Source organism: Notolepis coatsorum (genome assembly GCF_963971535.1).
Source record: "Notolepis coatsorum genome assembly, chromosome: 13".
Lineage (NCBI taxonomy): Eukaryota > Metazoa > Chordata > Actinopteri > Aulopiformes > Paralepididae > Notolepis > Notolepis coatsorum.
In genome coordinates this window covers 42,642,578-42,707,590 of record NC_140177.1, presented here as the reverse complement: position 1 = coordinate 42,707,590, position 65,013 = coordinate 42,642,578, and the positions used below count along the sequence as shown (strand labels likewise).

General features: G+C 42.5%; 1 protein-coding gene and 1 long non-coding RNA gene across 2 annotated transcripts in view; one reads left to right on the top strand and one right to left on the bottom strand.

The window, feature by feature from the left end:
• The first annotated feature begins 4,270 nt into the window (after positions 1-4,270).
• Positions 4,271-42,831, top strand: LOC311239700 (Y+L amino acid transporter 2). Its single transcript, XM_084328109.1, has 10 exons — positions 4,271-4,395; positions 7,310-7,842; positions 15,058-15,183; positions 15,714-15,858; positions 26,525-26,648; positions 31,013-31,116; positions 31,955-32,051; positions 32,626-32,775; positions 34,521-34,704; positions 42,124-42,831. Exons 2-10 carry the CDS (start codon positions 7,323-7,325, stop codon positions 42,216-42,218), a joined length of 1,545 nt encoding a protein of 514 aa, XP_084184235.1. The 5' UTR covers positions 4,271-4,395; positions 7,310-7,322; the 3' UTR covers positions 42,219-42,831.
• A 17,907-nt stretch (positions 42,832-60,738) lies between these two features.
• The window catches only part of LOC311238795, an 11,743-nt gene continuing 7,468 nt past the window's right edge, over positions 60,739-65,013 (bottom strand). The window contains exon 4 of the long non-coding RNA XR_014620394.1: positions 60,739-62,486. This is a non-coding gene — a long non-coding RNA (uncharacterized lncRNA). The remainder of the gene's footprint in view (positions 62,487-65,013) is intronic.

Here is a 65,013-nt window from a genome sequence, read left to right as displayed (position 1 = left end):
AAAATATTCCTTTATTGATCTCCTTGGGGAAATGTTGGCGTCATAACAGCATGGGGGAGGTACAGGTATGGGCAGGGTAATGGTAAAAAGTCATATATATCTGCAATAAAATTAGATTGAATATTTATTTTTAAATATGGGGGGAAATAAACAGTGGAAACAATATAATTGACTGAATATTAGAAAGTAAACGGTGTAATCAAAGGTGCAGATGAGTGTGTATGTCCTATCAGTTATATTATACGTTACAATAAATGTGTAATAAAGAATTAGAATCAGAATATATATTATTAGTAAAGTAAACAATATACACAGGTGCAGTATACACAAGGTACCCTAACTGGCATGATATACGTCATACGTTATACGTAGTAGTCTGTGCAGGTTAGGTGGTAAGAATCAGACACACTTACTGTGGTCCCAATAGTTCGTAGAATTTTTTTTCCATAACTTTCGAGATTGAGGTAAGAATAGAAACAGGGCGATAGTTGCCTGGTTCTAATTTGCTGCCTTTTTTGTGCAGGGGGGTTACTCTCGCAATTTTGAAATCTTTGGGGACGTGTCCCTGTTTTATGGAGAGGTTTATTATGTGTGTGATGACTGGGATGATGGTGGCTGCTGAGTCTCTTGAGGAATTTGGAGGGGATATTGTCATGGCCAGTGGCCTTGTTAGGTTGGAGGGCGCTCAGTTTTTTGAAAACCTCATCAGTTGTTACCATTTTGAGTTTGAAGTCGTCTTTGCGAAGGCTAGGATGTGTTCTACCCCAAAATGCCCAGAGTGGGAGGGTAGTTTGTTAACCAGTGTTGTGGCTATGTTTGTAAATAATATGTTTAAAGGCCGAATAGGATGGAGGAGCTTCGTCGATGGCCTATGTTCCTTTGTGAATTTAAAGGCCTAAGTAATTAAGTAAGTATGTTTAAAGGGGAACTATCTTACTATTTTTTTCACTATTTGGGCAATTTTACACAATTCCTTTGAGTCTATGGAACACATCTGTACGTTTCTTTTATTTTTTTATAATCCCACGGGACAATGCATTGGTAACTTGTTTCAAATGACAATATATACCCCAGTGAATATTATTGCACGGATCGCAATACGCGTGGGAGCGTGCGCTATGATATTTTGCAACAGGTTGACCTGACGCAAGTGCTGATACGAGGGAGGGAGAGAGAGATAGAGAGGGAGGGAGAGAGAAAGGAGAGATCGCTCCGAGAGCGTGCGTGTTTCCCCCCACACACACATGTAAATGCTCCGAGACGAGTCGCAACCTATGAGAGCCTCTCTCTCGCTCTCTCTATCTGTCTGTCTCTCCCTATCTCTCTCTCTTTTTTTCTCTCTTTTGAGGAAGTGTCAGTGACGGAAACCGCGTTCGCATTATTTCCACTCGCTCCGTTGTTGAGTGAATTGTTGATTGTGGGCGGTGGCTACAACCACAGAGGGGGCTGAGATATGCAGATCAGCAGCACCTACTTACGTCAGGGAGCGAGGCAATTCTGAATGGCTTGGTTCAGTGGGGGAGGTTCTTGTCTGAGCTGAACTGAAGAAACGAGAAAAGAGATTTCACATCTAGTCAGTGTTGGTACAACCCCACATTGCTCGAAAACAATGCAAACCACAGGAAAAGGCCACTTATAAGATAGTTCCCTAAAGTTTAAGTAATTGGCCACATCCAGCTTGTCTGTGATGAGAGTGTTTTCTGTCTTTATGTTGATGTTTGTAAATCAGGTTTTCAGTTTTTTACTGCAGCCTAGTTGGTTGTTGAGTAATTTCCAAAGCTCACAGGGTTTGTTTTTGTTTTCCTCAGTTTTATCATTGACAAATGTATTTTGTGCAGATTTGATCATGGTATATTTACATAGTTTCTTAGCCTGTTTCGTTGTTGTTTGAGTTTAACCACGTGGGCTTGGCAAGCTTTGACTGACTTCTTTTTCTTTTTTGATCCACTTTTTCTCCTTATTTTTCTCCTTTTCTCCCATCCCAATTTCGCCTCACCAATTCTCCCTTCAATTCTCCCCTCCCCTGTCTCGAACATTGCTAGACTATGCCTCCCACTGGTCGGCTGCAGTGAGGACCAAGCCTTGCGTCACGTGTCCCCTCCGGTACACGAGGAGGCAGCTGTCGCATCTTTTCACCTGAACAGCGCAATCTCTCAGTGGCGAGGAGTAACGCGTGGGAGGCTCACGCTGCCCCCGATACTTCCTGATTCTGCTGTACAGGCACACCAACCAACCTGTAGGAGTCGCTGTCCACAACGTCCAATCCCCACCCACCGGCTTTCCCACCCTCTAACACTGCCAATTGTGTTAGTATGACGACTGGACAAGCCGGTAGCAACGCTGAGAGCTGGGCTCGATACCAGCATCTCCTGCGTTAGTGGCGAGCGCCTTGCCCACTGCGCCACTCAGCCGCCTAAGCTTTGACTGACTTCTATGAAGTTCAGAGCATTTTTTGTCTCTGGATTTCATAGCGGTCAGTATGTCTGAGTGCATCCATGGCTCAGCACGATTTCTAACCCTGGTGGTTATCAGGGGGGCCATGTTGTTTAGTATTGATGAGAATTTGGTTTTGAATCTAAGCCATGTTTCTTCAACTAGTGTACCACTGAGCTCATCTGACCAGTCCAGGCTGTCCAGTTCTTGGTTAAAGGCCTCACTAGAGTAGGTTTTAAAGGTCCCCTGTCTTATAAATGGCCTTTTCCAGTGTTTAGCATTGTTTTCTAGCAATGGGGGTTTGTATCAATGGGGTCTGTGTCTCTAATTGATTGCTCTAATTCAGTTGAGACAATATCCTCCCCCAGTGAACTAAGCCATTCTGATTTAACTCGCTATCCTACGTAGCAAGGAGCTGATCTGCATAACTAACACCCCCTCTATGGTTGTAGCGCACTCAACAACAGAGCGAGTGGAAATACTGACACTTCCTCAAACGGGTTGACGTGCGTGGGCGGTCTCCCTGTCGCTTACTCTGACACGGAGCACCCCACACACACTCCCGACAGCATGTGGGGAAACACACACACACGCAGTCGGGAGCACTCGCATATCACTGTCAACCTGCTGCAAAATATCATTGCGCATGCTCCCACACCAATGCATTGTTCCGTGGGATTATGCCCCCCCGCGGCGAAATTAATTAGTATCCCCCTCAATCTCTCCATGTCTCTCTCTGTCTGCCAGTGCAGACTGTGGGTGACTGTCACTCAAAGCACATATGGGCGGAGCCTAGGGATGGGTACCGAATTCGGTACTTTTGAGGTACCGAACCGAAACACGTCGGTACTACCGAGTATCAATTCAAGTGAGATACAGAATTTTCTTTTTTAATTTTTTTTTTACCTTTTTTTTTTTTATGTCAACGTTCACACGCACAATATATGCTTACCTAGGATTTGACTTGATTCAACAACAAAGCAGTCGGAGCAATGGCAAGCCGAAAACTGTCGAAATTGTAGTTATTTGAAGTTTGGATTTTTTTTTCACAACTGAGGTAGATAAATTAGATTTCTTGAGACTAAAGTACAGAAAAAAGGTACCGTTGGGTACCGGTATCGATTCACAGGTACCGGTACCGTATCGGTTCAAATGTGAAAGGTACCCATCCCTAGCGGAGCCCAGCCCAAAACAGCTTGAAATCTTGAAGTGGAAAAATGCTGCTTTAGAGTACTTGATTAGAAATAGAAAACAATGCATTTAAAAAAAAATAAAAAAAAATTACAGATGTGTTCTATAGACTCACAGGAATTGTGTAACATTGCCCAAATAGTGAAAGGAATAGCAAGACACGGGACCTTTAAGGTCCCTAGATGTGACTGTTTTGTGACAGCCGACCTTTTGTTTTAGTTTTTTGCGGGTACAGAATATCATAAAATTATCGCTTAACCCGCATAGTGTGATCGTTTGTAATAGTGTAAGTGTAATCGAAATAACGTGGGAAGATCTGATTTCATTGATCTATGTTTATTTATGTCTATTTATTAGAACATAAGCTATTCTATAACATTACAGTGTTATAATAGTACTACACATTATTCGCGTTAACAGAGTAAACATCCTGAACCAGCCTGTAGTGGCTCCGGCCTGGACATGTGCGCGTCACGCGTTATGAGGGCTCCCCCGAGGCAGGAGCCCAGCCTGCCTTCCTCTCAAAATAGTAGGATGGGAACACGAGAGCGCTCCAGTCTGGAACTGGAAAAACACCCGTTATCGTCGCGCGGGAGGCCACAGTGATTGCAACATCGACCATTGCTGCCGCTCAGCTGTGAGCCCCCTTCAGTTCTCCTCACCGACTAGGCTCAAAATACCCCAGAGGAGCAGCACCGGTCCTGGGAAGATTCCTCACCCTGAGAGTTGGTCCTTGTCTCTGTTTCTTGAGCACCTTGTTGAAAATTGATGGTAAGCTCAGTTTCTTTAGCTTTCTTCACGTCTTTATTATTTATTTATTTTATTAATCTGTTTTGTCCAATTGTTTCGATTTTTCACTAGAGAGGATATGTGACTGTGATCCTGGCTGCCCACAGAGGGATATACTGTACCGTGACTCAGGCTGTATGTGTTGTTGTTACAGAGAGCATGACATGAGGTTTGGGTTCTGGTCTTCAGTCCCAGGCTGTTCAATAAGAACTTAAAGGAATTGTGTTATTCCTGTTATTTGGGACAGTTAGGTTAATAGTATTTGGTTGTTTTAGCTCGTTTTGATATTTTGCTAGTGTAGCAGGGTGGATTATCCTTGCTTTATGAGAGTAGATGTACCCTGTCACCAGGTAGTGGGAATGCAGCAGATCTGAGTCTGGCTGAATCCCCGACTGTAGTGCAGTAGTATTAGAGTGGAGCTTTAGCAGAGGGAGTGGATGGGGCCTAGGATTTACTAACCTAGGGGTGGTGCGCTGGTCCTTCTTGCCCTCCAGGGCGACTCGCAGTAATTCCCCACACACCCACACTTCTCCTAATACTACCCGCACCCTCCCACACCCGGTGGCAGTAGTGATAGATGATATACTTTCTCCCCAAAGCAGTACCTTTCCTTGCTGATGAGTAGAGACCTGTCCCAATGATGCATATGCAGGGGGTGGGGAAAGGGTTAAACAATACAACACATTACCCGGGCAGAAAGGGGTTAATACACCAGACACAGTAACAGACACACACAGTGCTCCCATTCAGTGTTCTTTACTGAAGAAATTATATAGTTCTTAACACCAGGCACAATGACCAAAGCTCTTCCCGCATACACGAGGCACAATGACCAAAGCTCTTCCCGCGTACACAAGGCACAATGATTAAAGCTCTTCCCGCTTACGCAACCCAATGAATAAAGCGCTTCCCGCTCCCCTGTTAGCTCCCCTGTTAGCCTCTTTAGCTGCTGCTGTTAGCTCCCCTGTTAGCCTCTTTAGCTGCTGCTGTTAGCTCCCCTGTTAGCCTCTTTAGCTCCCCTGTTAGCTCCCCTGTTAGCTCCCCTGTTAGCCTCTTTAGCTGCTGCCGTTAGCTCCCCTGTTAGCCTCTTTAGCTGCTGCTGTTAGCTCCCCTGTTAGCCTCTTTAGCTGCTGCTGTTAGCTCCCCTGTTACCCAACACAATGATTAAATCTCTTTCCACACCGGTCAATACACAGTAATGGAACCCGTCCCTTTAAGGGTTGAAATGCTGGGCTATCACACAACACATTTAACCAAAAGACAGTGGGCCCACATTGAAAACAAAAGTCCTATCTAAGCCGGCAGTCCCCCAAAACAACAAACGTCAGGCGCCCATAAGCAATGGTACACAGGCCAGTTCAAAGTACTGATTCTCTTCGCCTCTAAAAGGGCACGCGCCGCACAAAGAGAAAGTCTACCGATAAAGTTCCAGCACTCGGAGCGCTCACGGTAACAGGCTGGAGAGTACTTAACCAAAGCTTGGCCCGCTCCCACCACCAACCGTCCGTGTGGTGAGATGGCCGTCGAGAAGTCCCATGGTACCAGGAGGCAGGGCTGGGTGGACGTTAGGCAGGTGACTGCTGGAGGTGCGTGCCGTGCCGCGACGTCCGTTGAGTAGTCCACTGCTCGGCTGGAGAGGTGAAGCGACACGCGGACTAAACTGTGCCCTAGGCCTAACTGAAGCTAATCTGCGGATCGGGAAGACCCCCTGTCATGACGCCTATACTTTAGCTAAAACGCAACGTGTGCAATATCTAACACACTCTTCGGCAGTAGCTCGTCTGCTTCTTCGTTCATTCTTCTTCGTATTCCATTAATAACCCGCTTTGTAACTGGGATTATATCCCGCATGCTTGATGTCCGGAGCTCCTGCTCCACGCGACCTCCTCCTTCTCTGGAAAACGACGAAGAGGGTGCTCCGCTGTCTGCACCGCACCTCCAGTCCATCCTTCTTCACCTGGTCTCCTCCCTTGCCCAACGTCTCACCAGCTCCCCCTGGCGGCACTCCAGTGCATGCTCCACTATTAACTGTCAATGTTAGAATATGGAGGATCAAGAGGGGTCAGTGGGCACAGTAGAGTAAAAGGAATTAGGTTAGACACATTGAATTATTGTTAGACATATTCAGGTGTCTACACTAGCAAACAACAGATTAATATAGTATAGTAATTAAATAGCAGATGATATGACTGTGGCCAAGGAGATGTGGCATTGTGCCATATTTTATGGCAAAACACACCGTGAGAATACTGTGAATAAACAAGTCTGTCTCCCTAACTGGAAATCAATGTATCAAGACTTTTGTGATGTCATCAAGATTTTTTGGAGTTGGCAAAAATAGCACCTTCTGTCTTTTTATTTAATACAAAATTTTACACAAAACAAACACAATACAGTAATAATAATAATAATAATAATATAATAATAATAATAACAAGACCTCACAATACCACAACAATAATAATAACAACAATAATGACATTAGCAATAATAAAAATAATAAATACAGAACATAAAAACATAAAAAATCTACTGATACTATTACAGACACTACAAAAGACATTTCCTCCCCCACTCCCACCCCAGGACCCCCAGGACCAACACCCCGACCCCGCTCCGCAGCTAGATTGTGGCTTTAACTTTCACCTTCTGTCTTTCTATTCACTTTCTATCCATCCAGATCATTTTGGTGTGCTTTGCCTAGTTTTGGAGATGTCTGCCATCACTTCCAATACAATGGAGTTTAATGGCACTCGGTTTGTGGCACTCAAAGCACAAGAAATACATTAGAAACTCAAAACCAATGTCTCTTTCCAGAAATCATGACCCGGGAAGGATTTAAAATCATTGGGTGAACTGCCTCTTTAACTCTTCCTAATTCTGTCCTCAACAACAGCACCGTTGGCGATATGGGGGAAGTGAGACAGACGCTGACAGTCCTGTCTAAGACTATATGTCCCGGTTCACGGGCCCCGTCTGACGAGGACCTGAAGGCGCCGAATGGAGTTAAAGAAGAGAAGATGCGGATGAAGAGGGAGATCTCCCTCCTTAACGGGGTCTGCCTCATCGTGGGAAACATGATTGGCTCGGGGATCTTCGTCTCGCCGAAGGGCGTCCTGATGCACTGCGGCTCGTACGGGCTGTCGCTGGTCATCTGGGCCCTCGGCGGCGTCTTCTCCGTGTTCGGGGCCCTGTGCTACGCCGAACTGGGGACGACCATCGGCAAGTCCGGGGCCAGCTATGCCTACATCCTGGAGTCGTTCGGAGGGTTCCTGGCCTTTATCCGGCTCTGGACGTCCATCTTGCTCATCGAGCCGGCCAGCCAGGCCGTCATCTCGCTGACCTTTGCCAACTACCTGGTGGAGGCCTTCTACCCCACCTGTCAGCCTCCGTACGATGCTGTCCGCCTCCTCGCCGCTGCCTGTCTGTGTAAGGAATGTTCCTTTGTTTGAATAAGATAAAATATTCCTTTATTGATCTCCTTGGGGAAATGTGGGCGTCATAGCAGCATGGGGGAGGAGGGAGGGAGGGTACAGGTATGGGCAGGGTAATAGTAGAAAGACATAAATATAGGCAATCAAATTAGAATATAAGAATATGATAAAGTAAACAGTGTAATCAAAGGTGCAGATGAGGGTCTGTATGTCCTATCAGTTATATTATATGTTACAATAAATATGGGCAATAAAGAATTAGAATCTGAATATATACTATGAGTAAAGTAAACAATATACACAGGTGCAGTATACACAAGGTACCCTAACTGGCATGATATACATCATACGTTATATGTTGTAGTCTGTGCAGGTTAGGTGGTAAGAGTCAGACACACTTACTGTGGTGGTGTGGTGTCCCACAGGTTCAGAAAGACTAGCAACGTGGGGGAAAAGGATAGTCTAAATAAAATGCTGTAAAAAGTATATACTAATGTGACAATAAAAAATCTGAATCTCAAAGGGATAGTTAAATTATTTTTTTTACCTTTGCCAATGATGATGTTGATTGGTAGAATTGGTAGAATCCTTTCTCGGCACAATCCAAGCTGTTCTTCATACTTCCTCATACGAGCTCTGGCTAGTTAGCCTCAAGCCAATGCAAAGTCAATGGGGTCGAGCTCCTGTCTGTCTCCTGTTTACAAGTTGATTGAGGCTGAATTAAATTAGCTCACTGAAATGCGCACAAAGTAGATTTATTTTCAATGAGCCTTCATCAGCTTGTACAGACAGGAGCTTGGCCCCATTGGTTTTGCATTGGTTTGTGGTTAACTATCCACAGCTACTGCTAGTATGAGGAACGGCATGTATTGTGCTGAGAAAGGACTCTACCAATCATCATCATCATTGTAAGTAAGAAATAAGGCCATGGTTCCAAAAATCTGAGCTATCCCTTTTAGATTCAGATTCTTTATTGTCACATCAGTATATACCTTTTACAGCATATAAGAGTGAAATATGTATGCGTGTGTGTGTGTGTGTGTGTGTGTGTGTGTGTGTGTGTGTGTGTGTGTGTGTGTGTGTGTGTGTGTGTGTGTGTGTGTGTGTGTGTGTGTGTGTGTGTGTGTGTATATGCCCCAGTAATTGTGCACGTGTGCATGTATAGCTAGGTGTATCAAAGTTTATTTGTCACATACACATTTGACATGCATTATACATGTAGGTGTCATCTTGGACTCAGACCTGACCTTTAAATCTCATATAAATAAGGCCATGAAAACGTCATTCTTCCACCTAAGAAACATAGCGAAAGTAAGACCTTTCGTAAATAAAAAGGATGCAGAGAAACTTATTCATGCTTTTGTATCAAGTCGGCTTGACTATTGTAATGCACTGTTCACTGGTCTTCCCAAAGCAACCATTGGGAAGCTTCAGCTTATCCAAAACTCTGCAGCTCGATTACTAACTCATACAAGGAGAAGAGAACATATCACTCCAGTCCTGGCCACTCTGCACTGGCTTCCAATAACTCATAGAATTGATTTTAAGGTCCTTTTCCTAACATATAAAGCTCTTAATGAGCAAGGCCCAAAATACATAGCAAATTCCCTAGTTTGTTATCTGCCCTCAAGAACGCTACGGTCATCCACTACAGGTTTACTAGACACGCCCAGAAACCAAAAAAGGATAGGAAGTATGGCATTTGCCAACTATGCCCCAAAACTATGGAACACACTACCAACACACATCAGAAACGCCAGCTCTATACACATTTTTAAAGGAAAATTAAAAACGTACCTATACAGTCTAGCTTACAAATAGTTATGGCTTGGAAAAACCTGATGGATCCATGAGGCTAGGATAAGCCTTGTGGACCCAACTTTTTAGATGAAGGAACGGGTACATAGGAGACACGCCTCCAGTTTTTCAAAAGTTTTTGACACGCCTCAGCTTCTGAGCTGAAGGCGTGTTTTTGCGGACCTCCCAAACTTTCAAACTTTTTAGATGAAGGAATGGGTACAATAGGAGACACGCCTCCAGTTTTTTCAAAAGTTTTTGACACGCCTCAGCTTCTGAGCTGAAGGCGTGTTTTTGCGGACCTCCCAAACTTTCAAACTTTAGACTGTTTTCTTTATACGTTTTTCTTTTTCTTTCTTTCTACCACAATACACGGCCACTGATGGATCCATGGGACTTGGTAAAGCACTATGGACCCAACTATGACCACTGATAAAAACGTAACTACACTAGCGTTATAAGAGCTAAACATTGCTACCATACAAGTGCATTGGTTTAGTGCACTTCCGGTTGCCACTGAGCGGAAATGTTTGTGCGGACCTGTTCTCCCAAACTGGTAAGCAAATGACTGTTTTTACGTTATTTTCATTTTTACGTTACTATTATTATTATTTTTTATTTTGATCTTAACTGATCACTATGACTTTATTGCTTTTATCGTTATATATGCCTATAATTGTGTACAGCACTTTGAGCTACATGACATGTATGAAAGGTGCTTTATAAATACTTACTTACTTACTTACTTACTTACTTACAATGGCAGTGAAGTGCTTCCCCTGCGAGTGCTCCCTAGAGACTTCGCACATAAGAAAAAGGAACTCATAATCAACTCATTAATACTCAATACAACTCTTAATGTTGTCCGGCAGCGTGGCTACATGAGTAGAGCTCCAGACTCATGATCGGAAGATCACCTGTTCAAGCCCCGGTCAAGACCTTTGTCGGAAAATGGTATTGTTGTCCAGCAGGGACACTCTGTCCTCTGGACTAGTCAGTAACAATGCCTCTGTTACAGTGATAGGGACACCGTACAGCTGCGAGTACCGTCCTTCGGATGAGACGCTAAACCGAGGTCCTGAATGAATTCGGTTGTTAAATAACCCAGGGCGCCTATGCAAAGAGTAGGGGGTTCCCCGACGTTCCCGGCCAAATTCCCAATCAGGTCTCTGACATCAAGGCCACCTAATCATCCCTTCCCCTTAATTGGCTGATATCAATCCCTGTCTCCTGAGCCATTCAGCCATTGTGTAGTGAAAGCTCGGCGTTGCTAATAAACATTTTAAATAATTTTTATAAACTGGTCAACACTGCTCAAAATGGCTGTATTTCCGTATTTGGCTGCCTGGTGCGCCTGCGCTGTGATCACAGCGCATGCGCATCATGCACCCAACGCCGGAAATAATGCAAGTTCAAGTTTCAAGTTTCTTTATTAGTTGACATGCAAAGATACAGAATACCTTCACATGGAATGCTTTTTTCTGTTATGCTCCTATGAGGATCATAGGACGCTTGGATCATACACATACAGCTCATTACAGTAATATTCCACAATTATTACATTTTAGATAGTAATAATGGTACAGAGCTTTGAGACAAACATATGCATATTCACCACCGCAAACAGACTGGCAGCCGTCATAGGCAGCGCCATTTACGGAAGGAGGGGGTAGTGGGTTGGGGTTGTTACAGGGCTGAAGGGGGGGGGGGGGGGGGGGGAAGTGATCCCTCACACGAGGCAGCCGACAGTGCAGCGCCAATGCAGAGGAAGGAGGGGGGGGGGGGGGGGGGGGGGGAGTGCACAAGCCAAGTCCTGGGTGGGGGAGGTAGGGATTGGGTGGGGAAGCCGCTCGCCACTCTTATCTCCCAGAGGCCTTCGACTCCAGCAGCTCCCCGTTTTGACCTTGGTCAGGAATTTGTTTTGGCTGACTGACTGGCACAATTGATCCCAGCCACGTCACTTTAAATTTGATTTGAATAGAGTGAAATATAACTCTATTGATTTGAGTGGAGTGAGTTTTAACAACTCCGTCCAAATGACTGAATGCATTATTAGTCCAAGTGTCCAAGTGTCTTATCAGTTCATTTTGGTAGATCCTGTGCGCGGTAAACAGATCCAAAATCTTCTTATTGCAGTCCAAAAGCTTCGATAATCCAAAAATGACCACGTTTTCAAGTTGGTAGCCCGATTATGATGTCCCAATAGGCAGAGAGGGTTAGCCTTATTCTGCTTCTTGAAGAAAATATGCAATCCACTGATTAGATCCATTTAGAGTTGATTTGAGTATAGTCCGGCCACCGGCACGAAGCAGGGCATAGCAGCGTCGGGCTCCATGAGCAGTAGAGGCGGCGGTAGGAACGGCCTTGAAGGCCTAGGGAGAGAGGAAAGAAATGCGACTTGTCTCTGCAAGAGGTGGGAGGAACCAGTGGCAGTGTTGACCAGTTTATAAAAATGATTTAAAATGTTTATTAGCAACGCTGAGCTTTCAAACCCCACTGCGTGTGTGTGTGTGAAACCCTAATGCAAAGGTGAGTACCTTTGAAATGTCTATGTGATATATTTTGGACCCACCGCTCGCTTTTAAGCAGTGCTTGAGGTGCACATTAACATGGCTAGTAACGTGGGAACCAGTGACTGCGTATTCAAGCAGGGCTTGCATCACAGTCACGAAAGGGGCTATTTACCACTCAGCTCTGGGGTTTAGTACTGGTGATAACTCACCACTGTATCCTCTATGATAAGGTCAGTTGGTCTTCTCTGACTGAGAGACGCAATCCTGGTATTTGTATATCTATAAATTACCATCATATATTACATCCATGTTGTAATATAAGTTTGTCTGTCTGTGCGCACCCATCTATATGTCTATCTGTTTGTCTATCAAGTATCCCCATGTGTCACTGGCATCAGCTATAATTAGACTGAATTTCCTGTAAAGTTGCCAGGGCATTTTGTTTAGCGTTGATTTTGACCATGTCACTAGGCAGTAGTACACAGCAAGTTGGTATGTAGGTTAAAGAGCAGCAAAGCGCCATGAGTCAGCCGGTCTGTCCAGGATAGGGTGTCCATCTCTGTACCCCGACTCAACATAAGCTACACATACCTTTATGTAGACCAGGCCAGATATGACGGCGGTACACAGGGAAGTAGTGAATGAATACTGGTGGGATAACTTAAAAGGGATATTTCACTTCAGTAGAACAAACATCAGCACTGCTGTCCCTGTAGTTTCTTCCAGGTGTCACGTTCCTTTTTGACTCCCATTCATTTTGGGGACTTTAATCTTAAGGTGCACTGGGTCGTATACGACCCGGCGTGCCCGCCGGCAGAACAGACGAAAGTCACGGTGCTTTGCGAGAGTCTAGTGGCTCGGGGCTGCATTTCTTATAACTGACCGAATTAAAGCTATATTAGTTGCCATTCGAATGCCACCGGACTCGACCAAATCCGTGCCTTGCTTCTCGAGTTACATGACGATATGTCAGGCGTGCAACTTTTTACGCGTGCATGTCAGATTACCACCCCGGACTCCCGAGGCTCCAAAAATTTGAGTACACAAGTTCAAGTTCAACTCAAGTTCAGACCTCTGTTACTCTATTTCATTAGCACTAAAACTGATTTTCCTTTTTTGTATTAGTAACCTCAGAATGTTATCTTTCAAAAGAGACCAGGCTCATGCATGTGCTATAAGCATAAAGTATAAAGATAAGCTTTGCAAAAAAAGTATGCAGTCCTCAAGTTCAAGTAAAAAAAAATGGCCGCTTTTCTGCCTGCCTGTTAAGAGGTTAAATATCATACTTCTGAAGTATAAACAAACTACTGCCTTGAAGATTTCAATAAAGCAGACAATTCTGGGGCAAACGTGTATGTTTCTTTTGGCATGTGATGTGTCTTTACAGATTTATGACCTTTGGAAATTAAAAGCAGATCCTGCTAATTTGTTGTAGGTTTGAGTGTGCTGTGTATCTTTGCCCTGCATAGAATGTCGGGGAGTGGTTACCATGGTTACCTGCTGCCTTGCTGGAGGAAAGATTCTAAACATTCTGTGAGAAGTTGACCATTGGTTAAACTACAGCCAAGTGAGAAATGGTTCCTATACTCATCATTTGAAAATGTCAATATTAGCTAAAAAAACAAGTAAATTTTTTATTACACAGAATAATATTGCTGTATTGTTTGGCAAATTAGTGTACTATTTTCCCAAATGTTGAAGTGTTCCTTTAACTTCCTGTGCCCCAGGACAGTTCAGTCAATTATGAACACACACCACTCTATCCTCAAGCTAGAAACTAAAACATGTCTCCTGGATGTAAAATCTGGGGCCGCTGCAAAATGTTTGTGTGAGCTCTTACACCCAATGAGGTTTGAATTATGGTTCAGACCTGTTCAGAATGCTGGAATAATAAACCTCATTTAAAGTCAGTGCCACACCATTATATTTTGGAAGGAACAATAATACTGACAATGTTACCTCAAAAGATGGGAAAGTTTATTGAAGCTGAGGAGTGAGATAAGGTCTACTTATTCTTTAATTTTAAGTTAGCTAAGGATAACTGTGCTCATCATAACTGTGATCAATCTGTAACAAGTTTCTAATGCTGATGCTTCACTTCGTATCTCTAGTCTCAGCCTGCTGTCACAGTTAAGCCAACTATTATAAGTTACTATTATGGTTACATGTAAGTCTGATAATTGTCAGTGTTGTATGCGCCTTTTATTTTAGTTTTTGTTTGTTTTGCTTGTTTTTCATAAGTGTGCATGTGCTGCGAGTGTAATGGATCTGTGTATTTGTTATATGTTGTCACCACCCGGTTTATACAATACAAAAAAAGTAATAAAAAAGAAAAAAAGCAGAAAAAGTTATTGCCACATTAGATTAGATTAGTTTAGATTCAAATTTATTGTCATTATACATCCAATCAGAGTGCAACTATAACAGTAACGTGCAATAGTAATATACAATGTACAGGTGATTAAACTGGGTATGAATATATAAATACTATAAGTACTACTGGGTGTAGTGCTAATCAGATGTACAGTATGTACAGAGTTGTAATATTAATATGTGCAGTGATACAGGTATAAAACATTTATCGTCTACTGAGCAGCCTATGCATATTACATCCAGGTGACATCGCAGATTGGAAGGCTCTCTCTCTCTCTCTCTCTCTCTCTCTCTCTCTCTCTCTCTCTCTCTCTCTCTCTCTCTCTCTCTCTCTCTCTCTCTCTCTCTCTGACTTCTAGCATTAGGAGAGAGTGCTGCTGATATTCATGAATATTGACTGAAGCGGGGGTCACAGTGAGAACGGGGGGCCCAGTGAGAACGTCATCATGTCAATTCATCAAATGGGTAACATACCCCTTTTTAACATCTATCTTCTCATCTTCATCTCACTCCTGTGTTTCGTACAGGCATGCTCATCTTCGTCAACTGTGCCTATGTGAAGTGGGGAACTATAGTCCAGGACCTGTTTACTTTTGCCAAGCTCATGTCCCTCATCCTCATCATCATTATAGGACTCCTAAAGATATCTTATGGTAAGCCCCCCACCCCTTCCCACCTTTATCCATGGAGAGTTTGTTAAACACATCTTTCAGCAACTACTCTGCTACACAATCATACAGTTAAAGTCAGATTTGTACTCAAACATCAAAGTATAGCCGGTACCGGTGTAGGCCAAGGAGCCTACCTAGCACTGTGATTGGCCCACTTGCCTAGAGCTGTGCATTTCTAATTCAGAAGTGTAATTCAGCCTTTACACACATTCGTACGTGGGAGCCACCCGGTACAACCACAGTCTGATAGTGTTTGTCACCAATACAGTAGCTTCTCCACTGTAGTTGGAGGTAGATGAAAGGCACCTCAAAGGTAGTGTATGTAGTATTACACCTCAATGGGCACTTCACCAAAAAACGCTGTAGATTAATTTGCACATAATCTCACATGAATATGGGATATGAACACAAAGAAAACAGGAATATGTGGAAGGGAACATATAATTGAATACTGTAGATGTTTTAGTACCTTAACTACTCTAAACCCTCATTTTCTCTTTCTCTCTCACTAGGAGAGACCGTGAACCTTGAGACGCCGTTTGAGGGTTCTTCAACAGAAGCGGGTCCCATAGCACTGGCCCTGTACTCTGCTCTGTTCTCCTACTCTGGCTGGGACACACTCAACTTTGTCACTGAAGAGATCCAGAATCCTGAGAGGTAAACACACACACAAGCACATGCACATGTACACGCATGAGCACAAGCGCAGGGCTTCATACAGCACATGTACATGCACACACAAGCACTACTGTATATAAATGCACCATTTACCATTTACACACACGCGGACACTGTATTTTAATATTGGACGTAACATTTGTTTACATCATGCAGACTATGGCAGTGGGAGTCAATGGGGGATGTGAAGAATTATAAATTATATTGCCAAGTAATATTCAACATTTTCTGCTTCCAATATCTCTAAAACCAAAACAAATGCTCTTTGGGTGAAGTGAACAGACTCATAGATAGTCTTCTTACAAATGTGGTGTTACGTACCCCAGTGGGGAGACACAACACAAGGCCACAGACAGGGTAGGTGAGGTTGCAGTGACACAAAACGCAGGAGACAATTTGCAAAATAATTATATTTATTTCACAAAATTCAAATCAGCAACACAGAGAGCAAGGAAGACTTACCAGTGAGCACCAAATGAAATATCAAAAAGAAATAAAAGCCCACCCCCCCTTACAGGCGCAGACGCCCCAAAGTACAGGTGGTGGTGCTCACTTCTAAAGCTGGTGTCTTTAACAGTAGGTCACCTACGTGATGCAAAATGTAGACCCAGGGTATCTTCCTGTCCTCAATGTCCCTGTGTGCAAAACAAAAGATGAATAAACAAGAAAAACAATCACCATAGGCTGGGTGACGAGGAATAAATATACACAAGTTAGGAACAAAACAGAAATGTACAAATACCAAACTAATGCCAAACAGGCCACAGCTCTACAGAACACAAACAGCACAAAACTATACTAAAGTCCTAAACTAACTGACAGCACAAAGTGCCAGAGCCTTCACCAGCTCTATACCAAAGACACACAAAGATGCGCTCCCACACAGACACAGACCAAGTATAATTACCACACCACAACCAAACGAACCAGGGAGCTAACTAACACTGCACACAAATGGGTATGTGAAGGAGTGTGGAGCCTGATTGCCTGACGAGCCTCAGCTGCTGCTGCTGCTGCTGCTGTTGTTGCTGGAACTGAGGCCATGTCCTCACGTATATGGATCTTTTGCCAAACGGATATTCTCAGGCTCCGTTTAAAATAAAATCCCCATCCACACCACAGTGTTAAAAAAAAAACTCCATCCAGACACAAACACATAAACGCATATGAATTGCTCCAACAAGCATGCGGGCCAGCAGGTGGCGATAAGCGATATCCCAAATACCATGGTGGTACGAGCGGTCAGGACGACAGAGAAATTATAGGAATTGTCCATTGGTTCACCCAGCCCACTTCACCATTCCTAGCATTTCCATTGGCTATATTGACATACATACAGTAGATAATAAATAGATAGATATAGCGGTGGATTAGATGCAGTCCAGAGGAAACAACCAATCTAGATATGTCACGATTTAATGCTTTACTTCTGCGCACTGGGCGACGGACAGATACAATGTCAATGTATTCAACAGATTCTGAAACTAAATATGGCGAGTCCTTATCACAAACTATATATACTAATTACAACAAGACGTTCATTAATTGCATTGTACTGTTCACGCGTGATGCCAACATCCTCAACTATCCGCAACATCAGAGAGCATCAGGTGCAGACGCTCTTCTGTCGCGAGTCTATTAACTACATTTAGAATGCAATTTGGCTTTTAACTGAAGCCGGGCGCAAAACTAGACATGTTTAGCAAAACATCAAACATCTTTGCAACAGTTTGTGATAATGCCTGGCCTTATTTTGTCTCGGAATCGCGATATTGTGATCTCAAGGTCTCAACATTGACATTGTATGATATCTCTCGAGAAATAAGCGGACGGGAAAAAAAACGTGACTCGCCACTTAAATAAATCAAAAGCGTATATTTAACAACCTCAAAAACGTTCGAGACACGGTTTATATTAATTTAATAAATAAACAAAAACGAAAAATCTACTTATGTAAACAAAAATGTCCAGTATAACTAAATAACAGATGCATCCCTATTATACGCAAGCAGCGTCTGATGGCCGGATCTGTCGGCACTTGAGTATACAGTAGCTGTTACATCTAGACATTTATGAATGATATACAAGATATACATATATACAGTACTGCTTAAGAGGCAGAGATCAATAAGAGAAAATATATACATTCGAGGGGGAAGAAACTACATGCTATGTATATGAATTGAAAATGGGGGACCCTGATGTACATTTACATTTAGTCATTTAGCTGACGCTTTTATCCAAAGCGACTTACAAGTTCTGTACGACAAGCCATCAGGAAGGGCACAACTCTATCAGCTGAGCAACAATGTTCATCAAAGTGTTGAGTGCTACAGTGTAGGTTAGTTTATTAGGACAAGTGCATGACAGTACGGTTAGTTAAGGTTAGATATTTTTTTTTTTTATAATTATAATTTTTTTTTTTTATTCAGATAATGGTTGAAGAAGTGCGTCTTTAGTCGACGGCGAAAGATTGGACGTGATTCGGCTGTCCTAACTGGGGTGGGTAGTTCATTCCACCATTGTGGGGCAAGGACTGAGAATAGGCGACTTCTCTTTGATGACCCTCCCGGAGCTTGGATAGGAGTAGGTCTGAGGCGGCCAGAAGATGCAGAGCATAGGGGTCTTGAGGGTGTGTAGTTAGAGACCATTGACCGGAGGTAGGCGGGAGCGGTTCCCTTTGCCGCACGGTATGCTAGGTCGAGGGCCTTGAAGCGGATTCGTGCAGCAATGGGGAGCCAGTGCAGGTCCCTAAGAAGTGGGGTGACATGGGCCGACTTCGGTAGGTTTGAGATCAGGCGGGCCGCTGCGTTCTGAATGAGTTGAAGAGGCTTAGTGGCAGTGGCCGGGAGGCCAGCGAGCAGTGCATTGCAGTAGTCGAGGCGGGAGATGACTGTTGATTGGACGAGGAGTTGGGTGGCTTCTTTTGTCAGGAAGGGGCGGATCCTTCTGACGTTGCTCAGGAGGAATCGGCAGGTTCTGGTCGTCGCTGCGATGTGAGCAGAGAAGTTCAACTGGTCGTCGAGGACAACACCAAGGTTCTTGGCGGTCGGGGACGCAGTCACAGCTGCATTCTCGACTGTGATTGAAAGGTCGGTTAGGGGGGAGGATTTGGCCGGCAGGTGGAGCAATTCTGTTTTGCTTAGGTTCAGTTTGAGGTGGTTGGTCGTCATCCAGGCGGAGATGTCGGACAGACAGGCCGAGATCCGCTCAGAGACGTGGATATCTGAGGGAGGGAAGGAGAGGAAGAGTTGAGTATCGTCGGCATAACAATGGTAGGAGAAGCCATGAGACGTGATAATGTTACCCAGTGATTTAGTGTAGAGGGAGAAGAGAAGGGGTCCTAAAACCGAGCCCTGGGGGACACCCGTCCGCAGGGGGCGGGTGGCCGACAGGGTCCCTCTCCATGACACTTGGTAGGAGCGGTCATTGAGGTATGATGACAGCCATGTCAGCGCAGAGCCAGCCACTCCCATTCCTGCGAGGGCCGCAAGGAGGATCTGGTGGTTGACTGTGTCGAAGGCTGCAGATAGATCTAGGAGAATCAGGACAGAGGAGAGGCCTTTCGCTTTTGCTAAGTGAAGTGCCTCTGTGACCGCAATGATGTAAACAAGACAAACGTCTTTCTCAGGTCTGCATCCCCTTAACAATTGTGTGTATTGAGCCGTACTGTATTGTACCCATTCTGCAATCTGTTAAATAAAGTTTTCATTCATTCATTCATTCATTCATTCATTCATTCATTCATTCATTCATTCATTCATTCATTCATTCATGCTATTTCTGTCTGTCATTTCAACACTGCAGGCGCTGTCCATCTTATTACCTCCATGCCCCTCAGGCTACGGGTGCCTATTGCCATAGATAGAACAACAGTCTGAGCATGCGTAGTGAGCTGTGGCATCATCGTTTATCTAGACTATGCGTTTACAGTGGCTGCACGGAACCACTGAACGGATATTTTGGAAAATCTTCACTTTAAAATGCGTTTAAGAAAGTCTCTGTTTATGTCTCTGAAAACACCCTTTACGTGTGGATGAGAGGCCCAATCGTGGAATAAAATGTGCGTTTGGCCCATATACGTGAGGACATGGCCTGAGACACCTGAGAGTGGGGATATGTAGACACAAGAGGGAGACAAGACAACAACAAACAAAACATGCCTATATATACAACAGATAACATACATTACTCCCTCTATATACATACATAAGGACACCGTCCGTAACATGTGGATTATCTCTTTAAAGACTGATTCAGATTCATCTTTCATAGTACAACAGAGTATTGGCTCCCCTGCCTTGTAGCAGTGACATCAATAAAATAGGACAACAGAAAAAAATTATAGAAATAGCGTGAATCCGGCACGGTGGTGTAGTGGTTAACACTGTCGCTTCACAGCAAGAAGGTCCAGGGTTCGATTCCGGCTTGGGGACCAGGTTTCCATGATGCCAGGTACCCAGGTGGGGTATCTCCCAGGCCTTTCTGTGTGGAGTTTGCATGTTCTCCCCGTGCTCACAAGGGTTTCCCCCCCGATAAGATAAACCCAATGGAAAAACATGCACAACAACAGATCGCTAACGCTGTGGCGTCCTTGCCAAAGACGGACAAGAGCACTTGGATTGGTCCCCTGGCACGGCTCACGTTGATGCCTGTCTGCTCCCGGCTGCCCTTGGGGGGGAAAGGACGACGGGATGGGTTAATCGCAGACACGAATCGCATCGGCGATCCTACAGAGACAATGCATGCGTGTGTGTTCCGGTGTGTGTGTGTGTGTGTGTGTGTGTTGAGGATAATTACATGCCAATTAAAGACCTCTGAGCAGGTCCTGCATTATTATTATTATTATTATTAAATGTGTGCAAAGTGGAAACTGAACAATGCTAAGGTAGCTCTCTAGAGTAGACTATACACCATAACAACCACAGAATGGGTGTAGTGTGTGCAAAGTAGCAGCCAAAACAATGATAAAGTAGTTCTAATATTACTGTCACAGTACAATAATCACAGTACAGTTGTAGTGTGAGCAAGTGGCAGCATAAACACGATAATAACACTAAATTGTGATACAATAGTCACAGTGTTAGGACTCGATACAGTGAGTGAGTAGTGGGCAGACAGGCAGCAAGCCGTTATGTTATTTGTTCATGAGCCTTACTGACTGGGGGAAAAACCTGTTCTGGAGCCTGCTGGTCCGGGTCCTGAGACGGCATCAGCTGAAACAGTCCACGGTTGGGGTCTTTAACTCATTCTCAGCCGGGAATTAGACGGGGCCCCACTCTAGCACTGCCACGCTTTAAAAGATAGGACTGCATCACCTTGTTTGTAGAGCTATAACTATATTCTATATGATAGCTATGGATACAATACTATGGCCCATTTGACATCACCTATCTATCGTTCAATATGTGAAAAAGAATTAATTTTTCCATCCATACATTCCTGTGTTATACCGTGGTGAATGTAAGTATGGTTTTAGAGCGGTCTAGGGTAATTCCCGAAATGCTGAGTTATAGCAGTATACGTCAATTCCACTATAGACGTTGTCGTTTCTTGCCAGTACACGCTATTATTCCTAAATCAAATCTATATCATAGGTATTATGTTCCATCATGAAAGGGGGGGGGGGGGGTCATTTCTGATTATTTGATTGTCAGTAAAGGCATTTGTATTGAACACTAAAAACGCTTCTCAGCCCGATCAGTATAAAAGCATTGCAGGATCAAGCTAAAATTGACGTCAAATCGTCCTTACCTGTGATCGGGAGTATTCCAAAAATAATATTCCAATTGTTTGATCACCATCTGGTATATCCAATGTCCATTTGGTCCACGGCATAATCCACCACAACATATGGATCGGGGATATTTGACGCGCTTCAATGGAACCAGGAGAACCGTTCGCCTCGCCCGACAGGAAAAATTAAACTCGAGACATTTGGCCATCCCACAGGCCAAGATACAAGGTTACAAAGGGTGCTTGATACCGCCGTCTAGCGTGATGCGGCCAGTATTGCACTTTGGCATTCTCAGGCTGATTCCCCATGTTAACCCAGAGTACGTGTGCCTGTAATGAATAGAAATATTGAATAAAAGAAATAACGATCAAATAACGAGTATACTCGTTGTTGGCGTTCAACGATTGGTGCCCAATAACGAGTATACTCGTCGTTGGCGGGGAATGAGTTAATAGTCTGTTGTATATGGCTTGGATAGAGGGAAGCTCTCACCCTCTGATTGACCCACTGGACTGTTCGTACGACCGCCTGTAGCACTTTGTAATTGAGGGCAGAGCAGTTACCCATACTAGGCAGTAGGGCTGTACGATTCTTGCTAAAATGTGAATCACAATTTTTCTCTCTAGGAATTGAGATCACGATTCTCACACGATTCTTATTTTTTCAATAAAATCATTTATTGCACTCTCTTTAAACAGACAAAGTGCTTGACTTAAACTTAAAAGTCTCTTGTAACATACAAAATAACTCAAGTCAGAATCGTCATCATTTTAAAAAGTGAAGTAAAAAGTTAAAAAGAAAATGCAAATTATAATTTAGAAATGAGATTGCATAGTATAGGTCTATGAATCGAGATCACGATTTATTTTCAATTAATCGTGCAGCCCTACTAGGCAGTGATGCATCCAGTCTCTGTTGTGCCTCTGTAGAAGGCCTGTAGGATCTAGGGCCCCGGCCCATGCCAAATTATGGGCTTGTGGATTATATTTCTTTCTCATATTCTTATATTCAGAGTTAATTCTATTTTTTACATTGTTTATTTATGTTTTCTCATATTTTTTATATTCAGATCTAATTTTATTGCCTATATTTCTACTATTACCATGCCCATACCTGTAGCTCCCCATGCCCCTTGCTGCTATGACGCCCGAATTTCCCCAAGGAGATCAATCAATAAAGGAATATCTTATCTTATCTTATCTTATCCGACCATCTGAGAGCACCACAATCCGTTGAGGCTTTTATAAGGGGACTTAAAATATGCCTAAATGGACCGACCGATGCCTTGTGTGTTTTTCTTTTATTATTATACATTTTTTAGATTTTGATCTGAATGTTTCTTCCATTTCATTGGTTGTTTTATACATTTTAATTGTTTTTATTAATTTTTTTTTTTTATCTTTATCTCCTTTCATGTAGCACTTTGAGATTGTCACAAATATAAAGTGCGTTACAAATTGAATTTATTATTATTATTATTATTATTATTATTATTATTATTATTATTATTATTATTATTATTATTATTATTATTATTATTATTATTATTATTATCTTATCTTTAAACCCCTGGACAGATGGAGCAGCCACAGATCAGGCAGGGCAAGAAGACTAGGTAGTGACAAAACAGTCATGTGTAGGCCACACACACACACGCACACACACACACACACACACACACACACACACACACACACACACACTATTGTTTAGCTTTAGACCAGTCAACATATACAGTATAGTTCTGCTTCCTACTGTAATACATAGGCCTACACAACACATGTAACAATACAACGCCACCGCAGTGGAAGCATACAGGATTGTACATCCCTTTTATGTCAGCTTTATCAAGATATCGGCCGGGCCAATGCGTGTCCTCTTTCCCCTTACTCATACTCCCTACTTCCCCCTTACTCTCACTTCCCGTACTTAGTCAGCGGACAAGAGCTCTATTCATCATCTTCTTTTGGATTGATGGTCATCCATGATAAGTTAGGCAACATCCTATGGCCATGTAATAATGCAGGACCTGTTCAGAAGTCTTTAATTGGCATGCAATTATCCTCAATGTTTAGCGGTTAGCACACGGTTAGCACACACACACACCGGAACACACAGATTGTCTTTGTAGGATTGCCGATGCGATTCGTCTCTGCGCTTAACCCATCCCGTCGTCCTTCCCCCCAAGGGCAGCCGGGAGCAGACAGGCGTCGGCGAGGGCCGCGCCCGGGGACCAATCCAAGTGCTCCTGCCCGTCTTCGTCAAGGACGCCACAGCGTTAGCGATCTGTTGTTGTGCCTGTTTTTCCATTGGGTTTATCTTATCGGGGGGGAAACCCTTGCGAGCACGGGGAGAACATGCAAACTCCACACAGAAAGGCCTGGGAGATACCGCACCTGGGTACCTGGCATCATGGAAACCTGGTCCCCAAGCGGGAATCGAACCCTGGACCTTCTTGCTGTGAGGCGACAGTGTTAACCACTACACTACCGTGCCGCATGTTATCGTGTTGTTAACACATTGGGTGCCAGCAACGAGAAATCTCGTTGTTGGCCGCCATGTGTTGAGTGCCAATGACGAGAAATCTCATTATTTAATCGTTATTTCTTTTATTAGCGATATCCATACATTTTTCATCCATCCAGCCTCACGTTATCATTGGGACTGGCTCTGATCTCGAAAAGGGCAAATACCGCCCCCTATCGTCTCCTGGATGGTAACCTGAGACTATTGCATTCATTGAGGCAACCGAAAGCAGCGTGGATTATCTGTTTCGAGGTCTAACGTTGGATCAATAAATGCGATCGATATTTGGAATGGCGATCAGGAATTGGAATAATCTTTTTGCAGAACATCTGATCTGAGGTAAGGAATCTATTTTTGGGTTAGTTTTTGGGTTAATCAGAGTTTTCTTTCACAGCGTTTGTAACTGAGGGGTACAATTCCCTGACTGTATTGAGAGTATGGTATTATTAAACCACTACTTAGTTATGTACTTTAATTACTGGCCATACAGTACATGAATATATATGGTGAACACCCACACAAGAATACGGCAATGACACATAAAGTTCTATTTGGAGGGTATTTATTATTATCAGAGCAAGCAACGTTAGGTTACAGATTGAGAATTATACTCGCGCTTGTAAGGCGAAGAACACACGTAAAGTAGGTCAAGAGCGTAAGTCAATGAGAATAGTAAGATGGGTCTAAACTGACGCCACCTGTGGCATAGCAATTACATAAGGCACACTAGTACCAGCTGGAGACACTGGGGGGTTCCCTCCGGGTGTAAGGCCGGCAGGGTAGAGAAATGTTCGGGTACAAAGTCTGGGTCAACGAGGAATAAAGAGGCTCCAGCTACGGGAGTCGGTACATGTACTCCCTTGATCGGCAGACAAAGCAGCAGTTGTAATCCAAGTATGCTCGACAGCATGGAAGACAGCTAGCCAGCCTCTTCCTAGAGGCGGGCTCGAGTGATGATCCTCACGGGGGGTAAATCCCAAACGATAGTGGAATCCACGGTACTCTCCTCCAGCGGTAACGGTCTCAAAGCAATATAATCCAACCAGAAATGGTTCTGTAGTCGCCGGTGTAGATTCTCCTGTGCACTATACTTCACATTAAACTAGGTTGAACTTGACGTTACTTCACTAAACTCTGACACTTTTACTATCCTATTCGCACATGTTCTAAGTGCTCTATTTAGACGCAAGGTTGCTCACTTCACTTGCACGTTGACTCGTGGTGAAGGCTGTAGGTTACTGAACTTGAACTACTTGATGAACTACTGCTGTTTACACCTGTGCCGTATTTATACGTAAGTGATAATCTAGTGCCAACCTGGTCACTCTGGTCCTGAATCACTGCACTGCCAAAGGCATGTTGTAACATGCCCCAAACTCGCCCACTGCACCTGTCTGAGTACGAGACTGCCTGGAGCCTGGGGGGGGTGTCCAATAGGAGAGCGCATATTACTCTGGTTTGTACGCAGGTAAAGGGATATTCCGTGTATATATACAATAATATACAAGGGATATCAAACGATATACAAATATTATACAAGGGATATCAAACAATAAATATATATATTCGGTTTAATCTGACCCTTTGTAACAGCGTTCACAACGTGTCCCCTATGTGTGTATGTGTGTATATGATGTTAGCGCTGACCAGGTCATGGATAATCGATTTTTCAGCCCGCTTCTCTAGCGTGCATAAGTACACATATACTATCGATAATCTAGCGTTTATTTGAAAAATATTCATAAATAGGCCGAAAAATGACAACATGTTTTGTGTATTCCACTAAAGGGCTATTATCGCGGATTTTTCTGGAATCACTAGAAATCTTCAAAACTATACTCGTATTCAAAACGGTATAAAACGGAAATGTACTGATGAAAAAACAATCTGTTTCGTACATGTTGACTGCAAGCAAGTCATTGATAAGCGACAGGCGTATTAGACAGTTTATGCGTTCGCAAATGTGCTCGCCCTCTCATTGATTAGAGTGGTGGCATCCAAGCGATAAATCGTGCACCCCCTGCTGGCAACCAATGTGTTGACACATTTCTCCCAGTGCAGTACAGTATGCAACATTACGGTAGAGTAGGTTTGACATGATGTTTAAAATCCGTTACCAGAGTTTGACAGCGTTGTTTCAAAATGCAATAGATTACAGATTAGTCGTTACCTGTTTAGTTTTTTTTCTTTTTTTTTTATCACAGTCAGACCATATAATATAGTTAACTGTAAGTTCCTTTTTTTGTAACCATATTATCATAAACCTTCTATATACAATCCCCCCCCCCCCCCCCCCCCCTCCCCCAACTGAGAAATGTAGTCTGACTGATAATGATAACACTGAAGTGTGTTCTGTGTGTTTTGCCTCTCTTGTTACCATAGGAACCTGCCTCTGGCCATCGCCATCTCCATGCCCATCGTTACCATTATTTACCTGCTGACAAATGTAGCCTACTATGTGGTTCTCGACATGCCGTCCCTGCTGGCCAGCGATGCAGTTGCTGTGGTGAGTGTGCAACTACCCTGACCTAGACGCTTGACCCCCTCGCCCAATATAGGACTGCTCTGTTTGGAGCAGATGCTCAGAGGTTTGCTCTCTTCCAACACACTTTCCTGGAAACTAATCGAACTGGACACTGGGTTCTAAATGCGTGTGTTATACGGTTGGTTATGAGCAGGCAGTCTGCCTGGCCTGGGTTAGGAGCTGCTGAGCAAGTAACACTAGCAACACATAATAATGTGCTGCGCTGGTCTCATGTTCTATTGCTTAAATATGAGCTGAATGATGAACCAATTGACCATATGAAGCATTTTAAGCATTTCTTATGTCATCTCTAAAAACATACATAGATCTTATGTTTCCTCTTAAAGTACAACTACGCCGCTTTTGATAATGTGGGTCCTGTCATTCTTCTGTTGATATGAGTCATTCTTCCGTTGATATGAGTCATCCTTCCCTTGTTCAATATCCTCTTCCGCCGTAGAGATATTAGCTTAGCAATTTTATGCCTATTAATCACTTCCATAAATTACCTGCATTAACACCTCGTTGGTGCTCAAAAACTTGCCACATCTCGTGGCAGGAATTGTCATGCTAATATAGCCGGTGTGATCTTACTGCGTTGTGTATTTTCGATTCGACCCCTGTTAAGGGATCGCCCTGAGTGGGAGTTGAACCCCGGTCTCTCTGCACCGGGCCGACATCACAAACCTCTGCGCCAAGAAAGGATATCCCTCCTAAGCGCTCAGTTTGTATGCCTCTGGGGAGTGAGTTTACTTGCAGTACCGCTTACCATCCACAGCCACTGAACTACTTGTACCATCGTGACTGTGGATATACTGCGGTACCTCCGTTACACTAACCTACTTGTAGCAGGGTGGATTATCCCTGCTTCGTGGGAACGGGTGTGCACCGTCACTGGGTAGCAGGACACAGTAGAGCTCCGTCTGACTGCACCCTCGTCTTTGGGCCTGGAGCGTCAAACTGGAGGCCGGCAGTGAGAGTGGATGGGGCCCGGGATTTACCAACCTGGTCTGGTACTCTGGTCTTCCTCGCCTCTCCGGGGCGGTCAGCAGTACTCCCCAACTTGCTCTCACTTCCCCCAATACCTCCGTAACCCTCCCACACCTAGTGACTGATAGATGAATAGATTCGTTCCTCCCGCAAGCAGTACCCTCCCCTGATGACCACTAGAAACCTTATAATGAAAAGGGGAGAGTTGGATAGGAAGGGGTTAATTGTATTAACGTTACCCACACCAAAAGAGTTGTTTATAGGCTCAGGAAGGGACACGCACACAGAACCCCATCTAATTCTTTATATTAATGGTACTGTTCAGTTACAAAGATTTAATAGGAATGGGTCAAATAGAATGAAGTCCTACTAGTACTCAATTTGTAACTCAATACCGTATAGACACTTATATTATACACCCACCTCTGGGTTAGTACCAGGGATAATATACTTCAATGTGCTTGACTCATCACCCACGTCTGGGTTAGTACCAGGGATAATACCTCTTTCAGGCTTTAATTATATGGTAGGGATAATACCTCTCTAAGGCTTTACTTATGATACAACAGGTCTGTAACCTCCCCACAGGGAAAGGGTTAATTAGATGGGAAAATATTATTAAAGAACAAACACGTTATCACACTCAAAGAAAATGAAAAGGTTGGCCCACTTTACCAAAACAAAAGTTCTATACTAATGCCGGCATGTAATGTTTATGGGGTACCCCTATGAACTGTAGTTAGCAACGTTAGCTTCACCCGTAGGCCGCATCACACTGTGTACTGTGCAATAAGATCCTGAGCATCGAAGCTCTATTGTACTCAACCAAGATGGCGGCCTCGCCGCGCCACCACTGTCCGGGTAGCAAGATGGCGTCCAACGCTCTCGTCACGGGCGCTAGCAAGCGGGGCAAGAGCAGAGGGAGCAGTAGCGGGCTGAGAGCGCGTGCTGGGTGATGGCGACCTCTGCTGGTCGGGACGAACTCCCGTGCTGGGCTGAAGACAGCCGGTGCAGAGCAGATGTCGAACGCCGGCGAAGACTGGTTGTTGACGGCCGGCGCTGGGTCGACGCGCGACAATACTCTGGCCCTACCTTAACTGAAGCTACTCTGTGGGTCCCAGACAGCCCTCCTGCTATTCGGTTATACTGTTAACGCAACGTGGCTGGCTCCACCACCGGTCTCTTCAGCGCCTCGCGCCCGGTGTATACTGGAGTCAATATAGCCGTTAGCAGCATGCTAATACACCGCACACACTGCTACTATAACACGTTATCTATGGACGTTAGTCCTTGGGTTCGGTTTCTCTTACTCACACACTATCACGGATACTTCTAGGATAACCCGTCCCTAGCAAGTATGTCTCGTCACCCGTCGCTCTCTCCGGCGGGGCTCTCTGGCTTCACTTCTTCAACGGGGCTATTCCAAAGCACCTCCCGTTGTAGCTGCGACCGTTCACGGCTACATCCGACACCGAAGAGAGCTTCCGGTTCCCCTCACCTCCAGGTGATTCCCTCTTCCTCGTTGCTTGCTTCTCTCTCTCGTGCGCTCCGCCTGCCACCTGCCGCCCCCTGCTGGAACCGCCACCTAGCCCCACAGGAAGAGAACTGGATGGATTGAATATGATTCAGCTTACTGTTTATAATCCATATTCCAGCCGTTGAGAGAAGGAGAAACTCACGTCATTGTTCGAGAGAATATCAATGGAAACTAGTCAACATGTCTTTGTGCACAAAGGGGAGATAAAAGGCAAGTCAGCACTTCTGAATAATAGTCAAATATTCAGGGTGCTACATACTGTTGACCTTTAAAGTTGCTTCATTGTGCCATAGTCTGGTGTGAGCAGTGGCGGCTCTGCCACTAGGGGCGCAAGGGCGCCGACCCACCTGCTGTTAAATCTGCAGAAGAAGAAAATAAAACTTTTTAGTTTTTTGTTTTATAGCCCTATAAATAATATAAACATGTTTAAAATGAATAATATTTACTCATTTTAAGTATGTTTGTATTTCCAATGCACAATATAACGTTATTATCTCAAATAAAAAACACTCATTTTCCTGAGCAGGAAGTGACGTTTTTTTTATTTTTTCGTATTTCTCGGCCCGGGCTAGACGCGATAGCGCTCTGAGTGCGCGTCACAGTTTGATCGCTGTATCCGTCACAGCCAATCAGTGCATAACGCGACGCGTTGTGCGTTGAAATATGACTATTATGTTGGAATCCGGGCGCGATTTGAAGCGGTCTAGCCAGTAGCGTCAAGAATTTCTGTAGCCGCATTTCGCGGAGACGCTCTCTGATTGGCCGACACCAGTATTTTTTTCCGTAGCAGAATTTCACAGAGACGATCTCTGATTGGCCTAATCCAATTTCTAATGTTCCAATTCTAGCTTATTCCTAGGTTGGTCCGTTGGTGGACGGTAGAGATAGTTGTGTTGTTGTGACTGTGAGATGCATGCAGCTGTTTGTCTTAGAGCGTGCCGTGACTGCAAGTTCTTTAGACTGTTAAGCTTAGGCACTCTTTCAAAGTTGGTTAAGGTTAGAGTTTGTCTTAGAGCATGGCGATAGAACGCCAGGTAGTTTGCAGTCTGTTCGAGCGGAAATGGACAAAGGAATGTACTTGTGTTGTGCTAACAAGCTAACACTTGGCTAACAAGCTATATGGCGGATGCAGTCTGGAGACAGTGGACAGTGGTCTGGAATACATCAACAGTGGATTATACACGTTTATCAAGCTCTCCTGCCCTGGACGTTTCAACTAAACAGTGAGTCTCTCTCTCTCTCTCTCTCTCTCTCTCTCTCTCTCTCTCTCTCTCTCTCTCTCTCTCTCTCTCTCTCTCTCTCTCTCTCTCTCGCTATACACAGCTGTCTCCGCGAAATGCGGCTACGGAAAAAAGTATTGACTGTGCTTGCTGAGACGATAATTAATAGGCTAGCGATTCAAAACGCGCTGCTGTGTTGTGAACTATAACATTAATTTAGCTGCTGCTGATGCATAATGAATGAATGGTGAGTTGTTTAAAATGACAACATACATGTGTTAATTATTTGATTTGATTGATCCGAGAGACAGAGAGAGATTGCTCCAGAGCATCTCAGAGCATTACATTTTCAACTTGACCTATTAACGTGAACTGCGACCCACAAGGCACCAGCGCCAGCGGCCGCCACTGGGTGTGAGAACATGAGGAAGAAGAACAGTGACTCTCTTTGAAATAGTGTTTGATGGAACGATGGAGGAGCTTCAAAAGGTCAACAGTGTGGACGTGCAGGTTAGGGTGTCGTCCTCATCAGAAGTGGTGTATTTTTAGCCTCTACGAGGCGCTCAGGAGTAATGAAGCCTTTCAATCTGATCCCTCAGACGTTCGGGAACGCAGCCATGGGGCCCTTCAAGTGGATCATTCCTATTTCAGTGGCCATGTCCTGCTATGGAGGACTCAACGCGTCCATCATCGCTGCCTCACGGTAAATCAAAATACATGTCACATTTTGGTTTCTATACATGGGATTCTCATAGTGGTGTTAAAGGGTAATTCCTTATGTTTTCCCCATGTGATATTGGGATTGTTCTTTGAGAGTAGTCTATTCTAGGAACCAGGTGAAACAGGAATGCACGGTTTGGTTCTCTTGGAATATCTACACAAATGGCAATAAAATCTAGCCACTAAATGAATGTGAGTGAACAGGGCAAACACAATATATATTATACTGTATATATAGCATTCTTTTTTAATCAACTAAATCAACTTAAATGAGAATGCCACCCATTTTAAGAATTCACATAATTATGTTCTTCCTGTGCCCCAGTGGAGAACACACACCATGCTCTCCTAAAACTAGAGATCAGAGAGAAAACTCAAATCTGGGGCTGCTTTTTAGACAATGAAATGGGCTCTAACTTAATGTTTGTGAGCTCTTATAGTCCGGTTTAGACTATAAACCTCATTTGGGTGTAAGAGCTCACACAAACATTATATGGTCTTGTAAAATCAGTGCGCCATTCATTGTCTATGGAGCGGCCCCATATTTTACATCCCAGTGACATCATCGATTGGAGGAGTCTCTCTCTGACTTCTAGCTTTAGGAGACAGTCATGCGAGTTCACAAATACTGATTGAACTGTTTTGAAACATCCCCCACGTTGCTGATGTTTCTATGGTGATTAGCAGAGAACCAAACCATGCAGTGTCACCTGGTTCCTAACTTCCTATACTGTCAGGAACCATATGAATCTGGGGGGGGTAAAATTACCCTTCAAGACTACAGGACCACACTAACCTTTGACCCTTCTCCATTCCTCCAGGTTGTTTTTCGTGGGGGCCAGAGAGGGCCACCTACCAAACAGTTTGAGTCTGATCCACATGGAACGCTACACACCCATACCTGCACTCCTGTTCAATGTGAGGCACATTACCCTCTTTCAGCTCTTATATTATAACTGCTCACACACTTACATTACATTAAACCGCTACAGTATTAACATCATTAACAGTGAGTTATAAGGAGATGGCCCCATAAAGAATTCCTGTTCCACCGCTGTATACACCTGTCTGTTTATTTATACACTAAATATGATAGCATGTCCCTGAGGACATATTATCCACAATAATATAATATATATATAATATATATATAATATATATATAATAATATATATATAATAATAATAATAATAATAATAATAATAATAATAATAATAATAATAATAATAATATAATAATATAATATATATATATATATATATATATATATATATATATATATATATATATATATATATATATATATATATATATATATAATTATTATATAATATAATATATATATATTATAATAATATATATGTTCACTACTGCTACATTGTCTCTCCAACGTCTAACTGCTGAGTCTGTAGAAATATGTTAGGTGAGGTTATTTGTACATTACTTTGTATCAGTATAAGTAATAACTTGTCTGTGTGCTGTGCTGTTACAGGGGTTGATGGGGCTGATCTTCCTGTGTGTGGAGGATGTGTTCCAGCTCATTAATTACTTCAGCTTCAGCTACTGGCTGTATGTGGGCCTGTCTGTGGCTGGACTTATCTACCTGCGCTTCACTCAGCCGGATAGACACAGGCCCGTCAAGGTAATGTGCGAGCACATACATACACACATGCACGTACTCGCACACATGCATAGGCACACACTCTCACACACACACACACACACACACACACACACACACACACACACACACACACACACACACACACACACACACACACACACACACACACACACACACACACACACACACACACACACACACACACACACACACACACACACACACACACACACACACTGCTCTCTTTTGTTATCTCTTGTTAGCTCTCATCAGTGGTGGAAGAAGTACACAGTTTCTTTACTTAAGTAAAAGTAGAAATACCCAGATAAATGAGTACTCTGGTGAAAGTCCTCCATTCAAATTCTACTTAAGTGAAAGTAGAGAAGTATTTGCTATTGAATGTACTTAAGTAATGTCTAAAGTAGAAGTACTGTATGCATTCTACATGATGTTTGTGTATTCCAGTGCTTGGGAACATTCAACCCTCAATCCATTGACCTCTAAAGGTTATATTAAAGTGTTATGTGGTCCAGTTATGCTGCTCTGATTAAAAGTTATGTTAAAGTGGTATGTGGTCCAGTTATGCTGCTCTGATTAAAGGTTATATTAAAGTGTTATGTGGTCCAGTTATGCTGCTCTGATTAAAAGTTATGTTAAAGTGGTATGTGGTTCAGTTATGCTGCTCTGATTAAAAGGTATGTTAAAATGGTATGTGGTTCAGTTATGCTGCTCTGATTAAAGGTTATGTTAAAATGGTATGTGGTTCAGTTATGCTGCTCTGATTAAAGGTTATGTTAAAATGGTATGTGGTTCAGTTATGCTGCTCTGATTAAAGGTTATGTTAAAATGGTATGTGGTTCAGTTATGCTGCTCTGATTAAAGGTTATGTTAAAGTGGTATGTGGTCCAGTTATGCTGCTCTGATTAAAGGTTATGTTAAAGTGGTATGTGGTCCAGTTATGCTGCTCTGATTAAAGGTTATGTTAAAGTGGTATGTGGTCCAGTTATGCTGCTCTGATTAAAAGTTATGTTAAAGTGATATGTGGTCCAGTTATGCTGCTCTGATTACGTCCTCTTGAAGTTGTCAGGCTTCAAATGTGAAAGTATATAATCTTCATACATTTGTGCTATGTTTTCAAAGCAAAATATTTTTTATTAACTTGAAATTGTACTTAAGTACAGTACTTGAGTAAAAATAGTTTCCACTACTGGCTGTCATTCACACATGCTTGCACACACGGTGATGGTTATCACTGTGGTTGTTTTAAGATAAGATAAGATAAGATAAGATATTCCTTTATTGATCCCCTTGTGGAAATTCGGGCGTCATAGCAGCATGGGGGAGGGGAGGTACAGGTACGGGCATGGTAATAGTAGAAGATGTAAATATAGGCAATACAACTATAGTAAAGATAAAGATAAGCAGTGTAAACAATATAATTAAATGTATATACGGATATGAGCAAGTAAACAGTGTAATCAAAGGTGCAGATGAGGGTTTGTATGCCCTATTGGTTATATTATATGTGACAATAAATATGGGCAATAAACACTTAGAATCTGAATATTTACTATGAGTAAGTAAGGTAAACTGTATACACAGGTGCAGTATACAGGTACCCTAACTGGCATGATATACGTCATATGTTATATGTTGTAGTTTGTGGTAAGTTAGGTGGTAAGAGTCAGACACACTTTAGTGATCAGACATTCCTAGTAGTTCTCGACTTGTCCAGACTAACCACAGTTTTTCGTCCCCTACAGCTGACCCTCTTCTTCCCCTTCGTGTACTGCTTGTGCAGCCTGTTCTTGGTAATCGTGCCTCTCTATGGGGACACCATCAACTCTCTCATCGGCATCGGCATCGCCCTCTCCGGGATCCCCGTCTATTACCTGGTCATTTACCTCCCTGAGGAAAGGAGGCCAAAGTTCATAAGCAGGATAAACGGTAAGAACAAGAAGAAGTCTTTATTTGTCATGAAGCAACACACACATGTAAGATGGGTGACACACAGGAACACACACACACACACATATGCATTGGGTCGCTGATTAAATGCCTCTCTGCGCTAGACCCATCCCGTCGTCCCGTCGTCCTTCCCCCCAAGGGCAGCTGGGAGTAGGCATGGGCGCCCGGGGACAAATCCAAGTGCTCCTGTCTATCTTTGTCAATCACAGTTAGCAATCTGTTTTGCATGTTTTTCCATTGGGTTTTTCTCTTTTTTGGAGGAAAACCCTTGCGAGCACGGGGAGAACATGCAAACTCCACACAGAAAAACCACAGATACCCCACCTGGTGGCGACAGTGGCTCAGGAGGTAGAGCGGTCATCTGAAAGGTTCCTGGTTCGATTCCCACTCCTCCCGGGCAGTGTGTTGAAATGTCCTTGAGCAAGACACTTAACCCCTAATTGCTCCCGATGTGCAGGTTGTCACCTTGCATGGTTGCCTCCACCATCGGTGTGTGAGTGAATGGGTGAATGTGAGAAACAAAATTTTTAAAGCGCTTTGGATAGAATCGCTATGTAAATGCACCATTTACCTGGGTACCTGGCAACCCGGCAACCTGGTCCCCAAGTGGCAATCGAACCCAGGACCTTCTTGCTGTTAGGCAACAGTGTTAACCACTACACCACATGCCGTGTTTCAAACTACTTTTCATGTCAGCTCTAACTCAGCTGTAACTGTATTATTATAATTATTATTATTATTATTATTATTATTATTATTATTATTATTAATAATAGGAGGAAGTGAAACAGGACACTGCTCTTAGGCCATGGTTACACTGGGTTAAAACAGCAACGTTCTATTTTCGAATGATTACGTTTGCATGTCCAAGTTAAAAAGAAACGCGGTTTTGGCAGGAAACCGCGTTTTCCTAGTGGCAACGCTCAAAAGGTGTTTTCGTTTTGGAAACTCGCCGAAAACTCGCAGACAATGGTGCCATGTAATTTGCACGAGCCGGATACGGAGCCGTTCTGCCCAATGCCCATGCGCAGTAGAGACCTGCACGGTTATTTCCAGTGTTTACAGCAGAGCTGTCCCAAGTAGCTGCGGCTACCAACGTGTTGTCAAGTTATTGTTATAAGGAACCCAGTACTCCAAACTACAACAGTCTGCATTCCCTTAACAATTGTTTGTATTGAGCCGTATTGTATTGTACCCATTCTGCAATCTGTTAAATAACATTTACATCCATTTATTCTGCTAGCATTAACTTTACTACGCTGCTAGCCACAATGCTATACTGTTATAATGGCATATCCCAATCACGTTAGCACGTAAGCTAACAGAATCGACGATCTTTTTGTGAGACTAAACTCTGCTCTTGGTGGTCAATTGTGATGATGTTAGTTTTGTTTCATCAACAAATCATCAACAAATGAGGCAGAACACACAGTATCCGTTTTTGTTTATTGCACTTTATTTCTTGCTGAAAAATAAATGCTATGTAGCTAAATGGCTCATGCGAGGTATAAAGATGGTGGCTTTTCTGAGATTTTGAGCAGGATGTGGAGTGACTCGTTCAACCTTTCTGATTGGTTGAAAATGGCCTTCATGTTTGAACTACATCGCCACCTACTGCTTTGGCATTGTACTACATGTATATACATCACTCGGTGGTCAGGAGACAAAACGAATAACTTGCCTGCCATTATGTAGCGTTCTGAAAAACGAAACTGAAACTGAAAACTGAAAACGAAATTGGCCCTAGTGTAACCGCAGCCTTAGACAGTTAACATATTGTCCTTTGTTGGGAAGAGATTAGTCTCCTGGTCGATAGGAATGTATCACCTACATAGCAACCGTCATAACAGATTGTATAGGCCTTTTCTTAACCTCTTAAGCTCTAGCCATATTTTTGGAAAGTCTGCCTAAAAGTACATACCCAAGTAAATGGAAGATTGCTCCACTTCTACAAGGTCCATTTGCATGTTCTTGCATGTATCTAGGGACATCTATGGACCTCATGGAATGTATTCCCAGTGTCAGAAATATTGTGTCTGTTACTATGCTTGAGTCAATTGTAATGAACCAAAGGAGAGTATAAATTATCATTTTTCTTTTCATCTTTGACCACGAAAGAAACTCATTCACTGAGATCATTCAGCACCTTCTTGAGATCAAGTATACAAACAAATCTAAGCAAATTAATAAAGGGGAGATGAGTTACAGGGTTTTTTGTAGATACAGTAATGAATTCTTCCCTCCAGACACATTTGAATATAGAATATCAGGCCTATAAATGACCTTATTATGGCCAAGTCATACATCTATGGAAATCTCCTCTTTCCAATGGCAGAGCTCAATCTGGATTTAGTCATTTCCTCTCGTGAATACTCGCCTTTTTCCGATGCAATGCACAGAGAATTCACAGAATTCAGAGAAACTCATATTTCACTAATAAGACTTAAAAAATCATTGGTAAACAAACGTAGTGCTGAATATATAAACTTTGACTGCTGTTTTGATAGGGTTAGGGTATTTACTCTTGGCTACATTTGAAAAAGAAACACAACATTAATTAATACGGTCTCCACTGGCTCCCAGTCAAGTTTTGCATCACCTTCAAACTCCTGCTCCTTACCTACAAGTCCCTCCATGCCCTCGCCCCCCGATACCTGTCTGATCTCCTCCACCAACACACTCCATCCCGGAACCTACGATCCTCTGTTCTAGGTCTCCTCTCCATCCCTCGCACCAGGTTACGGACTTTTGGGGACAGAGCCTTCAGCGTGGCGTCCCCTACCCTCTGGAACTCTCTCCCCCCCGAAATCCGCAACGCCCCAACCCTGGACACCTTCAAATCTGCTCTAAAAACACACCTCTTCACCAAGGCTTTCCCCATCAGTTAGTTTAGAATATATTGGGTCCATTATCCATTATCCCTTACCTTCCCCCATCCCCTTCCCCCCCCCCCTATTCCCTAGCCCTATTTTTTGTCCTGATTGTGAAGCGACCTTGGGTTCTATGAAAGGCGCTATATAAATTTGATCTATTATTATTATTATTATTATTATTATTATTATTATTATTATTATTATTATTATTGTATTGATCAATTTATGACGAGCGACAGCATCTTAACTTGACAACAGAAACATTCTAAATAGGCCCCTTTTGTATTTTCTGTTAATGCAGTTGCTGAAAGGAAATAAATATGGACTCAAACCTGTTTTCCCTAGCAACGGAATAGCAACTGACACATGCCTTCTCTATTTAAACGACCACATCAAACAAGAGGTGGACGCGGGCAAATACTGCGGCATGGTTATGCTGGACCTACAAAAGGCCTTCGACACTGTCAATCACACCATTCTGATTGACAAGCTAAAAGCAATTGGTTTTGATAGTCTATCAGTGAGCTGGATGCAATCCTACCTGGAGGGGAGAGAGCAGATGGTGGAGGTAAACGGTACCCTATCCCCCCCCCTCACAGTAAGCTGTGGTGTTCCACAAGGAAGCATACTAGGTCCGCTACTGTTCCTAATTTATGCAAATGACATGTCCTCAGCTTGTGACTGCAACTTGTTCCTGTTTGCGGACGACTCAGCCCTGCTGGTCTCTGACAAGAACAAGTTACAGGTTGAAAAAACCCTCAGCTCTGAACTAGGCAAAATCTGCATATGGCTCGCTGATAACAAACTATCATTACACATGGGCAAAACAGAGTCCATTCTCTTCGGTTCAAATAACAAACTCAGCAAGACCGACGGCTTCTCAGTTACAGTGGGTGACAATATTGTCACAAGGAAAGAAGATATTACCTACCTGGGTTCCATCCTAGAGGCAAATCTTTCCTGTGACAAAATGGCATCCAATGTAATAAAAAAAGTCAACCAATGAACTCGATTCTTGTACCGGATCTCCTCACTGGTAAACAAGAATACCCTGAAGACTCTGGCAGGAGCACTCATTCAAGGGTACTACGACTATGCTTGCACCTCATGGTACCAAAGCACCTCAAAGGCGCTAAAAAACAAAATTACAAACCTCTCAAAACAAACTGGTCAGACTACTGCTTGACCTTACTCCTAGAACCCACCTCACCCCTGCCCACTTTGACAACCTAGGATGGCTTAGAGTAGACGACAGAGTACAGCAACTTGCAATGGGCCTGGTCTACAAGATACACTACAGTGACTACACGACCAAGGTACCCATGTACACAGGGCCGCCTCAGGGGGTGTGCGAGCAGTGCGGTCGCACAGGGCCTCGCACATTTTTTTTTTTTTTTTTTTTTTATTAAAAAAAAGACAAAAAAAAATTGCGAGGCCCCCCTTCCCCCGAGGCCCTTTTTCATCACAGACCTAAAATCTAGTTTTGCTTATATATTTCACATTAGACACGTTTGTAGAATGTGTCTGACTTGTTCCTGGCTCTGCGGCTCTGCAGCAGACACTCACTATTGGAGCTCTGGGGCTCTGCAGCAGACATACTATTGGTTTCAACAAAGGGAGGGGTTACACCATGTGTACGCCGGCGTGCGTCAGCTGCGTTTGACTATTTTGCGCGAGCAGCTTTGGAGGTTATGCTTAGTTATGCCAGCCAAGACGAAGAGGACGGTCATTCGGCAGATGGACTGAAGATGAAAGTTGTTGCATGTTAGACAGTTCAGTCAGGCTAGCCATGTCGGCTTAACTAAAGGCAGGGACAGCTAGTTAGCTTTAGCTACGTTATAATATCGAGTGCTAACGTGTGGTTCAGTCGGGATAGCCATGATGATGTCGGCTAGTAGCTAGCTTAGCTAAAGGCTAACTAGCGTTAGCTAACCTAGAGAGAGCGCGTGCAGCATTGTTATGCCAAGATGAAGAGGACGGTCATTCGGCAGATGAACTTCATCAACTCCACGCGTTTGTCTCCATCCTCTTGGAGGTTTGGTGAGTTTTTATTGCACTCTATTCTATTCCCGCCGTGGATATATCTCTCTCTCTCGGGAGCCAAACGGGCCGGCTAGCTGTTGTAGCTAATGTTATATTGAGCCAAAGCGGGCCGGCTAGCTAACGTAGCTAACGTTATATAGAGCCAAACGGGCCGGCTAGCTGTTGTAGTAGCTAACGGTGTGTGGCCTGGTGTCAGCACCTGGCTACTCTATTTGCAGTTAGCCTATTTAGCTGATGTCGGCCATTGGCTCCCTGCTACTTTGTTTTCTCTGGTATAGACCCTCTTCTCTTTGGATTTAAGTGTTGATCTTTGTCCTTTTGGATCTATGTATATTCATGTTGCCTTTGTGAAGTTATCTTTTCCTTCTGTTTTGTTCTTCCATTAAAAGTTGAATATCCTTTAGGGGCTCATCTTTGCTTATCTCTCTCATACATGCTCTCTCTCTAACACACACACACAGACATGCTCTCTCTCTCTAACACACAAACACACATGCTCTCTCTCTCTCTCTCTTTCTAACACACACAGACATGCTCTATATCTCTCTCTAACACACAAAATGACATGCTCTCTCTCTCTATATTTCTCTCTCTTTCTAACACACATATACATACAGACATGCTCTCTCTCTATCTCTCTCTTTCTAACACACACAGACATGCTCTATCTATCTCTCTCTCTTCAATTCCAATGGGCTTTATTTCACATTCTTGTATTTCTCCCAGTAGGTATGGGAGTTTTGAGTTATTGTCGATGTTTTCAAAGTCTCTTTGGGTGTTTGCAATTTGTGGGAAGTATGTCTTGGTATAGTGGGCAGGTTGTTAAGAAGTGGAGCTCGGTTTCCACCTCATCTTGTGTGCAGTGGGTCTGTCTTCGCTTGGGAGCCAGGTCTGCCTATGGCGGCCTTTCTCGATGGCTAGGCTGTGCTCGCTGAGTCTGTACCTAGTCAAGGATCTTCTTAGTATTGGGTCAGTCACAGTGCTCAGGTATTCTGCCACTGTGTACTCTCTGTTTAGGGCCAAATAGCATTTCAATTTGCTCTGGTTTTGGGTTGTTTCTTTCCAATGTGTGTCTCTCTCTCTCTCTCTCTCTGGCCTTGCTCTGGTGGAGGGTCAGGGGCATTGCCGGGTCTGTGCAGCGATAACACTGTATATTGACTGTAGAACGGGAGCTCTCTCTCGCTCTCTCTCTTGCTATATGTTGACTGTATCATGCCCAGCCTCGGGCAGCGCTATGAAAAAAGTTTTTTTTTTTTTTTTTTTAACCTTTTAGGGGGGGGGGGGGGGGGGGGGGGCTCGCGTTTAAATCTCGCACAGGGCCTCGCATTTCTCCCAGGCGGCCCTGCATGTACATGTCAAAATACTTCCCAAAGGTCAGTGAATACCACGATCACAACACCAGAGGGAGCTCCACAAATCATGTTAAACCCAGATTTGGCTCAAACAAGGGACTAAACACGTTTTGCAATTATGCCACATCAATGTGGAACGCCCTACCCAAAGCTGTAAAGGAATGTGAATCACTACCCACTTTCAAAAACACTCTCAAAAAACACCTACGGGAGACTGCAATTCGAAACTGGCCCCTGTAAATGTCCTAACACAACCCCCTCCAATGTACAGTAAATTACCAAGTATGGTCTTGTCAATATTCCAATGTACAGTTTTGTTTGTATAGTTGTACAGTGCCCCCCCCCCCCCCCCCCCCCCACCCAACCACCTCCAATGTACAGCCCCACCCCCACCTACCCAATCCAATGTACAGTTTCTACGCCAAATGTATATACTCTTTTTTTCTGGACTCTTTTTGTATCACAAACAGTACTGTATTTGCAAATCTGGTATGTCATAAATGTATAGATGTAGCAGTACTGTCTATCTGTATGTCATGTATGTCATATATGTTACGATGAATTGAAAATGGGGGACCCTGATGTAAACAAGACTAAAGTCTTTCTCTCGTCTGCATCCCCTTAACAATTGTATGTATTGAGCTGTACTGTACTGTACCCATTCTGCAATCTGTTAATAAAGTTTTCAATCAATCAATCAACAGAATCTATTCTACATCAAGGGAAACTGTATTCATGTTTCTTATTCCATAAGGCCTCCGTGTATTCCATGATGCTTTATTTGTCCTGCCGACATTAATTACTCCAATGTATCACTTTTCAAGATGCCACACTAAGAACTGTGGATTACCAACATACCACCATCACCTGTACATTGTATATTACTATTGCACTTTACTGTTACATTTGCACTCTGGTTGGATGCCAAACATCCTTTTGTTGTACTGTACTTGTGCTGTATAATGACAATAAATTAGAATCTGTATAAAAATAACATTTTAATCTAATATCAACATGCAGGGCTACAATTTACCTGTCATGCAACCCCCCCCTCCTCCTCATCTTCCCTCTTCTCTCTCCATAAACTTTTCATACTAATTTCTCCTCATCTACTTTTTTCCCGATTGTAGGTTTGGCCACCAAATATATCCAGATGACGTTGTACTGCTGCCTGACTGAACTGGACATGGAGCCAGAGACAATACCAGAGGGTAAAACCCAGTGAGCTACTCAGGTGACCCCCCCACCCCACCACGTACCACTCCTGTCTGCCAGAGGCCTCCATCCCACCCATGCACTGTTGCGCACGTGCCTGGAGCACGGAACAAACAGGACCATGCATGGAAAGCGCGGCTAAGGCCTGGAGGCGTCGTGTTTCGACACCGGGCAGCAATGGAGATATTACTCAAGTTTAAAAAAGTCCTGCAGTCTCACATGTCTTGACGTGAACAGTTTAGTTTCTCTGGTTTTTATACTTGTGCGAAGAAACGCGCCCATTATTTTGCACTTGTACATTAAGCCTGCTTATGATACACACTACTTTGTATTACACTGTTGTTTTCATATATTTTTTTAATTTTGTAGACTAATTACTTGTAGTTTGCACTGGACTTATAGTGCTTGATAATAAACATAATGTATGTATCTAACAGTATGTTTATAATATATTCGCTTCTAGGGTCAACATGTTAATGGAATGGAATTACTTTCTGTGACTTAACCGGCAAAATATATAGAATATGAAGTTAAACCGATGGGCCCGGGAATGAATCCAATTTACACACCCTAACCCAACATGTCATTTGACCATTATGACCATAGGCCTACTTAGTGGCCAGTATTAGACTCTGATAAGACATTATTCAAATGATCTAACATAATCTAATTTAAAAACAAATAAATAATGCACTGTTACATTTTTTTATTTTTGCCGGTTGAGCCAATATTATGACTCTGCCATATGCTTAGATGGAGACGTAAATGGACTTTTCCAGAGTAGAGTAAAGTAGAGTAGAGTAAAGTACACTCTTCGAATGTCGGATGACGGTTTCAAATCAAGTTTTGTTTTGTCTGTCTTTTGTCTCTGTTTTTTTTTAACCTTATTTGTTCCCATTTCATTGATCGTATCTGTCCAGAAATGGTTACATCATCAATGATTAATGAGGTTATTTAATTGGTTGATATATCTCATCCATTATCTATTGGGACTGTTATTTTCCCCATTTCTAACCATTCTATTTTGTTTGTGTGTGTATCTTCTTGGTCTTGGGTAAATGCCATGGGTCTAGCAATATAACTATGATCCTTTTTTTTCATTGTGTAAATAAACTGCATATATTTTCATATTTTTATATGAATTTTATTCATGCGTTTATTTATTTTATTTCTATTTTGCTATGGCTCATTTTGTCACATCTCAACCAATAATATCCATTAGTAATATCATTATATGAATATTCTTTATTATGGACATATACAGTATATATATATATATATATATTTTATCCAATATAATTTCCTTTGGTGCACTCTGGCAAGCGTTCTTCTAGGCCTGTGTGTTCCTTTATTGTGGGGAAAAAAGTGCAGGTATCATTCAGAATCATTCTGGATCATGATGGCTTGGGGATAGTAGTTTCTCTTGAGCCTGCCTGTGTCGGCCTTGATGCTACCGTAGCGCTTGCCTCATCGCAGCAGAAAGAAGAGACCGTCGCTTGGGTTGCTGGAGTCTTTGCCGTTGGTCCTGCATTGCTTGGTGTAGTAGATGTCCAGAAGGTCAGGGAGTTTACCTTTGGTGGTCAGCCCAGCTGACCACACCACGGTCCTGTGATGTGCTGTTTCCGTACCAGGCGGTGATATCCCGACAGGATGCTCTTAACCCTTTCACACTAACACACTACAGAAGGTTAACCTTTTACTACCACACTACAGACGGTTAACTGTCTGTAGTGTGGTAGTGAAAGGGTTAACCTTATGTGGTGTGGTAGTGAAAGGGTTAACCGTCTGTAGTGTGGTAGTGAAAGGGTTAACCGTCTGTAGTGTGGTAGTGAAAGGGTTAACCGTCTGTAGTGTGGTAGTGAAAGCGTTAACAGTCTAGTGTGGTAGTGAAATGGTTAACCGTATTGTGGTAGTGAAAGGGTTAACCGTATGTAGTATGATAGTGAAAGGGTTAACCTTCTGTAGTGTGGTACTGAAAGGGTTAACCCTTTGATGTGTGGCAGTGAGAGGGGTTAACCTTTTGTATTGTCGCAGTGAAAGGGTTAACCGTTTGGTAGTGAAAGGGTTAATGGTGTATGTGTAAAAGTTCTTCAGTATCTTGGGGGCCACCTTGAAATTACTCACCCTCTCCACTAGGGCCCCGTCCATCCAAGAGAGTTGCAGTCCCTCGTTGGTTTCCTCCCACAAAAAGGCCACATTTCTCTCCTTTGTTTTGCTGATGTTCATGGAGAGGTTGTTTTCCTGGCACCACAGCCTCAGGTTCAGGTTCCTCACCTTCTCTATGTGCTGAAAATGTTGCCCCCTGCTGCACCAGCCATGAGACAAGAGAATGCTTGTCAGCTGGAAATAACATGTATTGAGTTTGTATATTCATGGTAGGATCAGTATCGGCATGTTTAGTCAATCATAGACTCACACGTTAGCACTCTACTGGAGTGCTAATCTGCATCACAGAGTTATTGGTGTTTTTTTATACAAGAGGCTGCATTTTATTCTAAGGCCAAGCCTCTCAAGATGTTAAGAAGCTTGTGGCATGTCAGTCACAAACTTCATGTAGTTGTTGTACTGTATGTTAAGCGTAAACTAACTGATATATTGCTATAATACCGGTACATTTTTTATTATCAACCAAATATAGTATATGGTCAGAATCAATATCTGATCGTTTGTAGTGTATTTCTACCTTTTGTACTTTTGATCAGATATGCAAATGTCATGAGTATAGAGCAACAAGAAACAACCTCACGTGCCTCTACCACAGTTTATGTTGCATATGTGTAGATTACAGTATGTACTATGCTAAATTAAATTAATAAAATATATTTCAACTAGAAAGCTATCTGGCTGCAAGCTAGCCATATGCTTAGCACAAAGAATGGAAGCGGATACAGACCAACAAGCCTAGCTTAAAACTACAGGAGAGGTGTTTTGGACCAACAGCTAGGCTAGTTGATCCGTATCCACTTCCATTAATTTGTGCTAAGCTCAGCTAGCTTGCAGCCGCACAGAGATACAATTAGTATCTATCTTCTGGTCTGACTCTGGAGAAGACAGCGCATTTCCCATTATGTTGGCGTGCCCCTTTAACCCTTTCACTACCACACTACCAAATGGTTAACCCTTTCACTGCGACAATACAGAAGGTTAACCCTTTCACTACCACACTACAGAAGGTTAACCTTTCACTACCACACTACAGAAGGTTAACCTTTTGGTAGTGTGGTAGTGAAAGGGTTAATTGCACAAACATCACATGGTAAATAGACTGCATTTATATAGCGCTTTTATCACATTCACACAAGGGTGGCGGAAGCAACTATGCAAGGCGCCAACCTGCTCACCAGGAGCAGTTAGGGGTTAAGTGTCTTGCTCAAGGACAAGGACACGTCGACTGCTGGGAAGGAGCTCGAAAAGGGAAGGGAAAGCGGGAAGGAGAATCGAAACAGGGAAACCTCCAGATTACCGGACGAACGCTCTACCTTCCGAGCCACTGGTGGGAGTGACCATGAGATAAAGTTGTGGAAAATTAGATTGTTCTTAGATTTTTACTGAGCTGAACACGTGAGACAGAAGCATGGCTGAGCTGATTTCTGAAGATCGTCATGGAAACCAGTGTCGTTAGATGGTCTTTTTGATTACAGCTGCTGCAGTTGCATGACAACACCTCATAGCAGGGGGGCTCCAATTTCATGGCATTACAAAAGATCACCATACAGACCCACAGTGAAACCACTCAGCTGATTTCCAACCCATGTAGGCTAATATCAAAATAATCTGAATAAACTCTTATCATTATGAAAAAATTATGTTTATTTGGATAATTTATATTTGTAATACATTTTGTGTGATCAGTGTTTTCAAATATCTGCATAATGAGCTAAACCTTATCAGAACATATTTCTTCTTTTATTGAATTGGAGCAATTTCCACGGTGAGTGGCTTTACGAAGTCAAAATAATAATAATAATAATAATAATGATAATTATATATATAAAAATTATAAATACAAAATAAAACTCCCAAAATACCATTCGGGATTAGTGAATGAATTAATCATTGCATTTAGTGCTTTTCTAGACACTGCAACACTAACAGCGATGTAATACTTGGTGGTCTTGTGTAGCCTAGTGGGTAGAAGATGGTCCCAACACTGCCACAGTAAGGGATTATATTTCCACTGGGACCACCCATGCTAAAACTGAATCCATAACATATCTTTAACACTAGAATTCCATAGCTACTAGAAAGACCATAACAGTCATTCTGACTGCTCACATATTACTGGCATATAATTTCCATAATAAATACAAATACTTTTATTTTATTTTACAGATTTTGTTATGTTAGGGTTCTAAAATAAATCAGGACAACTGTACAATTCAAATGTATTGTTTATTCATTCAGAAGAAGAACACAACCTGCACGATATACATTAGCAGAGCCAAGTTATTCGTGCTGCCCCACGCTTTTAAGGTATGAGAAAGCTAAACACCTTTTTTGTTGGTAAATCTATTCCATCATTTCCGACCTACAACTCTTATATTTTGTGTAGGCGTACTTGATGTGGTGGGCGCTAACGTTACATTTGAATGATGTGTTTGTTCCTAATGTGTGCTCAGTATATGATGATGACACGAGGGTAATAATTATTTGTATTTCCACGCTGTATCGGCGCCTATACAGCCTGAAAATACAAATAATTATTACCCTCATGTGAAGGGCTTATTGGTGTTTTGTTATATAAGAGGCTGCATTTCATTCTAATGCCAAGCCTCTCAAGATGTTAAGAAGCTTGTGGCATGTCAGTCACAAACTTCATGTATTTGTTGTATGTTAAGTAAAATAACTGATATTGCTATAATACCTGTACATTTTTCATTATCAACCAAATATTATGGTCAGAATCAATATCTGATTGTTTGTAGTTGTACCTTTTGATCAGATAGGAAACAGACAGTGAGAAACAACATTAGTCTATCGCCCACAATTTTGATTTTATTCTTAACTCTTAGTTTGACATTTTGCTACAATGTATAGTTAACTATACTTCAACAAACTCCTGTTGCCTGATGACCTCAAACCAAGGTTTTCCCGCGCTTCTTTGCGTCTCACATGTTCTGGACCGTGTCAATCAATGTTGCTCTGGTCTCCTTCTCCACTCTTTCACATGACCTGTACGGTGCAGTGAGGTAACTGGCAGTGTTGCCCTTAAAAAGCCAATGTGCCAACAGACAGCCATTCAAAGGGACCCTGTACAATCAACAACGTACTACTGTAGCTACGAGGCAGACAATACCTCTACAATGGACCTGAAATTGCTGGTGGTGGTATCGGCCGTGGTTCTGGGGGCCTCGTTAACCATCTCAGCTACGGCTACTGCGAATGCAAAGTGCAAAGTGATATGGTATGTATTCCAGATATTGTTTGGTACATTTTTAGTGTATATTGTAATTACTTGTATATATTTTCCATATATATTTTGGGTTTTTAGGTCGACGTTTGTTTCACATGTACTGTAAGGGATCTGAATACCTACTTTAACTTAAGCCCAGAGAAATGAATGGTTATACGTAATACTAGATTTGGCATCATCATCGATTGGAAGATATAATCATAGATTTACCTACTGGTTTGGCATGGTTTTGATTTTCATTTAGTTTTTTTTTCTTTTCTTGTGGGTTTCAAAATGTTTGAATGTTTTGTTTAGATGCTTTAATTATGTTGTGTCAAATAAAAAGTTAAAAGTTAGTCAAAATCAAACTACCTGCACATAACAAAGGAGCATTTGTCAGAGGCCCGGCAGCGAATAGTGTGTTCACTGACAAAATGGGAAAAACTACATAGAGAAATAAATATAATTTAGATGTGCGACGTCTGCCTCTAATGTTCTCGAAATGGAGACGGTGGCTTGTGACTTGCCAGACAAAGATAGATTATGTGACATCCACTGTTATCACTTGGTATCTAGGTCACATCCATATTAGACAAGGTGCCTGTGACTTTTAACCTTCTCTTCACCACAATTTCCCACACTTGTTATGTGGGTCACACATAGATTCATACGATACCACAAGTATCCTTCTCATGCTGCTGTGCCATATGAAGTCAGATCCAACTTGGATAAGAGAGAGGGCTTGGCATTATCTTCTTGGAGGAGTCTCCAGATGCATATCTTCTCTTCATTGTTTGGAATGCTGTCTTGCTGATGATATTGATATTGGTGCACTAAGCCCTCAATAGATGTATCTTGTAATGAGTCATGTATGTACAGTACATCATTACATTACATGCTGTCTATCCGTGACTCACACACACACACACACACACACACACACACACACACACACACACACACACACACACACACACACACACACACACACACACACACACACACACACACACACACACACACACACACACACACACACACACACACACACACACACACACACACACACAGAGACACAACTATGAGTACACAAACACACACACATGCAAACAATCTGCATGCACATTGTACTGAGGCAAGGCCTATAAATGGTAAATAAATGGTGCATTTATATAGTGCTTTACAATTTGTTCCTCACATTTTACCCGTTCACTCACACATTCACACCGATGGCAGAGGCGACCGTGCAAGGTGCCAACCTGCACATCAGCAGCAATTAGGGGTTAAGTGTCTCGCTCAAGGACAGACTGCCTGGGAGGAGCGGGAATCAAACCGGGAACCTCCGAATTACCAGGACGACTGCTCTACCTCCCCACCCCACCCCCCTGTCACCCCACGCCTATACACACGCTACATCCACACTACTGTGATTATTATTATTATTATTATTATTATAATTTAGAGGTAATTTATTGGTGTTTCTGCTGCTACCTTGCACATGCTATATCCACACTATTGTATTATAAATCAGTGCTATTTTATCATTGTTTACGCTGCTATTTTATGCTATTTTATTGATGCCGCTGCTGCAAGGCAGATGAACCAAGACAAAATAATTCCACTCTTTTATGCTTGTAAAGGTTACATGACGTGACAACAAAGAATCTGAATATACTGTTCTGGGGCGCTAGGTTGTTCGGCATCCCCTGTCGAGATGTATATACAGCTCTGGTGAACCAGATCAAGGCCTGGAGGACTATGGAGAGTTGTCCCTCTGGAGGAGAGACCTGCTTATACGAGGTCAGACTTAATACATCCTCACTGGTGCATAGTCCACTCTACACTTACAAAAAGGTATCGTGGTAGTTTAATGTTGTTTCTTTTAGTTTTGTTGTCAGTTTTACCACGGTACCCGCCATTGTGTTAATCATTTACCATGGTACAGCCATAGTGAAAGTCATGGTACCACTTTTGTATTTAACAATGTCATGGTATAAACCATGACACCGATGGACGGTGGAAATCTACTTCGTGCTGATGCTGCTTCTAGGCAGAGGAGCAAAGAACAAGAATGTCACTCCTTTATGCGGTAACAGGAATAGAAGACGTGACAATACAACTGATTGTGATTCTGATATACCATGATACCTTTCAGTAAGGGTGTTTACCACAGGGTTTAAAGATGTCATTCTTAAAAAAAAATCTGTATGTTACTATGGTCTTCCTGTTGTATCTCATCAATTGATTTCAATTTGTACGGCAGCTTCTCTCTTCAACTCCGTACTTGATCAAAGCCAAGCACACCTCCCCACTGACCAAGTACGTAGACAACCTTCAATATGTTCTCTATCCGGCAGAGGAGGCCACCATGTGCCGAGTGATGGTAAGTGTGTCTTGTTCTGAACTAACAAAATGGCTGTCATCCTCTGACCTAAAATCAAAGATGCAATAAAAAGCTAAATATAAACGCATCAGCCGTCAGCAGTGGCGGGCCTAAAGGTTAGAGGATTGGGCTTGTGACTAAAAGGTTGTTGGTTCTGATCCTGCACTGAATGAATGAACACTCCCGCCTCCCTCAACATCCTTGATGTGCCCTCAAGCAAGGCACTTAATCCCCAACCACCGGCAGTGGAGGGGCTCACTGGCTAACAGTATGACTGTGTTGTGAATGAGTGGAACTGTGTGAGTGTGAAGCAGGGTGTTGCTTGAGGAAGAGCATATAGTGTTTCTACCCTGGGTAAAAAAAATTCAAATGTATTATCAATACGATCTTCTGCATTCACCTCTACTTCTGCAATAGACATTCTTATACTGTACATTCTTGTGTTTCCCTTTTTGTGTTTTATGTAAAACAACTACATGTGTCTTTTTATTGACCAGGGTGATTCAACATCCGAGGCGTGGATAGACTTAAGTGATAATAGCACCAGCCTCTGCAGCCTCCAGAACCTGGTAGATGGTAAGAATGTGTCCTCTCTTTGGCATGGATTAGAGCGCTATATAATAACGCTGCGCTTGCTTGGGCTGATCAATCATCAGCTTCCATACCATTAAAGGGAAATGACACCACAAAGCATCATTAAACTCCTCCTCCTCTACCAGATTGAGCATAAGTGATTAATTATCGCTATATGTGGCCAAAGCGATCTCTGTTCAGAAATATTGGCAGGGAGTGGACTGTGCTAATTTGGCAGCACTTATATGTCATAATGACACACTCCACCCTCACAAAATTTGGAAGAACTACTATAATGGAGTTTCCTAATACCCCAATCGTCTCTCACAGCTAATGGAGTAGCCAGGAGGCTCAGCCCGTCCCCTCCTTGTGTGTGTTTGGTAGGAGTGGCAACCGTTGACAAGCATTGTGTGTGCAGTAGTTTATGGCTATATATCTCTGGCCTGACAATATGCACGTGGGATCATTTTACTCTGTAAAGCACATTTGGAACTCCCTTAAAGGAAAATATTTAATCATCATCTTCATCATTGTTTATAGTGGTGCACTAGGCAAGGCACCCCAGTTGAAAAGGATGGTTTTGGCTGATAAGAACCTTTTGAGATATTATCACATTTTGCCTCTACAACTACTGCAGTTTTATAAAACATATAAGGCAATCATCAAAAGCAACTATAAATATAATATTCTCACATTTTTGTACGAGCTGCGTAAAGTTAAACCAAGCTACTGAACAAATTTAACATTTTCTCGAAAGGACATTCTCTTTACGCAAAACACATTTCACTTTTCACCTTACCTTGTAGATTCTACCATAAAATTTCACATGGTGCTTCTTCCTAATAGCTGGTAATTTACAGAAGCGGTAAAGAAAACGTGTGGTGAGACTCGATTAAAGATTTTAATCGAATGAATTCGAGACTTTATAGTTAATTAATCGAAATTAATCACATTTTAATCGCATATCAATATTTGATGCGAAAAGCAACATTTATCAATTCAAATGGATTTTGGTATACGAGTGAATCAATGAATATACATTATACATACGTTTAAGCAGCAAAATCCTGTATTAGCTACTACACAGACCAACAGATCAATGCAATTTCTTTTTTTATTATTTTTTTTCTCTGATTTTCTCCCCGTCCCAATTAGTCGTTGTGCCAATTCCCCCCCCTCCCCTACCTGGCTGCATGCTGTATGCATGTTCTCCTACGAGTCGGTACAAGGGCGTCCCGAGTCGATCGCACGCTTCCTCCGAGACGTGCGCCGACAGCCAGTGACGTCTTTTCACTTGGCAGCGAGGACTCTCATTGGTGAAGTGTAACGCGTGGGAGGGCACGCTATCTCCACCAAGTCCTGCCCCGCTTAGCAAGCGCAGAGACCTGACCTGTAGGCGTCGCTGTCCACAACGCCAGATTCCCACCCGCCAGCTTCCCCACCCCCTAATACTGCCAATTGTATTAGTGTGAACGGCCAGCCAAGCTGGTGGCAACGCCAAGAGCTGGGCTCGAACCCAGCATCTCCTGCGTTGGTGACGAGCGCAATCTCCGCTACGCCACCTGACCGCCCTAGATCAATGCATTTTCTTTTCTTTTTTTTTTTAAATCTTTTTCCCCCTCCTTTTTCCTCCGATTTTCTCCCATCCCAATGTTAGTCGTTATGCCAATTCCCAATCCCCTTCCTGGTCGCTGCGCACTTACCCCCCACAGTCGGTCTGGGAGAGTGGAGGCTACCACGTGCTTCCTCCGACACACGTCCAGCCAATCAACCGCTTCTTTTCACCTGGCAGCGTGGATTCTTACTGAGAGGGCGTAGCGTGTGGAAGGATCACACTATCCCACTTAGATCCTATCCGCGCTTTGCAGGCGCCCCGACCGAACTGTAGGAGTCGCTGTTTACAACGACCCGGACCCACCCCGCCAGCTTCTCCCACCCTCTAATACTGCCAATTGTATTAGTGTGAACGGCCAGCCAAGCTGGTGACAATCCCGGAGCTGGATCAATGCAATTTTTAACAAAGTGCAGCAATTTTAGGAATAATATATATAGCGCAAAGGACCTTTTGTAAACTCAAACACTTTTGAGGTAAAAGTAAAACGCAGTACTTTCAAGTACATTCCAGAACAGTTGACCATTGGAGAGAAAAAAAACCTTGATTGATCTCAATTTCTCTTATTTTTTCAGTATTATGTATGAACAAACCAGACTAAGAAAAAAAGTAATTTGCGATGTATTATACTTTATACTTATATAGCGCATGCATGAGTCTGGTCTCCTTTGAAAGGTAACATTCTTCTTACACAAGAAAGATCATCATGCGATTAAATGCATTAATTTCTTTTTACTTTTAATTCTTTCTGTAGTTAATTAATTGCAATTAATGCGATAAAGTCCCAGCCCTAATTTTAATGTATTTATTATTATTATATTTAATAATCAGTCATTTAGTTGATCGTGTACTATGTGGAAAAAATTACAACAATCCACATTTTCCACCCTATACTGTACATATAATATTTTCTTTAATAAACCCATGATATAATTTTTTTTAAACCCTTTGTAAATTACCAACTATTTAGTTATTCATCACATTGAAACAGACAAATTTGGGACTTCCGGTTTGAGATGTTCGGGTAGACGGCCATTGTAAAGAGCTCCCGGTCAAAGAACAACGAAAAAGGAAGTTAAAATATCTAAAACAAAATAAAAGGTGACAATTCAATGATATAAGAGAAAAGGAAGGATGAACACGAGAAAAAGCTAAAGAAAAGCGACCCCAGAAGAGATACAAGCACCGGAGGAAAGTTATCGACACAAGGAGGTGACGCAGGAAGGCGACAGAGCAGAGGTGCCCACTTGGGTAGAGGAGCTACAAGCTAGCATACAGACTAGCATCCAAGCTAACACGCAGAACATCCAGAACAATATCGACAGACTCAGGGAGGAAATTAAAGAAGGGTCAGGACGAGCTCAGAGAAGAAATAAATAAGAGACTCGAGACAATTGATGGAAAACTACAGGAACAAGAGAAAGACATGAAGGATGTTAGAAGAAAGGACAGCTGAAACGGAATGGAAAACAGAAATACAAGGAATTGGGCGGCTAAGTGGCGCAGTGGGCAAGGCGCTCGCCACTAACGCAGATTTGCAGATTTGCACATTTGCACATTATTTATGAAACATTAGCTAATTTATATGTGAGAAAATATATAAAATATAAGATTGTTTATTCCATATCCAAACTCAATGTGTTTCATTCAAATAGGATGAAAGAAATGTATTTATTTTTCCTATTCAATTGTGGTACCTCCCCATAATAATTCTCACACACACACACACACACACACACACACACACACACACACACACACACACACACACACACACACACACACACACACACACACACACACACACACACACACACACACACACACACACACACACACACACACACACACACACACACACACACACACACACACACACACACACACACACACACACACACACACACACACACACACACACACACACACACACACACACACACACACACACACGACTTACAGTACTTTAGGGTGTTCAGACCATGACAGTACAGCATGTGTTTTTCTCCTGACAGGAAGTGGCCTGTCGAAGGCTCCAGGATACAAGGAGTACAGCAGTGACTGGATCTGTCTCGGGTATTCTACTACCAAGTGTAGCCTTGTCTGAACTTCTGCTTGGAATGCTATGGAATGAGAGCTGAATTATTACCATTGTTCATGTGATTTTAAGCACAAGGGCTGATATGGTACACCGTAGATTTCTCTTGTGTAGATAATGTTATAGATGTGCTGTATACATTCCAATTCCAATGGATACTCCTTATTATTAAAGTTGTGCGGTTGGGGGCTTTGAGCATAAATATGATGTAACTACTGCTATAACTGTAAACAATAACATGCACCCATCAGACAGCCTTTTTTTTCCAATTCAACCTCATAAATAAGTGCTGTTGAGTTGAGTGGGGATAGGGGATGGGTCGCCATTCAACTATTTAACAATTTAACGGCCAAGACTGTTTGACAGATTATACCTTTATGTTTTTGGCATATCATTTTCATATTGTTATTTGTCAGTTTTGAATAAAAAATTATTTTGTAAATTCTTTCACAACATCCCTAAAAATAATCAGTGTGTGAACCAACTTGGCCTTGATATACTTTTGGCCTAGTATATTACTGTTGAATTTACCAGGATTTGTAAATCAAGTCTAAGAGAGTTCGAATTTTATTCTGGAATATTCCATGACACTGACACATACAGTAATACAGACTATTCGATTTGCGTAACTGAAAACAATTACACTTTTTTTATTACACAAATTTATATTTACAAACATAATCAACAATTTATTAGAATTAAAATTAGAATTCCTTTATTGTCATTGTATTACATACAGCGAAATCTAGGCACACTGCCTGAGTGGAGCTTTCAAATATACAAATACAATTTTACTAGGACAGTATCATTAGTGGCATTAGTAGTGGCACACTACTATATCATTAAGAAAAAGTAAGATATTTAGGTCCCCAAAATGAATGGAAGTGAATGAGGAGCCTGTGGGGACTGGTGTGTTGACAGACAACAATGGCAGACAGCAGTGGTGGCATAGCTTACTTGTAGATACAATTTAACAGAGGTAAGACTTCTATACTACTACTTCTAAATCTACTAAAGTGAAATATCCCTTTAAAGGGGAATGCCACTCATTTTAATTCCAATAATTCTCATAATTATGTTCTTCCTGTGCGTGCCCCAGGACAGTTCAGTCAGTATTTGTAAACACGCATCCCTAGACATCTCTGACGTCTAGCTTTAGTAGAGAGCGGTGCTTCCAAATATTGACTGAACTGTCCTGGGGCACAGGAAGCACATTATGTGAATTCCCCTTCAAGTCCCGCCCGACCAACCGACCAATTCCGGAATTCCAATTCCAATGGTGATATCACCTGATGCAAATGCTAACCAGTATATTAGGTCTTGATATTTAAAGAGAGACACATCTTTTTGTGCTAGACTCTGACACAAAGCCTGGTAACTTTAAAGGTCAACAGTCTAGTTCTACAGGTTTGCATGCCATTCCATCAGATGTTGTTAACGATAGGCCTACATTTTCAGATACACAGGTAATCAATGGAAGTGATGCATTGCAAAATAACTGCCACATGTCTCTACAATGGAAAAGCATATTGAACAAAGGTCTGATATACAAACTCATATCAAGGCAAGAATAACATACCATGCTGGACCTACAAAAGGCCTTCGACACTGTCAATCACACCATTCTGATTGACAAGCTAAAAGCAATTGGTTTTGATAGTCTATCAGTGAGCTGGATGCAATCCTACCTGGAGGGGAGAGAGCAGATGGTGGAGGTAAACGGTACCCTATCCCCCCCCCCCCCCCCCCTCACAGTAAGCTGTGGTGTTCCACAAGGAAGCATACTAGGTCCGCTACTGTTCCTAATTTATGCAAATGACATGTCGTCAGCTTGTGACTGCAACTTGTTCCTGTTTGCGGACGACTCAGCCCTGCTGGTCTCTGACAAGAACAAGTTACAGGTTGAAAAAACCCTCAGCTCGGAACTAGGCTAAATCTGCATATGGCTCGCTGATAACAAACTATCATTACACATGGGCAAAACAGAGTCCATTCTCTTCGGTTCAAATAACAAACTCAGCAAGACCGACGGCTTCTCAGTTACAGTGGGTGACAATATTGTCACAAGGAAAGAAGATATTACCTACCTGGGTTCCATCCTAGAGGCAAATCTTTCCTGTGACAAAATGGCATCCAATGTAATAAAAAAAAGTCAACCAACGAACTCGATTCTTGTACCGGATCTCCTCACTGGTAAACAAGAATACCCTGAAGACTCTGGCAGGAGCACTCATTCAAGGGTACTACGACTATGCTTGCACCTCATGGTACCAAAGCACCTCAAAGGCGCTAAAAACAAAATTACAAACATCTCAAAACAAACTGGTCAGACTACTGCTTGACCTTACTCCTAGAACCCACCTCACCCCTGCCCACTTTGACAACCTAGGATGGCTTAGAGTAGACGACAGAGTACAGCAACTTGCAATGGGCCTGGTCTACAAGATACACTACACGACCAAGGTACCCATGTACATGTCAAAATACTTCCCAAAGGTCAGTGAATACCACAATCACAACACCAGAGGGAGCTCCACAAATCATGTTAAACCCAGATTCGGCTTAAACAAGGGACTAAACACGTTTTGCAATTATGCCACATCAATGTGGAACGCACTACCCAAAGCTGTAAAGGAATGTGAATCACTACCCACTTTCAAAAACAATCTCAAAAAACACCTACGGGAGACTGCAATTCGAAACTGGCCCCTGTAAATGTCCTAACACAACCCCCTCCAATGTACAGTAAAAATGACCAAGTATGGTCTTGTCAATATTCCAATGTACAGTGTTGCTTGTACAGTTGTACAGTGTCCCCTACCCACCCCTCCTACCCAACCTCCCCCCACTCCTACCCAACCTCCCACACCCACCCAACCACCTCCAATGTACAGTACCCCCCCCCACCTACCCAACCTCCTCCAATGTACAATTTCTACGTCAAATGTATATACTTCTTTTCTGGACTCTTTTCGTATCACAAACAGTACTGTATTTGCAAATCTGATATGTCATAAATGTATAGATGTAGCAGTACTGTCTATCTGTATGTCATATATGTTACGATGAATTGAAAATGGGGGACCCTGATGTAAACAAGACGAAAGTCTTTCTCTGGTCTGCATCCCCTTAACAATTGTATGTATTGAGCTGTACTGTACTGTACCCATTCTGCAATCTGTTAATAAAGTTTTCAATCAATCAATCAATCAACCAAGTAGGACCCACATATCCAAAAACGGTGGAATAATGTTTTAGCATGCATTTAAAATGTTCATCTCCCAGTCATACTGTAGGTGTTGTAGTATAACATCCATCCAATCACACCTTGTATTAATTAGATGGTTAAATTATAACCATGTTTTCTTTCAAGAACCATGTCTTCTCTCAATAACCGGCTATACATTCGTAGGTAGTAGTTAGGTAGTTTTATTTAGACAATAAACTATACAGATTACATGAGTATTTGCTTTGTCAGGGATAGAAACGAAAAGTCCAGGATTTATTTCCATTGTTGTCCCTGACAACAATGATGGATTACAAGGATGTCTAATTACAAAAGTAGTGCCCCAGGTCTTACCTATTGTCCCTGTAGGCTGTATTATACTTTAAGGGGAGACACTGCAGGTGAATAGGGTAAAAAAAATTAACTAATAGATATAACAATGAAACTTCCCCAGTTGATTACTTATATTAAGACAAGACTTTTTTGTATTACAAGTTTTCTGAAATTGTATGTTTAAATATGCAAATGAGGCATGATCTACTTAAATATGCACTAATTTGCATATAATTCCAGGACAGAAATCTGAACATTGGATAAAGCCATTTTCAAAATTATAGTTTCATTTTGTTGACATATTAGAGCCAAAGGTTATTACAGAGGGGATTTTGGATATCTCTTTTTATCACTCCATAAATCAGAAAATACTCCATTCAGTCCATTTTTATGGTAAAATTCTATATTTCGCCATGTTTTTAGGAATAAAATGTGATATAAATCAGGGTATGAATGCGATATCAACAAACCCTTCTGTACATACCTTCATAACATAGATATGAATAGAACTGGAAGGTTTGGTGTATGTGAGTGCTACTGAAGTGGAGATTTCTGGCTCAGAGTATGAGGAAAAACTCTTAAAACTCATTTTTGGGAAAACGCCTTCAAAGTTCTGTATTGTAAAATGCCATACTTTTTTTTTTAAACAGATATTTACAAACACAATACCTAATCAAACCATTAGTAATAGACAACCTAAACACATGCCTGATAACTGAATAATAATAATAATAATAATAATAATAATAATAATAATAATAATAATAATAATAATAATAATAATAATAATAATAATAATAATAATAATAATAATAATAATAATAATAATAATAATAATAATAATAATAATAATAATAATAATAATAATAATAATAATAATAATGATGTTATTGAACTGAACAGAACTACACACAGGCTACAAACAGTGTAGTACAGTGTAGTACCCCCTAATAGTCAAAAAATATTTGAATAGATATCACTATGAAACTTTCCCAATTTGTTATGTACATATAAACTAAGAAAAAATATATTGCAAGTTTTCTGAAATTTATGTTTATATATGCAAATAAGGCACTTCCCCATTAAATATGTGCACATTTATGGATGCAATGTGAACCTAGCCAATCTGTACATGTCCAAGTATGAGTCTGACCACATTTTTAATAATAACCCGTTTGAGAAATTCGTCAAATCCTATATGAGATATATCGATGATATGTTCTTTATTTGGTCTGGTACATCGTCTGATCTTGATGCCTTCCTTGAGTACCTGAACACCTGCAGAGAAACTATAAAGTTTACATTAAAGTCTGATATACATACTTTACCTTTCCTAGATGTTTTGATCAAGAAAGCCCCGGATGGTATTTCTTTACATACAGAGGTCTTCAAAAAGGAGACAGACCGTAACTCATTCTTACATTATTCCAGTTACCACACTCCTGCCTTGAAAAATAGTCTACCTTTCAGCCAAATACTCCGTTCTAGGAGAATTTGCGACACTGAAGATAGATTTACTGCACAAGCAGAAGTTCTAAGAAGCAGTTTTCATGACAGAGGCTATAGTGTCGATTTGACACGTAAAGCCCTGAATAAAACCAAGCTGATTGATAGGGCCTCGTTGTTTATCCCCAAAAAGAAAAAAGAAAACACAGACAAAGTATCTTTCGTGTCCACTTTTAGCCCCATTACGAGAGGCATACGGAGCATTGTCAATAAATATTGGCATATTCTACAGTCGGATCCAATAATAGGGACAGCGTTTCAACATTCGCCTAATTACTTTTATAAAAGACAAGCGAATTTATCCAACCTATTAGTTAAAACCGACTTGCCCGTAAGGAAACCTACACATTTTTTGTCTAATATCCCTGATGGAAATTTTCCATGTGAAGCCTGTGTACAGTGTCAAGGCATGATCAAAGAGAAATTTTACACGCACCCGAAAACGAACAAAAAAATACCTGTTAAAGGGCGTATCACGTGTAATTCATCCAATCTTGTGTATCTACTAAAATGCCCGTGTGATTTTTCTTATGTGGGGAAGACAACCAGAGCCTTTAAAACAAGAATCAGTGAACATAAGTGTTCAGTGAGAAATTCAGATATAAAGTCGTCAGTAGCTAGACACTTTTCCAGGTGTAAACATACCGTTAACGATCTCAGATACATGGGACTTGAGTTAGTCCACAGGCCCGCGAGAGGGGGAGACAGACATAAGTTACTGTTACAACGGGAATGTTATTATATCCACCTGTTTGATTGCATAGAACCTAGAGGAATGAATGAAGAGAACGTTTTAACCTGTTTCCTTTAAGTACCTTTTATCTATATGGTTTAATCCAAGTGGTTGTTTCCTGCAAGAGGTATGTTTATCCTTTGATGCTTAATAGAAAAAAGAAAAAAGTATAGGGGCTCAATTAGCCCTATAAACTACGGGCATGTTACATAGCAAGTTTCTGGTATGGTAATGTAATGCAATTTTTGCTTTTGTGTTTTTTATGTCTTTTTATATGTCTTTTATACATTGTATATTTGTATAATTTGTATTTACTAACAGACTCTATTTTGATAGGTCTTTTCTTTTGTCATTGAGGACCAATAGACTCAGGCACACCTGCGCTGTGATGTCATTTCCTGCCAAATCATTAACCACCTGTGTGTATATAACCATTATCTTGACTGCAAGTCCATTGCAAGCTATAACACTGAAGAAGGAATACATATTTCCGAAACATGTTTGTTTCAGGCTGCCATTAAATTTTGAACCTGAGAGTGCTGGTCTGGCTTCACTGCTTCTTTTATATAATACTTAATGGGATTTCAGCACCCAGTGTCGTATCTTGAGAGCGCGGTCTAACTTGACATTGGATGCAATAAGGCAAAATTATGTAAAATAAACAACTAAATGTGTGTTATTGACGTTTTATTGTCACTAGTTTCATAGAAGACATGTTTAGGAAGCAAAATATAACAAAATCTCAAAATCAACAAAAAACGTATATTTGACTATTCACCTGCAGTGTCTCGCCTTAAGGGGGCAGAAAAAATAATAATGAATGGTACTTCAGTAGAAAATTGTTCACAACAACAAGGTCTGTGGATTATTTTGAGTAACCAGGTCATGATTTCTGGAAAGAGACATTGCTTTTGAGTTTAAATAGTTTTTTCTTTGGTGCTTTAAGCACCACAAAGTTTGAGTGCCATTCAGGTCCATTGTATTGAAGTAGCTGCAGATATCTCCAAAGTTAGGCGAATCACACCGAAACAATCTGGATGGATAGATAGTAAGGAGGAAAATATTATTTGAATTTCACGTGATATAGGCATATTTTTATGAGTGATGGAAATAATTAGCGATTTTAAAATCAACCGTTTTCAAGTATTAACATCACTACCATGTCACAAAAGCATGTAGAATGTAAAACGTTAGGTTGGCAATAGGTTAGCAATAGGTTAGAAGTGTCATAATATGGTTTTACCTTTTTGTTTTGTGGAACTCTAATCCGAGCCGGCGACCATTTTGAAAATTTAGAAAAAACGCAATTGTAGTTTCTTTGCGACCATTTTGTCGAGGGCATTCATACCTGTGGATCAGCGTTGACATTTTTCCGAACTACATTTCCCTTCAAGTTCTATGGGGGTTCAAAGTTCAGAGTTGAATTATGAATATGTCAATAACTGTTATTATTCTTGATAATAAGCCACAAAAGGTAACGAATTGACAAATATTGAAACACAGTTAGTTTCTCCTCCCTATTGTTAGCATATAGGAACAACTAGATCTGAAATTAGTTTCAAAATGGTTGCACTGTGAGAAAAATAAAAAACTACAGTACATTACAGTACAATAACATTATCTGTTATTATGCACGCCTGGTGATACTAAATCCAAATTGAACTCGGGCATTTGAAAGATACTATATGTATATATATATAAATGTGCAAATTGGCTATAATAAGGTAATGTATAAGCATATATTCTATATTCTATAATAATATTTCAAATTGCATTGGTCCGGATGGGAGAATTCAGTACTGTATATACAGAACCTTCGGTTTTATCATCTTCCCTTTATTAATTTCCTTAGATCTTTTGTACACATTATCTCAAGAGGGTACTGAACGAGGTCAGTGGCAGTTTTTTAAGTCTGGTCATTATTATCATGGTGTTATTCACTGTCAAAGATGAAAAGAAAAATCATAATTCATATTTTCCTTTGTTTCATCACAATTTAAGCAAGCCTAGTAATAGACACAATATTTCTGACACTGAGAATACATTCACTGAGGTCCATAGATGTACCTAGATACCATATGCAAATAGCCCTTGTAGAAGTGGAGCAATATTCCAGTTACCTAGGTATACATTTTATGCAGATTTTCACCTGGGGTGGAACAGGTTAAGGGCAATGTGAGCTGCAGCACAACCATATACACAGTTCTAAAGGTCCATACTCGTGCAAATCATGTTAGGAGTAGAGAAAACAAAGAAGATTAATTTGATAAACTTAATTTAATCTGCATTTCGTATATACAGTATATATATATATACGTAATATAAACTTGTGAGGTGAGACATCTCAGACTGTTTTTTTGATGTTCTTCACAGTCAGATGGAAGGTTGCACCTGGCTTCTGCTCCAAAATCAAATCAGAGATCTGCAAGAGGAAACATTAATGACTTTTCACTTTTCAATCATCACCTCCTCCTTCAACAACTCATACCGTTAGGTTATGACTATAACCAAGTTCTGTTAATAGTGGTGACACTCTGCGCCACTCATGCACTGTCCTCGCACACGTGCATGCGCACTGAATAAAGACCACAATGTACCTTTAATCCCAATATTTGTCTGACCACACCCCTATCAGCTCACCTACATAAGCAGGTGTGTGGTCACCTGCTCTCCTCCTTCCCAAGCTTTCACCACAAGGTGAGATCAAGGGCTGCACCGGCGTCGGACGCCGAGCGTCACCACTATTAACAGAACTTGGTTATAGTCATAACCTAACGTTCTGTATCATAGTCGGTTCCGCTCGGCGTCACTCATGCACATAGGGAGGCCGAGCGGAGCCACCGGCCGACAAATACACCCCGCTGAAGGCCCCCCACAACCATCAGAACAGGGAGGGCCGAGCCCCCCCAACCCACCCTAATGGAGGGCACCCCCCCTATTGGAGGTTTCCCGGGAGGGCGACGGACCCGACCGTGCGAAGAGGCACTCAAGCAACTCAACGCACAGGGTGAGCAGACCGTGGCCTGACCCCACGACTACACACACGCACAACCCGCATGCCACCCGGGAACGAACGGAGGGAACAACCTCGTTACTGCCCCCAGAATCACGGGGTCAAGGGCAAACCCAACCCCGTGGCAAGGCCGTAGCAGCGGAGCGCGAAGGAAGGCCCAGACCCACCAAAGGGACTGGACCCCCTGGAATGGGGGCCCGGAGAAGTCCATGATGCCAGCATCAAGACCCCACCAGGTGGGCACTTAGTGACCCCGCCCCCCACATCGCCAGCGTATTCGGACAAAAGGCCCCTCAGCCGAGCGGGCCCTGTCCCCCCAATAGTACACCGCCTGGCACACTGACCCTGCAGAACAGGCAGTCAGCATGGCCATAAGCACACAAAAAAGGTTAACCAACGGAAGCAGGCAGCGCACCGGGGAAAAACCAGGCAACAGGCTGTTAACCCTAGCCTGGAGACTGCGGATGAGACAGGCGCCAGAGGGGACAGCTGAACACAGCCGCCCCGGCGGAAGGGGCGTATGCTGGCGTTGTTGCATGACCAAGCCTCCATTTAAAAAAAAAACACCCAGAGGGGTTGAGGCAGAGAAGGCTGACACGATTGGCAGACGTCATGAACGTGCAGGGGCACCCTCAACCGGTGAACCCGGGAGTTGACACTGCTCCAACACACCAGGGAATCAACCACCTTGGTGTTACCCAATGCGGTGGTTGTTCCTATAACCCCTCAAGAAAAAACTCCAAAACACACCTGCAGGTATACACCGGCTATACCGCAGTACAAGTGTTTCAGTTTTCAAAAAAGGGTTAACCCAGGCCTACGGGGTGGACGAAACATTACTTTGGACCGGGCCCGGCGATACGGGAAGCACAGGGTCACCAGAGGAGGTCAAAGACCACCCCAACAGGCCCCTCTTCGCCATGCGTGAGAGAGGAGCGAAAAAGAATGGAGAACCAGCCCCAAGCACACCGTACTTGGTATTCCCAGGCGGTCTCCCAACCAAGTACTAACCAGGACCAACCTGTGTAGCGGCCGAGATCTGACGAGATCGAGCGTGTACAGGTTGGCATGGCCGTAAGCCATTACGACAGTGCTGAGCTGAGTAAAAAATTTACCCAACCAGGGTCTCCATAGCGCTTAACCCTGTGACACCCGGACCGACCTGGCATTTTTCCCCCTGAAAAAAGCCCAAGTCCCTCAGGGTACCAGAACAGCAGATCTGCATCCCCGGCCGACAACGGGTTCAACTGATCCGGACCAGCGTGACCAGAACCAGTCCCGTGCCCTAACCACGCCGACATGCCTACTCCAGGAGAAGGGGCAGATATGCGTGTTGATCTTAAACATGAAAAGAAGGCGCCACCCAGACGTTCGGGGCGAACCGCGCCCGGTGGCCCACCCCCAGGGCGTGAGACCCCTCTACATATGTTCAGATCCATTCCGTCATCATCCCCCAGATATGAACGAGAATCCGTCGACAACCAAAACAGGTCGTCGGAAGAGGAAAAACCTCCATCCCAGTTGCTTTATAAAAACGCAGTTTTAACCCCAAGCAACCAAGGCGTGCCAGTCAGTCGCCTGATTACAGAACACCCCGAGCTAGCACTATACGTGTGTCGGACACAACCACATCAATGAACAGGCTATTTAGACCTGTCATTGAATCCCCAAGGCGCCCAGGGGAACGACAAGAGGGGTGTGATACTTCCTAACTCCGACTCTTTTTTAAAAGAAAAGAAGGAAGCACCAACAGTATGTATCCCAGTCTACACGGCCGGGGGTAAATTTTTTTTACATTTTTACATTCCACCACCCTCCCATAGAGAGGAGACGGAAATCCCCAGAGAGACTTCCCACGCGAGCTGTACAGATTGAAAAGAATATATTGCACCTTGAGCCATGTAAAAGTTTGGTTTTAGGGCTCTCCGGGGAGGAG

Bases quoted from the DNA above. Each gene is read 5' to 3' on its own strand.
- LOC311239700 (XM_084328109.1), top strand. From the start codon at position 7,323: ATGGGGGAAGTGAGACAGACGCTGACAGTCCTGTCTAAGACTATATGT. The intron at 31,117-31,954 runs GTAAATCAAAAT...CCATTCCTCCAG, and splicing joins TCCATCATCGCTGCCTCACG to GTTGTTTTTCGTGGGGGCCA. The intron at 34,705-42,123 runs GTAAGAACAAGA...TCCCGATTGTAG, and splicing joins GTTCATAAGCAGGATAAACG to GTTTGGCCACCAAATATATC.